Source organism: Nicotiana attenuata, unplaced genomic scaffold (genome assembly GCF_001879085.1).
Source record: "Nicotiana attenuata strain UT unplaced genomic scaffold, NIATTr2, whole genome shotgun sequence".
Taxonomy (NCBI): Eukaryota; Viridiplantae; Streptophyta; class Magnoliopsida; order Solanales; family Solanaceae; genus Nicotiana; species Nicotiana attenuata.
This window is the reverse complement of record NW_017670519.1, coordinates 88184-160272: the sequence shown is the minus strand read 5'-3', so window position 1 is coordinate 160272 and position 72089 is coordinate 88184. Positions and strand designations below refer to the sequence as shown.

Sequence of the window (72089 nt, the reverse complement as noted above, 5' to 3'; positions counted from 1 at the left end):
TTNTCCTGAGGCATCGACCTGGGAGTCCGAGTCTGATATGCTGAGCCGTTATCCTCACCTATTTCCCGACTCAGGTACTTCTTTCTTTTGTCCGTTCGAGGACGAACGGTTGTTTTAGAGGTGGAGAATGTGACGACCCAAAGGGTCATCACCGGATTTCTCTCTTTTCCGTGTTTCTGAGGCCTTGAAAACCTCATCTCTGCTTGCCTCGATTTGCGTGCGCAGTCCGGGCGCGTAGCCGAAAAGCTTATATGTTAAATTCTGTGAAAAAATTACAAAATGTGGCTTTAAAATGATTAAAGTTGACTTTGGTCAACATTTTTGGTAAACGGACCCAGACCCGTGATTAGGCGGTCCCGGAGGGTCCGTAGAAAAATATGAGACTCGGGCATATGCCCGGAGTCGAATTTCGAGGTCGAGAGCCCGAGAAATGAATTTTTCTGTGAAATTATTTTTCTGAAATTATTAAGGAAAATAGAAATGAAAATTGATTAAAAGACTATGGTATCGGGCTCGTATTTGATTCCGACGCCCGGTACAAGTCTTAAATATGTGTTAAGCGCTTTCTGTAAAGTTTGGTCAAAATCGGATGTCATTTGACGTGTTTCGGACCTAAATATATAAAATTTGAAGTTATGAAGTTTGAAATGAAAATGATGATCTTGAGGCTTGATTCAATGGTTTTTGATGTTATTTTGGCGATTTAATCGCTCGAGTAAGTTCTTAGGATGTTATTGAGTTAGTGTGTGTGATTGGTTAGGAGCCCCGAGGGCTCGGGAGTGAATTGGAGGTGGTTCGGGGTGTTTTTACACTTAGGAAAGGATCAGATTCTGCTGCATTTTTTTTACACAGGCATTTTGTTCTTCGCGAACGCGGCCTCAGGCTCGCGTTCGCAGTGCTTTGGTCTTCCCCTCTTACGCGTTCGCGTCCTACTTCACGCGATCGCGTAGTTCTAATTCCCCCTCCATCGCGTTCGCATCCTCACTATCGCGAACGCGTAGCTTTACCAGCTTCCTCAACGCTTTTGTGTGGCCCCACACGCGTTCGCGTATAACAGTCCCTGGACCCCCCCAACATTTTCTTCTACGCGTTCGCATTCTATTTCACGCGTTCGCGATGGAGTGTCCAGTTTACCCTTCGCGAACGCGGCCTCTCTCCCGCGAAAGCGAAGGGCTATTTTGCCCAGCGAATTTTAAGTTAAAAAACAAAACAGTAGCTCGGGATTTTCATAAAAATACATGAACTCCTTTCTTCTCCAAGCACTTAGGCGTCCATTGAAGCTCCCTTTCATCAAAACTTCTTGGGTAAGCATTGTTCAACTTGTTTTCTTCAATTTCCTCTATTAATTACTAAATTCCTAGCCCTAAATCTTGAAATCAAAGTAGAAATTAAGGGTTTTGGGTAGAGCTAGGGTTTTGAGAATTTTGGGTGATTCAACCTCAATTTGGGGTCGAATCTTAAAACAAATTATATATTTGAACTCGTGGGGTTATGGGTGATTGGGTTTTGGTCCGAGCCTCGTGTTTGGACCATGTGGGACCGGTGTCGAATTTTGGTGTTTTTGGAAGAATGATAGGAATTTCATTTCTAGGCTATGGGATTATGTTTTGAGCCCTTATTGATATTATTGAACTAATTATGCCTAGATATCATTGTTTCGGAGTTGGATTGTAGAGGAAAGGCGGTATTAGAGAGTTGATTGCTATTCTTGGACCGAGGTAAGTGTTTGTTCTAACTTTGGCTTGAGGGAATAAGATTAGGATGTTATTTGCTACTTGCTAAATGTGGAGTATGGTGTATAGGCATGGTGACGGTTGTCTATGCACCGGAGTCTAGCATGACCGTGAGTCTTAATTGCTTTTAATTCGAATGATGCGATACGACTTCCTTGTTTAATTGATAAATTTCATATAATGTGAACGGTAGAGGAAGAATTGTGATTGGTATATTTTGGAGCGTTGGCTCGAACAAGAATGTGATAGTTGAGAAATAAGTGATTTAAAAGAGGATGTGTTGTGATTTTTTCCTTGCCGGGACGTGTAGACTATTATTATGTACTCTCCCTTGCCGGGATATTTGGGCTGTTACCTGTACCCTTGCCGGGTTAAAGTGTTGTGTTGTCGAATTCCCCTAATGGGGCCTTCTTTACAAAGTCAGATATTTTGAATCATAATATGGGATCGTATGGCACGCCGTCCACTTATACTATATAATATGGGATCGTGTGGCATGCCGTCCACTTATATATATATATATATATTATGAAATGGGATCGTGTGGCACGCCGTCCACTTTTATATTATGAAATGGGATCGTGTGGCACGCCGTCCACTTATGAATTAAGAAATGGGATCGTGTGGCGCGCCGACCACTTATATATATGAGTTATGGTATTGAGATAGTTTCGTCGTTATATCCGTGGATCTGTATTTGCTGTATTTTCCCCGAGCATGCCCCCCTTCCCCTTTTTAGTTGACATTCTCTGTTGTTATTTCTGTTGCCTTGTTATATATATATATATCTGTACAGGTTGTTTTTGGTAGGTCCTGTCTAGGCTCGTCACTACTTCGACGGGGTTAGGCCAGGCACTTACCAGCACGTGGGGTCGGTTGTGCTGATGCTACACTTCTATGCTTTTTGCACAGATCATAGTACCAGAGCAGGAGCCTTTGGTCAGCAGTAGGAGCGTTGGGAGCTTACTTCAGTCTGGAGATTTCCGAGGTAGCTTGCTGGCGTCCGCATGGCCCGGAGTCTCTCTTATCTCTGTCTTTCGTTTGATTTCCCTTGTATCGGATCAGACAGTACTGTATTCTTATTCAGACTTTGTTTTTAGCATTCCGTAGAAGTTCGTGAGTTAGTGACACTAGATCTGGGTAGAGGTGTATTTGAAATTTCGCACTTGGTTTCTGTTATTTATGTTTCGAGACTTCCGCTTTTATATTAATTGCCTCGTTCTTCTTTATACTGATAATGATGTTGAGAGAAATGTTAAACTAATTGGCTTGCCTAGCTCCTATTAGTAGGCGCCATCACGACTCCCGAGGGTGGGAAATCCGGGTCGTGACACAATGATGCTGCAACAGATAAGTAAATGAATGACAATCAATTAAGACATGCAACAAATAGTACGGTACTCTCTAGTACCCGCTGCGGCGTGCAACCCGCTCCATTTATTTATTGTCGACGGCGCTCACTGGGGGTGTGCAGATTCCGGGAGGGGCCCTTACGGCCCAAACGCAATATCAAGCCATCTCGTGGCATCCATTAGGCCCTAAGCCTCATATCAATATCAATATAATACTATTGCGGCGCGCAGCCCGATCCCGTACTCAGTCCAGAATCATATAAGCCCCTCGGGCACAATAATATAGAAATATTCAGCCCAAACTTCATTAGAAATATTATTTAAGTTCCAAGTTTTGAGAAAAAGTGGCTGAGTTTGCAAAACAGTACTAAATACTAGGACTGAGTTCAATTGTCTGAAAATATGGTAAGAAACCAATAAAAACAATCCCTGAAGGATTCAATAAGTTGGCACGAGGCCAAATTATGACAATTAATCCATTTTTATAAGGATCTCACTAAGCTTCAATTAATTAGGTAGTAATTTTACTAAGCGGGACGGACCAAGTCGCGATCCCCGATGGTGCTCTACCCCACGCCCGTTATCCGGCGTGCAAGTCACCTCAACATAGCACTACAACGTGCAAATTCAGGGTTTCAAACCCTCAACACAGCATTTACATCTATTACTAACCTCAAGCCGGCCAAAATCCTAGCTCGCTATTCCCTTGCCTCTCAAATCGACCTCATCGCGCGTCGAATCTGACCAAAACCACAACGAATACGTCACATTATGCTATAGCATCAATACCCAATCAAAAATAATCGAAAAACATCAATAATCCCGAAATTGACAAAACCCGAGCCCCAGGCCCACTTCTCGAAACTCAGAAAGTTTACAGAAAAGTATTCTTCATCTTCTCCTGATTCCGTACATATAAAGAACACCAAAATCGGAGTCCGTTTGACCCCTCAAATCGACCCCTAAAGGTCTCATAATCTCAGGCCCCACAATCCTATTTTTCTACTATTTTTCATGAATTAAAGGCTGGGATTATGGTCTATAATCACCCATAAACGAGTTTTAATAATTAAATCACTTACCTCTGTGATACTCACTGATTTTCTCTCTTAACAATCGCCTCAGAAGCTTCTTCCCGTTAAAAAATTGGAAGAAAACTCGACCTGCTCATTATAGGTATATTGTTCACGCGTTTTACTGCTCCTAATGGATTCCTTGCTAATGAATTTAGGCTTTTGAATCACTCGGTTTGACCTTATAATGAAGGAGATATGTAGGTTTTAAGATTTGCAAATAGTGCAGGTTTTTAATACGCCGTCAGGGGCAATTTCGTCATTAACCTGAAAATCTGGGCAACTTGGTAAAATAGCCATAAAATCCTCATACGATGTCCAAATTCAACGATTCTTTTTGCTACAGGTCTATAATTACGATACGGATCTAATGCTTCATTCAAAACAGTAATCGGAGCTCATTTGTTCAATATGATATCATTTATGCTTGAAGAAACGACGTCGAAGCAAATGGGCTAAACATTTATTCGGGGCCAACCAAGCCAACTCAAGCTAAACATGTATCCACATCGAGCCTCCAAATCCCGTTTGCCGCTAAACGGTGCCGAATACACACGATCCACAACCACGACATAAACTCCCAGTCTCAAACTCCATATAGCACACTAATCATCATACCTGATCCCAATTTTCTCCGTCCGAACGCATACCACACCTTAAATACCCCATCACTCCACGATAGATACTTTAAAATTTCCTGTGCCACCAAGCAAACCCGAATACCACCAGTTGATCCAACAAGAAAATGCCGCAATACTACCGAAGTATCATCAGTTTAATCACATTAACCTTTTTCTGAGACATATACTCTCGTCAAATCGCTTCCAATTAGCAGCACCATTCCTTGATTATCTAAGGCTACCCGTTGCCTAAGAGTTTTATGAACTTCTTTTCAGAACTGAACTGAAACCTCGTACACGCAAATCTCGATCCTTCACAACATACCGCTTATACCATACCATCCAAGGATAGCACGAAAACTTTTATCTCCCTTCCGAGCCACAGACATCTACGCACTCAACTAGTCAAGAACTTCCATTGATCCTATCTAGAAGAAAAATCATTACACATTCCATGTCTCTCATATTCGTAGAAAATGCACCTCTTCAACCATGGTAGAAATCAAAAAGAACTCTCTCAATTCCGTTTGCATAAATTAAACTGCCAGGACGAAATACTTGTAAGGGCTCATTACCTTGAACACATACGAAGAATTAATCATATCCTTACCATACCGATTTGGTCTACTATCAAGCTATTCCATCTATCTAATTTCCCTTCTGATTCATCATCAACTTGATATTCCCCCTTGTTGTAGCACCACAGTTCCTCAACCCAGGCTCACTACACGAGACCCAAGCACAAGACCACACTGTCTAAGACCCATAAGCTACTGAATCCTCTCTCAAATATTCCCAGAAACACCACATTCCAAAATACTTTACTCTGAAGAACTTCCTGCGAATCTAAATCCGTTACCTTTACTTTCCAGATACTGATACATAGAATCCCATAATTAACATAAAATGCCACAAGTATTGACCTTTTCCAATAAAAACACAGTCTCTAACCACATACACAACCTTAAGACACCTGATTGTTACGTGTAGAATCTTGAACACATTAAAATCATTCTCGAGAGTCATTTACTTCTTATTCAAACTGCAATTCACCTGATCAAACGAACATAACCACTCGTGCCTCATTAGCACTCTGACACCGCAGGATATGACCTCATCCCAATACAAACAAACATCTTCCTGCTCCATGCACCGAGCATTCTTTACCAACAACAGCTTAAGACATCCTGTGATTCTCACACATCTACGAAGCACCATATAACCTTTGTCAAAATTTTGCTTCACTCGTTCCATCCTCGGCTCAATTTCCGCAACCAGAACTGATTCGCCAGCATGCCTCAAACTGGAACCAACATAGCACATAATCGTACAATTAGCTAATCAATAGCAAACTCCCCAACTTGGCTCGAAGCCACAGATCAAAACACTCCCAACAACTCATAACGCACATACTCCATTGCTGCCAAGTCAGAGGTGCTGCACCGGCAGGCCTACGCCTCTCAAAGTCCTCCCACCAAGTAAGAGCAGCCCCCGTGAACTAAAAACTAGTAAATGCCACACCACTCGACTCAAGGATCCCTGCCGTACGGAGCATACGCTGGCATCTGTCAAGAAAACCCTGGGCATCCTCGCCCTCAGCACCACCGAATGTCGGAGGCTGGAGTCTACCAAACCTCTCAAGACGACGCTGCTCATCGTTTGGCATAGCTGGAACCACGAAGCCCTGAGCTGGTGCAACCGGCTGAGCTGGAGGTGCCTCTGGTGTCTGTAGTCCCTACACTCCCTGTGCAGGTGCGCGGGCAACGGGGGTCTGATTGCCTCCCCCTGTCTATGAAGTAGCTGCTGCTGCGGTGGTGGCTGAAACTGCCTGGGCAAGGCCAGTACAGACCGTTAATATTTGCGCCAAGGTCTCCTGAAGGCCCGGAATCACAATAGGCACGGCTGGTGCCTGAGCAGGTGCTGCTGGAGTATCCACAGCTGGAGCCTGATCCTGAGCTGGGGCGACTAACGTATCAGCAAGTGCTGCCCCGGCTGCTCTGCCTCTGCCACGACCACGACCACGGCCTCTGGCGGACTCAGTAGGTGGCACTGGTGGCCGTCCGCCACGTCCGGTAGCTCATGTCCTCACCATCTGTGAGAGAATAGAATAGTACAAGTTTAGTTTTCAGTTCAACAAAGACGCACGACAAGAGTTTCAAGAATGTGAAATTTTCCTAAAGGTTTTGCAGCCTCCCAAGGATAAGTACAGACGTCTCCGTACCGATCCACGAGACTCTACTAAACCGGCTCATGACCCGCGAGACCCAGTAACCTAGGCTCTGATACCAACTTGTCACGACCCCAACCCCGGTCGTGATGGCGCCCAACGCAATGCTAGGCAAGCCCGACCAATTACATAACCCTGACCATTTTTACCACTCATGAATTTATTTAACACAGGTAAATTACTAAGTCATAATACTGAATATCTGAAATAAAGTGCAAACATGCGGAAATCCCCAAGTATAAATACTACTACGCAGCCCGAGAATCCGGTATCACCAGTCTGAGCCTCTAACATACGAGTGTCAACCTACTACATAATAGTCTAAAGAAATACGGAATAAAATAATAGGATAGATGGGAAGATCAGGACTGCGGACATCATGCAACTACCTTGATGCTCCCAGATATGATGCTCGGCAGAGAAATCCTCACTCAACCTCAGTGGGTGCACATAGATCTGCACACAAGGTGCAGGGAGTAATGTGAGTACTTCCAACCCAGAGAGTAATAAACATAAAGGGTTGAGAGTAAGAAATCCTGGATAGGCACAATGTAAGCTATAATTACAGCAGTTTAATCCAGATAATGTCAACTCAATAAACCAATGAAAACAATGATGCTGCAACAGATAAGTAAATGAATGACAATCAATTAAGACATGCAACAAATAGTACGGTACTCTCTAGTACCCGTTGCGGCGTGCAGCCCGCTCCATTTATTTATCGTCGACGGCGCTCACTGGGGGTGTGCAGACTCCGAGAGGGGCCCCTTACGGCCCAAGCGCAATATCAAGCCATCTCGTGGCATCCATTAGGCCCTAAGCCTCATATCAATATCAATATAATACTGCTGCGGCGCGCAGCCCGATCCCATACTCAGTCCAGAATCATATAAGCCCCTCGGGCACAATAATATAGAAATATTCAGCCCAAACTTCATTAGAAATATTATTTAAGTTCCAAGTTTTGAGAAAAAGTGGCTGAGTTTGCAAAACAGTACTAAATACTAGGACTGAGTTCAATTGTCTGAAAATATGGTAAGAAACCAATAAAAATAATCCCTGAAGGATTCAATCAGTTGGCACGAGGCCAAATTATGACAATTAATCCATTTTTATAAGGATCTCACTAAGCTTCAATCAATTAGGTAGTAATTTTATTAAGCGGGACGGACCAAGTCACGATCCCCGATGGTGCTCTACCCCACGCCCGTTATCCGGCGTGCAAGTCACCTCAACATAGCACTACAACGTGCAAATTCGGGGTTTCAAACCCTCAACACAGCATTTACATCTATTACTAACCTCAAGCCGGCCAAAATCCTAGCTCGCTATGCCCTTGCCTCTCAAATCGACTTCATCGCACGTCAAATCTGACCAAAACCACAACGAATACGTCACATTATGCTATAGCATCAATACCCAATCAAAAATAATCGAAAAACATCAATAATCCCGAAATTGACAAAACCCGAGCCCCGGGTCCACTTCTCGAAACTCAGAAATTTTTATAGAAAAGTGTTCTTCATCTTCTCCCGATTCCGTACATATAAAGAACACCAAAATCGGAGTCCGTTTGACCCCTCAAATCGACCCCTAAAGGTCTCATAATCTCAGGCCCCAAAATTCTATTTTTCTACTGTTTTTCATGAATTAAAGGCTGGGATTATGGTCTATAATCACCCATAAATGAGTTTTAATAATTAAATCACTTACCTCTGTGATACCCACTGATTTCCTCTCTTAAAAATCGCCTCAGAAGCTTCTTCCCGTTCAAAAATTGGAAGAAAACTCGACCTGCTCATTATAAGTATACTGTTTACGCGTTTTACTGCCCCGAATGGATTCCTTGTGAAATTCTAATAAATTTAGGCTTTTGAATCACTCAACTTGACCTTATAATGAAGGAGATATGTAGGTTTTAAGATTTGCAAATAGTGCAGGTTTTTAATACGCCGTCAGGGGCAATTTCGTCATTAAACTGAAAATCTGGGCAACCTTGGTAAAATGGCCATAAAATCCTCATACGATGTCCAAATTCGATGATTCTTTTTGCTACAGGTCCGTAATTACGATACGGATCTAATGCTTCATTCAAAACAGTAATCGGAGCTCATTTGTTCAATATGATATCATTTATGCTTGAAGAAACGACGTCGAAGCATAAGAAAAAACGAGCACAACGCAGCCCAAACCTATCCGAAACTCACCCGAGCTCCTCGGGACCGCATACGAACATACTAACACATCACATATGATCATTCAAACTTAGTTGCACTCTCAAAATACCAAAACTAACATCAAAACACCAAATTTACATCGGATTCAAGCCTAAGTTCTTCTAAAACTTCCGAAACACGCATTTGATCAAAAACCCAACCAAATCACCTCCGAATAACCTGAAATTTTGCACACACATCCCAAATCACCTAATGAAGCTACAGCAACTCTCGGAATTCCATTTAGACCCTCGGATCAAAATCTCACCTATCAACCGGAATTCGTCAAAATACTAACTTCGCCAATTCAAGCCTAATTCTACACCGGACCTCCAAAATCACTTCCGATCACACTCCTAAGTCACAAATCATCCCCCGAAGCTAACCGAATCGTCGGAATCCACATCCGAGCCTTCTAACTCGTACGTCAACATCCGGTTGACTTTTCCAAAACAAGCGTTCCTTAAAGAGACTAAGTGTCTCATTTCCTTCCAAAAATCAACCCAATTCAACTCGTTCACACAAGACACTGATAATGAAGCATAACAAAACAGAAAATGGGGGAAACGGAGCAGTTTTCATGAGACGACGGGTCGGTTCGTCACAAATGGGCTTTTTGATTTGGTTGTTGTTTGGTTTAATTGAGTAATGGGGTTTTGTTTTGATGATTGTTGAGGGGTCTTAGTTAAATTCTCAGGTCAGTTGGTGAAGATTTGGGAGCTCTCTGTCAAAATTTTGGGCTGCAAAAAAAATAAGGGGATTGTAGTTCAACAAGTCAGATAATGGTGCACTAATCCATGTAAAAGATAAGCAATTTGGTGGTTGAGAGTTCATGAAAACGCAGATGCCAGTGACCGGCTCCGGTGAGAGACGGCAGGTACCAATGACTTGGCAGCTGACATGGATAAAATTGGTGTGGTCAGCTGTCACAGTGTCAAAATGTTAAGGTTAGAGGTATTTTTTCAAACTTCATTGACGGCAGGAACGAGAATGGCCAAAAAGTGTAACGGGTGGCACAAGTAACCAATAAACAATGGTAGAGGGGCAATTTTGACCCTTTTCCCTTTAATTTTTGTTAGTAGTTAGATTTTCACAATATGTTTAATGCTGCAAAAAAAAAGTTTGTAATAAGGTTGCTAATCGGGATAATTAGGGAAATTTGAATGACTTTACACATGTTTCTGAAACATCACCTGATAATAATATAGATCATGAAAAATTACAAGAAGATTACGGTATAGAAGATAATGAATTAGAAACTGAAGATGAGACTCTACTTACACCTTGTTTAACCAAAAAATAAATTTATCGGTCAAAGTCTAAATTTAGAAGAAAACGGGCGACTGATAACCAGGTTTTACTTCACTTTCACAATGTTATTTAGGGAAATAATAAGAATGGTAGAGAAAATATACTAAAAGAAATAAAGAATAAATTGATGGTCAATTTATAAAATCAAGGCTAAAACTTCAATAAAGCAAAGAAGTAAAGAATATATTTCAATGGCAGAATAGCTTAAATTGCACCTATACGTGTGCCACTTTGTCATGCTGGTCCTCAAACTTAAAAATTTGTCAATCGAACACTTACACTCCTTCAAATCGTGTATAATAAACACTTATGACAAGAGACTACAGTGCGTGTAATACAATCTCTTCTACGTTAGCTGCCACGTCAAAAAATAACAATGTGTAGATGTCATGTCACATGGTAGATTAAAAATAATTAAAATCAAAAAACAAAAAATATAAATATAAATAAAATTCAAACATTAATCCTCTAACCTTCTCCCTCGTTGATTTCTCTCTCTCCCCTGGTGTTCTTCCTCCTGCCATCTCATTCTCTCTTGTTCTGCCTCCTCTCCCTTTCCAATTCTTCCCTTTTTATATTATAGGAATAAAATTAAATGAATAAAGAAAAAAATTGAGGTAAAGTTAATTTTTTTCCAGATCGAAAAGTGGGAGAAGAAGTTCGGTGGTCCATTTCCATGGCTGAAGGCGTTAGATAGCAGAGAAGAAGTTCGGTGGACCATTTTTCGTCCAGCTCGAAAATTAATACCCGCGACCCTTTTCCGTATATTTTTGACTTGTTCATGACACCATGGATAAATACAGATGGTTAAGGGAACTTCAGGGATCGGGTTATTTTTCTTTGTTTGAAGGGGGAGGGAGAGAGTGGGGAAGAAGAAGAAGCAGCAGTATAGAAGGAAAAGAAAACGAAAAGGGAAGAGGCAGGGGTGGTTTGGGGGGGGGAGGGGTTATGGGGAAGAAAACATGGAGAAAAAAAGGAGGGGTGCGGGGTTTGTTGAAGAAGAAGCGTACGGTTTTTTTTTTTCTTTTTACTTATTTTATGTTTATCTTTTTAATTTATTTTTCATTTTATTTTAATGATTTTTTTCTTCTTATTTTAATTATTTCTTATTCAAATTATCATATTCACGCTCGTTGTCCGCGTGAACTATACTCGTATTGTCCAGCTCAACCATTTTGTTGTCACATGTGCTTGGTCAATGGTTAGAGGGGTTTGAAATATAAGTTTTGATCAAGTTAAATTGTCAGGGTAAAACTTTGTAGATTATAGGGACCGGGATGACAAAGTGACACAAGTACAAGTGTCTAAGAGGCTATTCTGCCTAGTTCAATTGTACTTGAAATTTGCCCTTACAAATAAAATTCTGTATCCTTATATAAGAGTTTACAATCATAACGGTTTCCTCACATAATTTGGATTTATTATGGGCATTAATTGTATTGATTGCCTATTACATCAGATAGTTGTAATTGACGTATTTATTGCTATAAATGCCTTATAACTGTTCCGATTCTCTTTCCTTATTTACTTTCGGTTCGTATATCTTTCCTTCTTTTGGTCCTTATTCATTCCGTCCTTGTCTTTTCTTTGGCAACTGTTAGGCCCGGTTGTCTCGTGGTGTTTCTCCCATTCAATTAATTCTACTATTTGAGAACACCAGTTGTCGTTATATTACTGCTCCACGCATCGTGCTTCGTCAGCGTACTAACATTCCACGTGTAATTCCTTTTTTCCCGCCAATACACACCTAGTAGTGTTGGAGTTGGTAGCAGAGGTGGTGGTCGTGGCGGTAGTAGTAGACCATCTGTGGTCCCGACTAGTAATCGGAGAAAAAAAGTAAGGTTTGAATTATTATTTTTGACGAAATAGAGAATTTCGATAAATTATATGCAAAATTTGTAAAGATGATTTTAAACATAAGACTCCGGAAGTTTAGGGGAAATTGGGACACTTAGTAGACATACTCATCCTATAGAATGGAGCTCTGATTTAGATGAAAATCAAGGAACTTTAAACCCTAGTACTGGAGGACTTATGAAATATGATAAGATGAAGGATTGTGAGGAGTTAGCAAAAATGATTGCTTTGGGTTGTCTACTTTTTTCTTTTGCTTCTTCATCATATCTGACTATGTATATTCAAAGGATTTATAATCCCTTATTTAAAGGTATCCCTAGAAGTACTTGTAAATCTGATATCTTTAGCCTTCATGAACAATATCAGACATACATACGGTATTTGTTTGACCACCTTCCTTGTAGGGTTTCTCTAACTTCTGATATTGGCCATGCTGTAAATGGAAATGATTATTTGACAATTACATGTCACTAGATAGATAATAATTATTGTATGCAAAAACATATTATCGCTTTTAAATATGATGAAGATCAAAGCCATACTGTTATTTTTATAAGTACTACTATTCTCGAAGTTATTGAATTTTATAATCTTAATAAAAAAGTATTGTGTATGTCTTTTGATAATGCTTCTAACAATAATGTCACTATTTCAATATTAAGACTGCATTTGAAACCACCGCTAGACGAAAATTTTCATGTTAGGTGTGCATGCCATGTTTATAATTTAATTGTTAAAAGTGGCCTTGATTTATTTTCGACTGAGGTTTCTCGTGTTAGAAGAGCAGTTGCTGTTATTCAAGGAAATAATAGACAATCTAGAATTAGGAAATTTAAGAGTAAGTGTACAAAGCATAACCTTAATCCCAGATTCATGCCAGAGGAAATTGTTACTAGATGGAATTATACATACTTATTTTTAAAATGTTGCTACAAATATAGATTGCTGATAACTGAAGTTGCTAATGTGCATTGTACTGATCCAAACCGTATGTTAACAACTACTACTTGGGAGGCCATTAATGATGTTGTGAAATTTTTACATAAATTTTATACAACTACTGTTGAGTTTTCTGGAACATATTACCCTATTGTTACTATGACTTTAGTACATATAGCTGAAATTTCTTTTCTACTTTCTGAATTTAAGAAGAAAGAAAAATATAAGGATGTTGTTGAAAAAATGCAACCAAAATATATAAAAAAAAATCTTTCCAATTCCTCCTATTTACTTAATTGGTGTTGTTTTGAATCCTTCTATTAAGATATCTAATTATACTTAGATGGAGATTGATCCAACTGAAACCCCAGATATATACTGTTGTATGAACAAGCTAAATGATTATTTGCAATAATTATATAATTATTGTGCAAATATAATTGATGATGCTGATATTAATGTAGGCAATGTTAATCCCACTATGCATTGTACTACTTCTACTGCATGTGCTACTATGGATGAAGATTAAGGCCTTGATGGTTATAATATTTGGGCTACATTCCTTCCCCTCAAACCTGTAGCAGGAACATCGATGGACTTCAATTCTACTTGCAAAAGTAATCAGAGCCTCAACAAAGGAATTCTCACCGTTGGATGGTGGCATGAGAATGAAAGCAATTTCATGTTCTTTCCGGGATGTGCTGAATGTGTCAATTTCAACCGTTGCATTAGTGAGTGCATTTAGTCAAGCAAGACAACAAATTAGAGACACCCGCCACTCATTGGGAAGCAACGCTTTGAAGTTTTAGTATGTTTCAGAGATTGGATTAGAGCGGAAGGAAGAAATTAGGGAAGTAAAGATATTGATAAACGGAAGACGAGGAACTTGGAGATATATTAACACATGGTCACCCATTTGAATTTAAACTCCATAAGATTGCCAAGAAGTTCATATTGATTATGAAGAACTTACTAAGGCAATGCAAAACCTTTGAAGTTCTGTATTTATAATTTCATATTTAACAATTAAACTTTGAATTTACTCTTTTTTCGTTAATTTAGTTGTTAAATGTAAACTTTAATTTGCAAGTTTGAAATTAAAAAAAGAACTTGCACATTATAAGTGCAATTTTTTTCCATCTTCATTGTATTCTATTATCTTAAATTCTTAATAAAATATTCAAATATAAGGATTTTAAAGTCTTTGCATCATTTATTCAAACACTCTTTTTATAAGATTATTTTTTGTTTTATATTTTTACTTTATATTAATATAAATTACGATAGTTATATAAAATATATTTTTAAAAAAAAGGCCCCTTAGAACCGTTCCGGTTCCATATTTAACCGGATGGGCCCGGACCCGTTAAACTCGGTATGAAAAAACGCCAAAATTTCACAGTATAGCCAGTTTTCGGACTGGTCAATCAAAAATAGCCAGCGTTTACCAAGTCAATGAAAAATAGCCACCGTTTTGCTGCAATAGAGATCGGTCCAGCATAATATACTGGAGTTCGGTGCACTTGTGTATGAACTCCAGCATATTATGCTGGACCGGTATACTTTGCTGGCTCCACTATAATATACTGGAGACTGGAGCACTGGTGCTCCAAACTCCAGTATATTATACTGGACCATTATACTTGCTGGAACTCCAGTATATTATGCTAGAGTTTTAGTGTATTTTATGATAGAACTCCATCATATTATGCTGGAGTTCCAGCATACTATCCTGGAACTCCTGTATAATATGCTGGAGTTCAAGTATACTTATGCTGGAACTCCAGCATAATATACTGGAGTATTTTCCGGGTTTTGAACAGTGTTTTCGCTCAGATTTATCTTTACATAAAAAGTGGCTAAATTTCGTTTACTTTTGAAATTGGGCTATTTTTGAACGACCAGTTGTAAATCTGACTATTTTTAAAATTCACCCTGAAAAAACCGGTAACCGGCCCGGATTGGTGAACGACCGATCATTTTTCTCGACCCGGCCCGGCCCGGCCCATCCCATCCCTTTTGACACCTTTACGATATATCCATAATAGCCTATATTGCTGCTTGATCTCTAAATAATCACTCGTAAATTATCAGTATACGAGATTACATTAATATAACAGATAGTAATACAATTTGAAATAAATATAAAGCAGTCCAAATGATAACGACTGTTGGGAGTATAAATAACCATTATGGAATCCATTAGTGTCTTGGTTTAGTGTAGCTTCTGAAGTATTCCTTGGATTATTGGGGTAAAACTTAACTTCCTAATATAAATTTGAATTTATCATATTCTTTTTGCTCCAGAAACCGAAATTCAACGGTTGCTTATACTTTTGGTTGAAAAAGAATTTCAAAAACTGGGTTTCTAGTTTTCGCAGTACTCTTGTATAAATTTTTTTTGTATGAAAAATGTTAATCTTTTCTTTACCAAGGCACAAACTCAAGTACTGAGCTTAGAAAAGTTACTTCTTTGTTGTTTTTGCTAAAATATTGCAAATAAATTCTCCTTTTGTTTCATTTTGTTTACCGTAGTTTAATTTCGCACAAAATTTAACTAAAAATAATTTTTAAATTCTTTGATCTTAAATATGATATAATATTTGTGTGACAATAAGATATTTAAAACTTGTGCTCTTATATAAATATCATGTGTATCTCTATAAAAGCTTCTCAATTAGAAATATAGGAATATACCTATTTTGGAGTAGACTAATAGTCTGTTTGGCCAAACTTTTTTTTTTCCAAAAACACTATTGAAAAAAAATACACTTAAAAATACTTTTTAAAAGCTTAGTCAAGCATTAATTGATGCTCAAAACTTTTCAAATTATTTATCCAAACAAAAATAATTTCTTTTCAAAAATACTTTTTAAGACAAGCTAATTTTAAGATTTTGACCAAACAGGTAATAAGAAAATAGTGTCAAACAAAATGAATGAAATAGGAGATAAGAGATTTTTCAAGATTTTTTTTTTTCCTTTTGCAAAGTTTTACTATCTTTTAAGTTTTCAACCTAACGCGTGTGAAATTTAGAACCTTCAACTCCTGACATACTCGGAAGAAAAAAAAGATAACCATCAAACATACGGTAAAGTTAGCTCACCTACTCTGCTCAAGTAATGAATATCTGACGTCTGACTTCATAATATTCTTCACTTCAACATTACTTTTTCCGGTTTCTTAAAAGAAAACAGTTAATCAATCATATTATCTACTAAAAAAATAAGTTAGATAGTGAACTTTTTAAAACAGATCAAATATAAATAAGAATCATATTATCAATTTAGAAATGGGTAGCCAATAGATAACCAATGAATCTAAGAGCCCGTTTGGCTTAGCTGATTTATAGTAGCTGATAAGCATTAGCTGCTGAAAAGCACTTTTAAGTGCTGAAGCTGATTTAAAAAATAAGCAATTACGTGTTTGGATAAAAGTGCTGAAATTAATAATAAGCAGCTAAAGAATTGGTTGTACGAAGAGTTTTGTTTTAAAAAAAGTATTTTAGGGATAAAATAGTAAATATTTTGGTCAAACCTAAAGTGCTTATAAGCTGAAATTTGATAAGTTGGGGGAGACCAACTTATGGCTTTTGGCTTATTTTTGGCTTATAAGCACTTAACTTATAAGCACTTTTAATTTTACCAAACGCGTAGATAAGCCAAAAAGTGCTTATAAGCCAGTTTGACCAGCTTATAAGCTTAGCCAAACACCCTCTAACTTTTATATTTGTAAAGCCTCAAATTGGGGGTTCCTCAAATTAGGGAGACTAAGAATTCTCCCAAAAGTAATCATATGCAAGAAGTTATGGTAATATTGTTATCCATATTATCCGCCGGCTAACCCATTTCTTATCCTGTAAAAATATGGGTCATGTCGTATAACTGATCCGTTTTTTCATTACCCATTTTCGACCCACCATATCTAACCCGACCCGCCCGTTTGTCACTCCTACATATTACTAACATCTTACACACGTGAACCAACTTTTCACATTTCGACACGTGCGCTCAAATCATTTATAAATTTTAGTGCCTTTAATATACGGAAAAGGGCTATACATATTCTTGTACTATCAATTAGTTATATATAGCCCTCATTATACTATTCGACACAATCTACCCTTACCGTTGCCTATATAAATATTTCTACCCCTCCATCTAACGGACCCAGCTCCCTCGTACACGTGGCAGTCTTTTAAGAGTCGAGAACCTTTTTCCTTGACCAACCCCATGCAACAAAACCCATAATTATTTTATTTTTCCTTTTTTCTTTTCCCGTTCTTCTTCATCTCTCTCACAGGTCTATCCTTAAGTTCTCCCTCAGCTACAACGTCAACAACCTTGTCCAATATTGTGACGACCCGACCCGTCGTCACGTGAGTTACCTTCCCGTTTTCCCCATATTTTGCTTCTTCACGCTTCATTATAAGAGTCTTGTGTGAACGGGTTGATTTGGATTGATTTTAGATGGAAATGAGACACTTAGTCTCTTTAGGGAAGGTTTGGTTTGGAAAAGTCAACCGGATGTTGACCTATGTGTTAGAGGGCTCGGATGTGAATTCCGATGATTCGGTTATCTACAGGGGATGATTTGTGACTTGGGAGCGCGATGAGAAGTGATTTTGGAGGTCCGGTGTAGAATTAGGCTTGAATTGGCGAAGTTAGTATTTTGGCGAATTTCAGTTGATAGGTGAGATATTGATCCGAGGGTTAGAATGGAATTCCGAGAGTTGCTGTAGCTTCGTTAGGTGATTTGGGATGTGTGTGCAAAATTTCAGGTCATTCGGAGGTGTTTTGGTCGGGTTTTTGATCAAATGCGTGTTTCGGAAGTTTTAGAAGAACATAGGCTTGAATACGATGTAACTTGATGGTTTTGGTGTTGGTGGAGGTGTTTTGATGATTGGAGCCAGTTTGAATGGTGTTTTAGGATGGATTGGCACTTTTGGTTGAGGTCCCGGGGGCCTCGAGGTGATTTCGGATGGCCATCGGGATGAATTTTGGACTTGTGAGATTGCCAGTGTTTTCTGGTTCTGGTGTTTCCGCATCTGCGGAAAAGGGGGCCGCAGATGCGGAGAAGGGGTCGCAGGTGCGAGCTTCTTGAGGAATTGTTCTTCCGCAGGTGCGAGCTTGGAGCCACATCTACGATGCCGCAGATGCGGCATGTGGACCGCAGAAGCGGATAAGGGCCTTGGGGGTGTTCCGCTGAAGCGGGAAGAAGTGCGTAGATGCGGTGTCCGCAGAAGCGGATTTAGACCACAAAAGCAATCCTGAGCGGAAGTGTATTTTCCGCAGAAGCGGTAACCGCAAATGCGGTAATTGGATCGCAGTAGCGAAAATAAGGTCTGGGCAGAAGGGTTTAAAAATTAATATTTCATCCGCGAGCTAAGGTATTTTTCCACCATTTTTGAGCAACCTTGAGAGCTTTTGGACGGAAATTGAAGGGGATTTCGACTGGGTGTGATTGGAGGTGAGTTCTATGACCTAAATACATGATTTAATGGTAGAATTAACATAGAAATTCATGAAAATTTATAAAAAGGGGGAAGAACTAGGGCTTGAGTTTTGGTATTTTCAAATTGGGTTTTGATGGGTCATTTGAGCTCGGATTTGGGAGTTCTTGATATGTATAAACTCGTGGCGAGATAAGGAATCCGATGATGGTAAATTTTCTGATTTTCGAGATGTGGGCCCGGGGCTCGGGTTTTGCAAATTTCGTGAATTTCGATATTTTTCGAGTCTTTTTGTTTGGGTAATGTTCCCTTAGCCTATTGTGATGTATTCGTTGTGGTTTTGACCAGATTCGATGCGCGAGGAGGCCGATTTGAGAGGCAAGGGCATAGCGAGCTAGGATTTTGGCCGGCTCGAGGTGAGTAATGATAGTAAATGATATTCTGAGGGTTTGAAACCCCGGATTTGCACAACGTAGTGCTGTATTGAGGTGAAACACGCGCTTAATGGCGAGCGCGGGGTTGTTTACTACTGGGGATCGTGACTTGGTCCGTCCCCATTAATATTTTTATCGCGTATTTGACTGAAATATATTTGTTACCAACATGATTTGGGCCTACTGCCATATTTTGGGCTTCATGCCGACTACTTGAATCCTTCGTGGATTTTTATCACTGTTTCCTCACTATTTTGATATACTACTTGAACTCAGTCCAGATGATTATACTGTTTTACAAACTCAGCTGCTTTAATTGAACTTTGAGACTTAAATGATATTTCTACTGTTGTTTGGGCTGAGCACTACTATTTTATTGATGCTTGAGGGGCTTATGATGTTTTCTGGACTGAGTGAGGCCGAGGGCCATATGTGAGGAGGCTTTCAGGCCTCGAGTGTGATGTGAGGAGGCTTTCAGGCCTCGAGTGTGACGTGAAGAGGCTTTCAGGCCTTATGTTGATATAGCGCTTGGGCCGTAAGGGGCCCCTCCGGAGTCTGCACACCCACAGTGAGCGCGGGTACCCATATGATCTGAGAGTGAGCCCGAGAGGCTGACGTTATGCTGAGTAACTGATACTGAGCCCGAGGGGCTGATACTGTTCTGAGCAATTGATACTGGGCCCGAGGGGCAGATTTCTGCTCAATATTTACTTGTTGTTTTATCTGCTTTACCTGTTTTTACAAGGAGATTTCATTTGACTTTTACTGTTTTATTGCTTTAAATGATTTACTGCCGGATATAGAATTACCTTGTGCACTTATGTGTTTTCATGCATTCGGTTATTATTTATTATTATTACTCACTGGGTCGGACTACTCACATTACTCCCTAAACCATGTGTGCAGATACAGGCATAGCAGAGTCTGCACCTGAGCGCTGATTCTTTCCAGACCAGGCAGCGAGTTGGAGTGACGAGGTAGCTGTTGACGTCCGCAGCCCCTTGTCTTCCCTATTTTATGTCTTTTGAGTTCCTTCAGACTATTGTATCAGACATTTTATTTCGTAGACTCATTACAAACTCTGTAGTAGCTCATGACTTGTGACACCCCGGTTTGGGCTATGTCGGGATGGTTTCCCTCGTTATCATCGCTATTTCCGCACTATTTGCTATATTACGCATGTGTTTGAATTTTAAATGGTAATTACTTGCTTTAAAAGAGGTATTTGCGTTGTTCTGGCTGGCCTTGTCTTCACGAGAGGCGCCATCACGGCCAGGTTTGGGAATTGGGCCGTGACAAATATCTTACAACTCAGTTGCATACATTAGTATTCCTTAACATACCATAAAATGAAACACATGTAATATGTGTAATGATAACCTAACTTCTTCTGCACGTTGAAATCTTAAAGTCTCAGGAGTAAATGACCTGCAAAGAGGTAGCCAAAATGCAGATCTTAGAGAAGTTAATTACCAGTGGTTCTGGGATTAGTTCAGAGAAAGTGCCTTACATAATGTTATTAGGATTCTTCGTAAATCTTGAAAAAATGAAGCGACAACATGGCAGAAGTTGCGGTAATGAAACCATTTTTCGATTCATCGCAACAACATTAATTGTCGGTTTAATTTAATGGTGAAAAGAGTTGGGAAGAAGCAGATGAACGGGCGGGGTTGTATAAAAAATTTATTTTTATTTTTAGCTTATTGAAGTATATTTTTTAACTATTTCAGATGCCACGTGGTGATATTCAATTGGCTTATTTGCCAAGTGTGTGTAGGGTCTAACAGACACATTTTACTTTTTTTTGGTTTAAAAGGCTACTTTGTATCAATTAAACTTGTAGCACATGGAGCGATTGCTCTTGGGAAGAATTACAAAAAGTGCTAGGGAATATAACTAACGGCACTATTGTGCCTTGTACACTATGACTAGTAGTATTACTAATATTATGGAGGGACTGATGATGGAAGCTTATGTTGGAGCCGGTGCTTGTGGAAGGCACGTCCAACATAGTACAAAAAGTGTGCGGTGCTCCATACATAGTGGTATTTATTGTGCTACCCATTCAAGGTTTCCCATGTCCCTGCTTATCTTCCATAAGGTGTTGGCTGATGAAGTGCGGAGGATCTGCCAAAAAGGTTATGTTGTTGCCCAATAAGTCCATTCCAAAATGTGTGAGTTGGTCTGCCCATATTTTGCTCCATGTAGGTGTGACTTACTAGTGAATTACTCAGTTGCAGGATCAGTAATCTACAATCGTTTAACAAAGGTGAGTACTTTATGGCAAGGGTTTGCAGCATGGTTATTACCTCTTATGCGTCCATAAGAGGTAATTTTCAGAGGAGTTAGGTTGTGCATAACTGCTATTTGCAAACCACGTAATAATGCCATTAGTTCGATATCTATAACATTGGACAATTGGTGATGTCCAGCATAGCCCATTGCCAGTTATCTCCGTGATCTTTGAATACTCCTCCAAAGTCCGCTTGTGGTTTGTTGGAACTGACTGTCCCGTCCGTATTTAATCTAATGAGTCCCGATGAGGGTGGGTTCCATTTGACATACATAGGGACTTTAATTCGTTTATGGGTTGTGAAGTTTGTTAAAAAAAAAAGATGTTCAGTACCTTTACCTTATCAAAAAAAAAAAAAAAAGATGTTCAGTAGTTAATTGTAGAATTGTCTTAATAGAAGGCTTAAGTTTCTCATTTTCAAAACAATTTTTGTTTCGAATATTCCATAGGTGCCATAACGTGAAAGGAATCAACTGTTTTAAAGGGATGACATGTGTATAAAATGTTCCATTATGTAGAGTGAGTTGTTTAAGCCACACATGATTTGGAATTCCATCAGTGATTAAAGATTGTGTAAGGTACTAGTTTGAGATCTTTCCAACAGTGATTTGCATGTATACAATGTACTAGTATGTGGCTGATTGTCTCTTCTCTAGCTTGACAGATTGTGCACATGTTAGAGGAAGTAATTTCCAACTTATGTAGGTATGCCTTGGTAGGTAATCGATTGTGGCTAATTAACCATAAAAATGCTTAATTTTTTGCAGCATTTTTAATCGCCAAATCCAGCCGTGATTATTAACACTTTGTGTAGACTTAGTGATAGCTTTATAGAAGGAGTTTATAGTGAAGTTGCCCGTGGGAATTAGACCCCAGACGATATGGTCAGGGTTTGTTCCATAAGTAGGAATGTAAGTGCTATTAACTTTGTGAGTTATATGTTGAGGTAATCGAAGGATAGGTTGGTGGCCGGGCAGCTATTAAGTTGGAGAAAATTAGCTGCAGATAGATTAACTCTGTTATGATTTAAAGGCCCATGGATAAGGCTTCTAATATTGATGTTTGGAGCAATCCAATTGTCAATCCAAAAGCGTACATGGGTACCTCTTGTGACATGCCATTGTAATCCAGTTTGGCAAAACTTCCATCCGTTTATAAGATGTTTCCATAATATGGAAGGTCGTTTAATAGGGTGCTTAGGGGTGGTAATGTATTTAGAGATTAGAAAGGAAACCCAAGGTGTGTGAGGTTGATGAAAAAGCCTCCAAGCCGTACTGGCTAATATGGCATCATTTTTATCTCTTGGTCTTTGAATACTCAGTCCGCCTTGATCCTTTGGAGTAGTTACTATATTTCAGTTAATTAGGTGTAGCCTTTTTTTCTAGGAGGTAAAACCCCAAAGAAAGTTCGTTTGATAGCTTCCTAGTCTGGAAATTACATGAGTTGGGAGAGACATAATTTGCATTATATGATTGGGAATTATATTTAGAGTCGCTTTGATTAAAGTTGTACGTCAGGACATTGTGAGGTGGTTTGGTTTTTCAGCCTGCTAACCTATTTTTGAAATTGTCAATTAATAATTGAAAATCTCTTTTGTTGGGCTTTGAAGTAAAAATAGGATAACCCAAATATTTGCCAAATGATTCCCTTCCACCATATTGAAAGAAGATAGAATAAAATTCTTGTCATTTGTTGAACAATATTTAAAGAAGTAAACCCTTGATTTTTCAAAATTAATTTTTTGACCTGAGTGCTGAGTCCGCTTCGACATCACCTGGTAAAAATTTATCCTCAAACTTCAGAACTTCTTGTTCTTCGTAGCGCTTCTGAATTGGTCTAGTAAATCAATAATTTTTTGACAATTGGACGTTGTTATTTTGGATGCCAATATAATGTCATCTGCAAAGAATAAATGTGATAGTTGAGGTGCTTTAACGTTCAAGGTAATAGGTTTCCATTGATTGTAATCTAGTGCATTGTTTATCCTCCGAGACAATATTTCCATGCACATAATAAAAAGGTACGGTGAGATCGGTTCACCTTACCCAATACCTCTAGATGGTGTGAAGAACATTGTGGGGGGAACCATTAAAAGGATTGCAGTAGAGGATGTGGAGACACATGACATAATGAGAGATATTAACTTTGGTGGGAAATTGAAGAAGGTTAATGAATGGCGTATAAAGCTCCATTCCATCCGATCGAAAGCTTTTCCGAGGTGTATTTTTAGAAGCATGCTCTAGCACTTTGATCAACAATTCCTAAAATAATTCAGTAATCCTTGAACAATTATGGTATTATCTGTTGCCCGTCTATTTTTTTGGGAAGCAGATTGAGTAGGATGAATAATTGTATGAAGAAAAGGTTAAATTCGATTAACAATAATTTTGGTGATTATTCTGTAAAGAGTGTTACATAAACTAATCGATCTAAAGTGGTTCGTAGTTGAAGGGCTCTTTATTTAGAGATTAAACAAATATACGTCTTGTTTAATTCTAAGGGAATATGCCCATGTTGGAAAATATTTTTGCAGGATTGAATTAATGAATGTTTTATTTGAGGCCAAAACTTTTAATAAAATAATGGATGGAGTCCGTCAGGTCCAGAAAATTTAAGTGGTTGAAAAGAATGCACATCTTGAAATATTTCTTGATCAGTCAGTCATTAGCATAGATAAAGTAGTAGCTTCAGCTTATGCAAGGATATTGTAATTAATAGGATTGTAGGTCTTATAGGAATTTGTATGAGAGGTTGTATAAAGATTGTCATAATAGTTAGTAATTAGTTGCTGAAATTGGTCATTGTCTGAAATCCAATTTCTCGTAGAATCTTTTAAAGCAATTATTCTGTTACAGTGCCTTCTCTTTAGGGTAGACAATGAAAAAATCATGTATTGGCGTCCCCTTGGTTAAGCCAATTAACACGAGATTTTAATTTTCAAAACTCTTCTTCAAGGGTGAGAATTTGATTATACTGGGATAAAAGGTCTTTTTCTAAGTTTTGTAAGAAATTGCTAGTGGGGCGATTTGGAGATTTTTGAATACCCGCTAGCCTTGCTTGGACATTATTCTTTTTATAAAAGATATTTTCAAAATATTCTTTGTTCCACGTTTTGACTAGGGTAGTAAAATTATTAGTATTCGGTTTATGAATTATTCGATTGTGTTATGTGTATACCAAACGAAAATTAAAATGCTGCCAAATCCAAACGTAGTGCCACACTGCCGTGAGGGGAAACTTTCTCATATGTTGCTGAACCAGAAGTACATTAACTTAACATATCAAAAGAACATAAAACATATAAATATACTTGTAAATAAATTTGAAGTAGAAGGACATATGGAAATGTACATGTACAAATTGATATACCAACATATTACAACGCAAAATGGCCTAACCTAAGAGTCTAAGACTAAGAGTACTGGGCTTGGGCAGTTGGGCTTGGGGGGCGACTGGAATGGGATAAATTGGGCTGGCCGGCTGGGCACTTGGTGGGTAGATATAGGTAAAGTCCAAAAAAAATGTCCTTAAAATTTTGGTATATTCAGTATACCGAATTTTTAAAATTGTAATACCGAAAACCGAATCGAAATGCCGAAATACCAAAAATTTAATACCGAATTAGACCGAAATACCGAAAAAACCGAAACCAAAATAGCGAATTAATTCAGTTCGGTTAGGAATCGGTTTTTCGGATTTTATGCCCACCCCTAATTAAAAAAATTCGGAAAAATAATTTACACACATTAACTTTATGGGCGACCTATGTCCTCCTTATTTTTGTTTGAAGTAAATTTAATATCACCCTAAATGGTGACGTGACAAAGACAGTAGTTTCACTCTCCCAAACTCGCGTGCAAGAGGGAAAGGATACTATGCAATTTGTGCGACCAGTTGTCCATACAATATGCATGGGATTTGCCGCTTCAATGGGATCCTTCATCCTAGTCGGAGGAGAAATTACCAAACGTCTAGCATTCCCTCACGCTTGGCGCCAATGAGGTTTTTATTTGAGAGAAAAAAGAAGACTATGCCTTCGCCATATGAATACTAAGTAATAACAGCATGGCACTTTAAATTCGATATGAGAATTTTTTATCGTAAGAAAAGGCAATATTTTATATATAGAAAGAAATCTCGATAGAAAATATTTTGATTGAAAAATTATTCATTTTTCTCTTAGACAAAAAGAAGATATTGAGGCCTGGGTTAAGATCGAGACCAACAGTAATCCAAATACTCAAATTTGTATTAATAATTATCAAATAATTGATAAAATTAATATAAAAAAAAGCCTTTTGTATCTTATGATTCATCAAAATCCAAGTAACAATCAAAAAAATTCGAAAAAGACTTTTTCGATTGGATGGGAATGAATGAAAAAATATTAAATCGTCCATATTGAATTTGAAATTTTGGCTCTTCCCTGAAATTGTACCACTTTATAATGTTTATAAAATAAAACCGTAGATTATACTAAGCAAATTACTTCTTTTAAACTTGAATACAAATGATAAGTGTCACGACCCTAGTTCACCAACCGTGAACATGTCATGACGGCACATGGTCCCCATGACCAGGTAAGCCTAACAGTGCGAAAATAACAATTCAACTTGAGGAATAATCAATTAAAACCGAACATACGGAAAATAACAACTGAATATAAGGCCACCCGGCCTATACAACTCTAAAGATATGCGGAAGTCTACAACTCAATCCCAAAACCCGAAAACTCACGGGAAACACAGGCTAATAGAATTACCATAAGTACTCTAATCTCCAGAATATCTACATCAAGAATATGATAGGATAACAGCTCTACAACTAGAATAAGGAAGAAGACTCTTCGGTCTGCGGACGCTGCAGATATACCTCGAAGTCTCTGTGAATCTCCTCGCCTCAAGGATAGTGCGCTTGAGAAGAGGTACCTGGATCTGCACATGAAAAACATGCGCAGGAAGGGCATGAGTATACCACAACGGTACTCAGTAAGTGCCAAGCCTAACCTCGGTTGGGTAGTGACGAGGAAGGTCAGGGCCCTACTGAGGCAAAATATAATAATGATAATTAACAGTATGAAAATCTAACAGAAATAATGAGTACAACAGCGAAATAAGGCAGGTCAACGAGGCAATAACAACTACAAAAGAACAGAGTAAACACAGAATAAATACAGCTCAATATCAATGATAACAATGAGGGTCTCCCAGGTTACCGTCTTGTAGCCCTTTTCTCAACTGTCCAGTGGATCTCCCGGGATACCGTCCCGTAGTCCATCATATGTGTATATCCGAAGGATCTCCGGGGATACCGTCCCGTAGTCCAACTATCAGTGTGCAGGGGGATCTATCGGGAATCTAACCCGCAGTCCCAAAGTAAATGTACAGGGGGATCTATCGGAAATCGAACCCGTAGTCCCAAAGTAAACAAACAAGGGGGGGGGGGGGGGCTAGCGGAATCCCACATCCGTAGTCCCAATGTAAATGCGCAACCACAACTAGAAGATATTCAGAAATGAAGTACCAAAGACAAACATCAGGTAGTACTAGCCTAGCATGCTTCACGTAGTACAGTCAAGGCAGCTTAAACAATTAGGCAAGTTAAATCAACTAAACATGCTTTTCTAATCTAGCACAGGTTATAATTGCAAGTAGAATAAAGCAAATATGAAAGGAACTCAATCTCAATATCTTAAGAAAACCGGATTTTCAACAATTGGCTCAAGTACGCGCCCGTCACCTCGCGAACAAGGCACTCAAATCAACAAATAACAAATCCTAAGGGGAAAGGTCCCCCACACAAGGTTAGACAAGCCACTTACCTCGAATCGGCACCAAAATCAACTCGAAATCACACTTTTGCCACGAGTATCCGACTCCAAATGGCCCAAATCTATTCAATTCAATTACATATCGTAAGTAATATTGCAAACAACTGATTCCACTATTAAATTTACAGCTAGGGCGCAAAAATAGGTAAAATGACCAAAACGCCCCTCCATCCAACGTCTCGGAATCGAATAATTTTTATATTTTCAGAACCCTCATACTCTCACGAGTCTAACCATATAAAAATCTCCCAAATCGGAGGTCAATTGCCCACTCAAAACTCAATAATTAGGTCTATGAAGTTTCTTCCAATTTTTGATCCTAAATTCGAATTCCAATGGTGTATTTAACTATAAAATGATGAAATATAACAAGAAGGGATCAAAGAAACATTACCCAGTGATATTCACTTCAAATCCCACTCAAAATCGCCTTAAACGGAGCTCTCAATTGATTTTTGCAACTTACGAACTCAAACCCTCGACATCTCTATTTCTGTCCAGGGGTTTCCGCTTCTGCGGACAAGGGACCGCTTCTGCGGTCCCGCTTCTGCGGACCACGAGCCGCTTCAGCGGTTCTTCATTAAAGTCAAGATTTCCGCTTCTGCGGCCCCTTCACCGCATCTGCGGTTGCCGCTTATGCAGATTCATTACCGCTTCCGCGGTTTCAAACAAAATTCCAAGGACCGCATCTGCGACTACCATCTCGCAGGTGCGTAACCGCTTCTGCGGTTAAACTTCCGCACCTGCGGAAACTGAAGAAGCACTCGAATTTCGCTCCTGCGGTGGTCCAGCCGCTTCTGCGGCTCCGCTTCTGCGCTTCCCAAGCCGCAGAAGCGGAAATACCAGATGACAGAACCTTTAGCAATTCATTCAACTTCAAAATTTTTCGTCAACCACCCGAAATCATCCCGTGGCCCTCGGGACCTCAACCAAAAGTACCAATACCACCTAATACCTTATTCGAACTTGTACCAATCCTTAAAACACCTAAAACAACGCCGGAAACCCGAATTAATCAAAGATTTAAGTCTAAGAACCTCAAATTCCAACCAAACACGCTTTCGATCAAAAACATAAACAAACCTCGTCCGAATGACCTGAAATTTTGCACACACATCCCAAATGACATGACGGAACTTCTGTAACTTCCGGAATTCCAATCCGACCCTCGGATCAAAAACTCACTATCGGACCGGAAACTTCAAAAATACAAACTCCGGCATTTCAAGCCTAAATGAGCTACAGACTTCCAAAATACATTTCGAACACGCTCCCAGCCCGAAATCACCTAACGGAGCTAACGGAACCATCGGATTTCCATTCCGAGGTCGTCTTCACACTGTTCCGACTACGGACCATTTTTCAACACTTAAGCTCTCGTTTAGGGTCTAAGTGTCCCAAAACTCTCCGAAACTCAACATCGAACGTCCCGGCAGACCAAAATAGCAGAAATAAACTTAGGGGAAACAGTTAATGGGGGATCGGGGCGTAATTTCCAAAAATGACCGGTCGGATCGTTACATCCTCCTACACTTAAACATTCGTTCGTCCTCGAACGAGCATTGAGAACATACCTGAAGAAGTGAAAAGATGAGGGTACTGGCTGCGCATATCCTGCTCGGTCTCCCAAGTCGCCTCCTCGGCCGGCTGACCCCCCCACTGAACCTTCACTGAAGCTATGTTCTTTGACCTCAACTTCCTGATCTGCCTGCCCAAAATAGCCACTGGCTCCTCAACATAGGATAGATCCTTGTCCAACTGGACTGAGCTGAAATCCAACACGTGCGACGGATCACCGCGATACTTCCGGAGCATCGAAACATGAAATACCGGATGAACTCCGGCCAAGCTGGGAGGTAAGGCAAGCTCATAAGCAACCTCCCCAACTCGCCTCAAGATCTCAAAAGGGCCAATAAACCTCGGACTCAGCTTCCCTTTCTTTCCAAACCTCATGACGCCCTTCATAGGCGAGACCCGAAGCAGAACCCGCTCACCAACCATATAAGAAACATCACGAACCTTCCTGTCCGCGTAACTCTTCTGTCTAGACTGGGCTGTACGGAGTCTGTCCTGAATCACCTTGACCTTCTCCAATGCATCCTGAACCATCTCTGTACCCAATAGCCTGGCCTCACCCGACTCGAACCAACCCACCGGAGATCTACACCTCCTGCCATATAAAGCCTCATACGGCGCCATCTGAATGCTGGACTGATAACTGTTGTTATAAGCAAACTCCGCCAATGGCAAGAAATGATCCTAAGACCCTCCAAACTCCATCACGCACGCACGGAGCATGTCCTCAAGAATCTGAATAGTACGCTCGGACTGTCCGTCCGTCTGGGGGTGAAATGCTGTGCTCAACTCCACCCGAGTGCCTAACTCCTGCTGCACAGCTCTCCAGAACCGCGATGTAAACTGAGTACCTCTGTCTGAAATGATAGAAACTGGAATACCATGCAAACGGACGATCTCCCTGATATAAATCTCCGCCAACCGCTCCGATGAATAAGTGGTACACACAGGAATGAAATGAGCGGACTTGGTCAGCCGGTCCACAATAACCCAAATGGAATCAAACTTTTTCAAGGTCCGTGGAAGTCCAGATACAAAATCCATGGTGATGCGCTCCCATTTCCACTCCGGAATCTCTATCTGCTGGAGCAACCCACCCGGGCGCTGGTGCTCATACTTCACCTGCTGGCAGTTGAGGCATCTAGACACATAGCCAACTATATCTTTCTTCATCCGCCTCCACCAGTAGTGGTGCCTCAGGTCCTGATACATCTTCGCGGTACCCGGATGGATGGAATACCGCGAACTATGGGCCTCTGCTAGAATCAACTCTCGAAGGCCATCAACATTGGGCACACAAATCTGGCCCTGCATCCTCATTACTCCATCATCTCCAATGGTCACATCTCTGGCATCCCCACGCTGGACTCTGTCCTGAAGGACAAGCAAATGAGGGTCATCATACTGCCGCTCCGTGATACGGTCAAATAGGGAAGACCGGGAAACCACACAGGCTAGAACCCGACTGGGCTCCGATAGATCCAATCTCACAAACTGGCTGGCTAAGGNAATTAGGCAAGTTAAATCAACTAAACATGCTTTTCTAATCTAGCACAGGTTATAATTGCAAGTAGAATAAAGCAAATATGAAAGGAACTCAATCTCAATATCTTAAGAAAACCGGATTTTCAACAATTGGCTCAAGTACGCGCCCGTCACCTCGCGAACAAGGCACTCAAATCAACAAATAACAAATCCTAAGGGGAAAGGTCCCCCACACAAGGTTAGACAAGCCACATACCTCGAATCGGCACCAAAATCAACTCGAAATTACACTTTTGCCACGAGTATCCGACTCCAAATGGCCCAAATCTATTCAATTCGATGACATATCGTAAGAAATATTGCAAACAACTGATTCCACTATTAAATTTACAGCTAGGGCGCAACAATAGGTAAAATGACCAAAATGCCCCTCCAGCCAACATCTCGGAATCGAATAATTTTCACATTTTCAGAACCCTCGTACTCTCACGAGTCTAACCATATAAAAATCTCCCAAATCGGAGGTCAATTGCCCACTCAAAACTCAATAATTAGGTCTATGAAGTTTCTTCCAATTTTTGATCCTAAATTCGAATTCCAATGGTGTATTTAACTATAAAATAATGAAATATAACAAGAAGGGATCAAAGAAACATTACCCAGTGATCTTCACTTCAAATCCCACTCAAAATCGCCTTAAACGGAGCTCTCAATTGATTTTTGCAACTTACGAACTCAAACCCTCGACATCTCTATTTCTGTCCAGGGGTTTCCGCTTCTGCGGACAAGGGACCGCTCTGCGGACCACGAGCCGCTTCAGCGGTCTTCATTAAAGTCAAGATTTCCGCTTCTGCGGCCTCTTCACCGCACCTGCGGTTGCCGCTTATGCGGATTCATTACCGCTTCTGTGGTTTCAAACAAAATTCCAAGGACCGCATCTGCGACTACCATCTCGCAGGTGCGTAACCGCTTCTGCGGTTAAACTTCCGCACCTGCGAAAACTGAAGAAGCACTCAAATTTCGCTCCTGCGGTGGTCCAGCCGCTTCTGCGGCTCCACTTCTGCGCTTCCCAAGCCGCAGAAGCGGAAATACCAGATGACAGAACCTTCAGCAATTCATTCAACTTCAAAATTTTCCGTCAACCACCCGAAATCATCCTGAGGCCCCCGGGACCTCAACCAAAAGCACCAATACCACCTAATACCTTATTCGAACTTGTACCAATCCTTAAAACACCTAAAACAACGCCGGAAACCCGAATTAATCAAGGATTTAAGTCTAAGAACCTCAAATTCCAACCAAACACGCTTTCGATCAAAAACCTAACCAAACCTCGTCCGAATGACCTGAAATTTTGCACACACATCCCAAATGACATGACGGAACTTCTGTAACTTCCAGAATTCCAATCCGACCCTCGGATCAAAAACTCACTATCGGACCGGAAACTTCAAAAATACAAACTCCGACATTTCAAGCCTAAATGAGCTACGGACTTCCAAAATATATTTCGAACACGCTCCCAACCCTGAAATCACCTAACGGAGCTAACGGAACCATCGGATTTCCATTTCGAGGTCGTCTTCACACTGTTCCGACTACGGACCATTTTTCAACACTTAAGCTCTCGTTTAGGGAGTAAGTGTCCCAAAACTCTCCGAAACTCAACAACGAACGTCCCGGCAGACCAAAATAGCAGAAATAAACTTAGGGGAAACAGTTAATGGGGGATCGGGGCGTAATTTCCAAAAACGACCGGCCGGGTCGTTACAATAAGCATTTGTCGCAATTGGTCGTACAAATCAAAATCCTATTAATAGATAGGAACACACCCAATCAATTCCCAAAAAATATAAATTTGTATCAAATTCAAACTAGTAACTAAACCCAACATGGAAGTACTGAAAAAACTCATATAAGCAAAAAAATCTCAAATAGCCTTGATCATGAGCCATATAATTATCACTACAAATAAGAACCATAATTCCAACAGTAGTGATGAATATTGACATAATAGAAAATAAGTGGGTCGATCAAATATCCGAAGTCTAAAAAAAATAATTATTGATGATCCAAGACCATACATATTGATAAAAAGAACCGCTATTTATTTGCTGAATAGACAGGTAGATTGAAAAAATCATGAACTATGCATAACAATAAAACACTCTGAAAAGCCCACATACGGCAAAAACTTTTTGTTGCCGTTGAAAAAAGAACAAGTCCCGCTCCTATTAACATATGGACTAGAAGTGGAATGAAAGGTATGATCCAGGCATATTCATACGTATGTTCCATAAAAAAGTTGTTAAGAATAGACATATATTTTTACTGTGTGCGTCCCTTTTTCTTTTACTTCTTCTTTTCTTTTTTCTTTTTTTCTCTTTTTGTTTTCTCTCTCTACCTTTTCTTCTTCCTACCACTTCCTTTTCCCATCCAAGATACTACTTTATCTCCATTTTCCGCCATTGTATTTGCCTCCATCCCCTCTACTTTTTTTCTTCTTTTTTCTCTTCTATTTTTTCTTTACCCGAGTAGAAAGACTCTCTATCACTTTTCAGCAATAGCAATACCACGTGTACTTTTCATATCCATTTATATAATAAACACTTGTACTATCTACAAAAAATCCCGTGTTTCTGATTTATTTCTAGTAATATTTCGTTGAAAAAAATTGAATAAATAATGTAATTTGTCCTGTTTGGACATAAATTTTGCCGAAGCTCGAGGGATTTAAGCTGGCTGAAAAATTTGGGATTTGCCGGCTTCATTTTTTCGACGAGGAATTTTCCCCTACTTTTAAAGCTGAAAGAGTTGGATCTTCCTTGGTGATGTAGGTGGTGATGAAGATGACACGGAAAAAAAAAGAGTTCAAAAAAAAGTAACGAAATAAGTGGAAAAAAATAATAAAGCAGTTTTTGACACGTGGCTCGCGTGTACTACACATCCCACTACAAGCCTGACTATGTGTTAACAATGGGGTATTAAATTCACCCCAAACAAGAATAGGGGGGACATAGGTCGCCGGTAAAGTTAAGGTGTGTAAATGATTTTTTTCAAACAAGTTTGATGAGCAATTTATGTATTTTCTCTTTTCTTTTCTTTGGAAAAATATGTATTATCGATGACATCAATACCCAATATGTAATTTGCAATTTCCATTCTTATACATGTTTCTTTTTATTGTGATTTATACTTTATTAAATATATATATATATATATATATATATATATATATATGTATAATTTGACGCTTTTTCTATTTTACACTTTAACTGTATTTTCTCTATACATATTAAACACAACGCATATCCGGCCAAAGGAGTGTTAGTTCCACACATGGTAAGCACGTGAGTGTTATTATTTTATTGCTTATGTGGATATTCGAACAATAAAAAATAATCCACATGTTATATCCACTTTAAAACACCCAATTTGCCAACAATTTCTCTCAAAAAAACCCTAATTCCTCTCGCCTTCTTCCCCTTTAGAGTCGTCATTTTCGTTCTTCAACTGAAGCTTAGGTGCCCAAGCTTGAATCTTTATTTGATTTCTTCCTCATCTTTCTCGTTTTCACAATTTCATGTCGCAAAAATCAACAACTTCTCGCAATGGAATGATATCTTTACTGTGGGTTTAATGCGCCACTAACTCTATCATGGTCACCTGCAAAACCAGGTCGTCGATTTTATCGGTGTAAATTGGTCAGTCGATCGTATTGCTTTTCTCACGCCTTTGTATTTCTTTAAAAAAATTATTTTTCATTTGTTTGGCCACATTTCTTTTTCAATTTTGCAGGGTCGAGGTGGCTGCAAATACTTCAGATGGAATGATGATGAAATGCCCGACCAAGTTAAGAGAATTATACGAGGTCTATTGAAGAGGGTCGAAAGACTAAGAAAATAATTGCACTTTCCATATTATGTTATGAATGAAATATAAATTCATAGTTATGATCTGAAAAGATAACTGCCAAACATATAATAAACTATAACATATCTGCCCAAATATTATATTGCAAAATGTGATCAACTGCTATTCATCGAAGCTTTAAAAATATAGCTATTATTTTGGTCANGATAAAAATAATCGATTTTTAATTGAGTACTTAAATTATTCATCACTATTTAATTCAATTATCATCAATATATCTTGGTAAATGATAGATTTCTCAAAGAGCAATTGATTTGATAGTGTTACGTTGAAAATGTAGTCGCCGGAATATGCATTTGGTAGTGTATGTCTCATATTTAAGAAAAAACCGATAAATAACCGAAAAAACCGAATCGATAAAGAACCGACTTAATTGGTTTGGTTTGGTTCCAATATTTGAAAAATCGACTTACTTGGTTTGATTTTTTTTAGGGAAAAACTAACCCAAACCGAACCATGAACACCCCTAGCTGAAACTGTGACCTTGTCACAGCATTTCCGCATTTAAACTTCAAACTAGGGTGCTTAAATCCAATGCTTACATTAGTTGGAGATGTATCCTTGAATGTCCTAGTTGATATGATTCTCTCAGATGATATACTAGTAAAATAAAATGAATTAGTAAAAATACAAACAGATGTGTTCTAGTCCACAAACTACAATACAATAAAACTATACACCCTTACATTCACGATAGTAGTTCCAGTCCTAGTGCCGGTGAAAATCTCAAAACCAGTGTGCCTTGGCCTTTTGTGTCCAATGATTACTGCATTAGATGAGCCTCCTCTAGATTGAGATGTTGTTGAAGGTTGAGTGCTAGTCTAGCTTCCTGTAGCAGATGTGAAATATCACCTACCAATGCCAAGTGCAGTTCTTCTTCCCCCCTGCCTAGTCCAGGGCCTCTTCCTCTTCATCTTCCCCTCTCAAGCTCAGTTGATTGATTGTTGCTTTTTCTTTTGACAGTATTTGTATCCTCACATATGGATGATGTATTGCTTTATTGAGATGGTATTTCCTGAGATGATCTTGATGGAGGTGGTATTATATTTTGACTTTGTTGAGTAGCACTTCTTGGAACATGCTAAAATAATAGTAAGAAATGAATGTAAAAGAATATAAAAAATCAGAAGTACAAATAACAGAAACTTACCATGTTCCTGCACCTAGATTCGTTAGGCTTATTTGTTGGCAGTTTGAACAAGTTATCTTTACCCCTTTATTTGATAGTTTACTATGCTTTTTCTTGTCTCTTCCTTGTTTTTTCCAGTACGTCTCTTTGGTTTACTTGGCATAGGTTTCGGTTCAAGACGCTCCATACATTGATTTTGTGGATTTTGGCTACATCCTCATATTGGGAATTGGTTGAATGAAATAGTGGTAAGCTTTTAAGAAAGTTTCCTTCCTATACCAGTGGGCAATATAATTATGTGGGTCCATTTCTCTATCATAGAATGCACATACTACATGTTGGCATGGAATGTCCCTCAACATCCATGATCTACAAGTACATTCATATTTCTTAAATCAACAATAAATATGTAGACACCTTTATCAACATCACACCCATGTTTTGCATTCCACATAAACTTACACTTCATAGAGAGGGCTTTGTTCTCTTCCAGGATCATCCTAGACATTGGTGCAATGTCAGTAATCCAAGTCTTAGCAAACTTCCTCATTTCAATGGTCATATTCATGATTTTGTGTCTATTTCTCCCATCATAGTTATAACAGACTTGTACCTAGGTCCTACTATTCAAGAATTGAATGTTTCACAAATAATCACAGTCTGTTAAATTTCTGACAGTGAATGTACGCTGCAATGGAAATTGAAAGATAAATGATGTTACGGTCGAATAAGGGAGGATTATGATATTGATAAATGATGATATGGATGGATCAAGTTGCGTGTTGCAACGGATTGTATACGTGATACTTGATATTGATAAATGATGCTATGGTGGAATAAGAGAGGATTATTGTATTGATAAACGATGATATGGTAAGATCGGGTTGCACGCCGCAATGAAATTTGTGTGTTGTACTTGTTAATGTTGTGTTAGTTTTCAACATTTTTATATGAGATTACGAGGTTTGTTATTCTGGACTTTCTGATAGTGAGGTTTGAGTTCATTTTTATAATATTAACTGCTTTACTTTCATTTCCTGTGTTTCTTGTTATTAATATTATTATTGCGTACAGGTTTTGTATGTGGTCCGCTATAGCCTCGTCACTATCTCGTCGAGGTTAGGCTTGACACTTACATAGTACATGTGGTCGATGTACTCATACTACACTCAAAAGTATGAGTGTAGTCGGTTGCACGCAAGGTGCAAAAAGTGCAGTACGAGTACAACTGCCCCATGTACTCTATAAGTATCTTAACTAACAACGGTGAAGTAGTGACGAGGTTTTTAAGTCAAAAAGATACTCACTAATATGACCCGTACAATTGATTTTGCAATAGAAATAGTACCGGATTCAAGAAGAGTACAAAAATAAATATGCAAAGCAGTAAATGATTACTAAAAGAAATCACAGTTAGTTTCCTCAATATCGCAACCAACCTACTTCTTAAAGCGGTAACAATCAAACAATAGTAAATCCACAAATCTTCATAGTGTGATGAATGTGTTCAAGATATCAAATCAAATGACATGGCAACACCCTTCGTGCATTTATCTCATCCTCACCAAATATGTGAATATAGTCAAATCAATTGACACGGCAATACCCATCGTGCATTTTTCCTCAGCAAGTATATGTATAACCAACCAGGTAAAATGAAATGCCAATAACAGTAACTACGAAGTAAAGAGTACACAGGTAGCAATAAACAAGTCGGAAGCTTGTGGAAAACGGTAACAGACAGGATATGAGGCACAAAAGTAGTGAGTTAGAAGGCTTAGATGGAATCACAACAAACGAGATAAAGTCATAGATGTATATATGACAAACAAGAAGGTATACATAAACGTAATAATTAGTAACAAATTGAAGGCACGGATAGAAAAATAGCAAATAAGGGGGGAAAAGGCAAGATGTGACAACTACAAACAACAAACGAGATAAAGGCATAGATGTATATATAACAAACAAGAAGGTATACATAAACGTAATAATAAGTAACAAATAGAAGGCACGGATAGAACAATAGCAAATAAGGGGGAAAGGCAAGATGACCACAAACATCATAGGAAATATAGGTGCAACAGTAACAACTCAGGATAAAGGCATAAATGTATATGCAAGGAAAAGATATCACAATATAATGCATGTCTCTCGTCCTCGCATGTGATGACCCATAGGTCATTTTCAGTTTTAACCTTTGTTTATGTGTTCTGAGACCTCGATTAGCTTCGTTTAGCCTTCCTGGATTTGGTGCGCAGTACGTGTCTTTTTTGCAGAAGATTTTTATGTGAAAAATTGATAAAAATGTGAAACCGTGCTTTGAAACACATTTGAGTTGACTTCAGTTAACGTTTGAGCAAATGAAATCGGATCAGTATTTTAACGGTCATGGTGGGTCTGTATCGTGATTTGGGACTTGGGCATCCCGGAAAAGTCCCTAGCTTGAATTATCGCCATTTGTTGAAAACTAGAAGTTTAAAGGTTTAAAGAGATTCCAAGTTTGCCCGTAGTTTGACTTTGTTGCTACTGGATTCTGATTTTGGCTCCGGAACTTCGTATAAGTTCATTACATTATTTATGACTTGTCTGCAAAATTTCGTGCAAAATGGAGTTAATTTGACGTGATTCGGATGCCTGGTTCATGAATCCCTTTCTTCAAATCATTACTTAATCGAAGGCCCAAACATCATCCTTTATCTACTACAATCACACCCTTATTCTACTATCAGGGTGGTGTTCCATCTCTTTTAAATGCTACTCCCTCTGTTTCAATTTATGTGTACCTATTTGACCGGGCACGGAGTTTAAGAAAAAATGAAGATTTTTAAAATTTGTGGTTATAAAAGCTTATCATTAAGGGTAGAATTGTAAGTTTAAGCTAAATTGCTTCCAAATTTTGAAAGGGGTCATTCTTTTTGGAACAGTCCAAAAAGGAAATAGGTTCACATAAACTGGAACAGAGGGAGTACTTATGATGAGTTTATTCAGGCTATATTGAACCATCAGCTCCTTTTTTTTCACGTGCTTAGTCTCGAGGACTTATCCATTTTCGTCACCTTCTCACTTGCCTTCTTCTTATCCTTACTCTTGTCTTTATAATACCTTGTCGTTCTATCATACTCTCTAATTAGACCTTTCGGTACTTAGAAACCATAGGCCGGAAGGTATGTTACTGATGATGCTGCTATCATTTCTGGATACTGAATCCTAGCGCTTCTAGTCTTTTGCCTGAGTATTTCGTACGTTGTTTACCTTTACCTTACTTTGTTTAAAATATCACCTCATATTCTTCTATCTCTCTTTCATAACCTCCCTCCCACCTAGGTATAAATCACATCCACCATTCGAAGCTCTATTATAATACTTTCACTTCTAGTGCCTATACACAATCCGGTGGGAGCTTTATGCTGACTTCTTACAAGGCTGATACTATTCTAACTGGCTAAATTTAACATAGGGCCGTTATAGAATATGGCGACGGTACTATCCCTCTTGTACCTCGGATATTAAGAGTAATCCTGCAATGTTCTTACTCGATTTTTATAATTTTCTGAGTCCAATAATCAGATTCCTGATTTACTTCGTTGATGTAACTCTTTAGTTTCCTCTTCCCTCTGATCAACCTTTATATTGGCTTAAGCTATCCTCCGATCTGTGACTCATGAAATAACTTTAGTCTTTCATGAACGCTATGGAATATTCATGATACAATCTTCTAACGATTCAATCATTTGTCTATGATCTGGACTCAATTCTTTCTTTTATATTACCTATGTGGTAGCATACCTTCCAGCATACGAGTTCTAAGTATCGAAAGGTCTAATTAGAGAGTAAAAGAAGAGTTTGAGACGATACGATGTCTTGCTTGATGTTCCAGAAAAGCATAAGGGAATCAAAGGAGAAGGTTTTAGAAAGAGAAGAGTAAGGATAAGAAGAAGGCAAGGGAGAAGGTGACGAAAATGGATAAGTCCTCCGGATTAAGCCCGTGAAAACAAAGGAGCTGATGGTTACTCTAAGTTATAGAAAGCTCAATATAGCCTGAATGAACTCAAAGGAGTTTAAGATGGAAGAGATGGAATGTTGCCTTGGTAGCAGAGTGAGGGTAGTTGATGGATCAACACTAAGGTGAATCAACTATAGATGGATAAAAGTTCAACAGTATGAGATGAGATTAGACAATCAGTCTTAAGGATAAGCAACGAGAGTAACCTGGAGTTGGTTGCAGACCTCAGGGTCGATAAATCAAAATAAGAGTTATGGTATAGTATGACCTACCCTGATGTAGTAAAGTCATACGGATGGATAAACGGATCTATGAAATAAGGTATAGCCATATTCAAGTTCTACAAAGTACCGAGCGAAGAACTTCAGTAGACCTATAGATGCCCAGAGTGGAATCCTATTAAGCCTTGTATATGCTTACAAAGTAAGGCCTAGAGATTGGCTAAAAGCTGGAGGAAAAGGGAGAGAAGAGTAGCATAGGCACACTTACTAGGTCAGTATCGTAGAGGCTGCATGATAGAAGGTAGCAACAATTTGTACTGACGTCCCTTTTGCCTGGGGACTCTGCGTTTCATGCCCGCAAGTCCCCGATAGACAAATCAAGAGCCCTCCAAGGAGGCTATCAGCTCAGCGGAAGATGTTGCTGCACTCCATTCGCATCGGAGTTACTTGTTTGGTTAGTATGATTTAGAAGTGTATTGGCGGGACTCTGTCCCGACTTTTATGAAAATTATGTATTTTTAGAGGCTTGTAGACAGATGTCATGTACGTAAAAGACCGTATGGCCTGGTCGGCCTATGTTTGGTGTACGAGTGGTTAGTTTGCCCTTCTAAGCTCGTATCCTTATGTATAAGTTTGTATCACATGTGTATTCTACTTCTCTCACGACAGCCTTCCGGCTCAGTTATCTATGATAGTATGACATGAAAAGATACGTTATGTTGGTACTCGGTTGATTAAGGTACCGGGTGCCCGTCGCGGCCCATCCAGGCTCTGGGCTCATGTCCATTATTTACTAATTTTCATTCCTTACATACTCGGTACGTTATATGTACTGACCTCATGTACGTAAAAGATTGTATGGCCTTGTCGACCTATGTTCAGTGTACGAGTGGTTATTTTGGTTGGTATCACATGTTGTATTCTACTTATCTTACGACAACCTTCCGGCTCATTTATCTAAGATAGTATGACATGAAAATATACGTTATGTTGGTAATCGGTTGAGTAAGGTACCGGGTGCACGTCGCGGCCCATCCAGGCTCGGGCTCATGTCCATTATTTACTAATTTTCATTCCTTATATACTCTGTACATTATTTTTACTGACATCCCTTTTGCCAGGGGAAGCTGCATTTCAGGGAAGTACGAAGAGGAATATTGAAGTATTATGACATGTGATACATGGGGTGGCAACATTAGAGTGTTACAACAAAAGAGTATATGCCATCCTCATTTTGAGAAATAAGTTCGCGACTCTAACGTAATTAACAGAAGGAAAAGTTAGACCACAGAGTAATAGAAATCAGCATGGACTGGTTATAATATTGCATTACGGAAATATTATAATCATCAGCATCATGAGAATTTCATATTGCATTACGGCAACAATAGAATGAATAGACGACAGAAGAAGATCCATGATGAATTCAAAGAATGGTCATTAAGGGAGACGTTTCCCTAAACCAAACAATATGAGCAAAGTTAAGCTTAAGGGACTGTATGTGCCGGTTATACTAAGTGTCACCATTGCGAGTGAGGAGTTTTGTTATCCTTGGTACATAAGGGTTACCGCAAGACGAGTAAGGGCCATTGATGATGTGAAAGGACGCCAAAGATGAAGAGGAAAAACATCTATAGGCAGGTCGTCATAGCTCAAAGTCTTAGTATTCCCCTAAACGGGGAAATATAAAATGATAAAGGAAGAATGCGATAAAAATGAGAAAGGGATGAGATTGCACTTATCCAAATATTACAGATATGTTATGATTCCAGAACGTTATGTAAGCACGACGTCAGAAAAAGGAAGTAAAGGATTCCTGCCCGGGATGTTATTGATAGATAAAGAGCCAGTACGTGAGGTAAGTTAAGACAAGAAAATAACCCAAGAAAGATTACGCTGAATATGGATATGAGAATAGACCGACAAGTAGTTAGTAGTTGATTCAGGAAAACCCTAGTCATGACTAGACAAGGAGTTACAGACAAATCAGCATACCATGATAAATGTAGTAAACCCAACGTGGAGAATTCAGCCTCGCAATAATGTCATTATAATACTTGAGATATATTCAAATAGGAGTGGGGTAGTTAAAGGTACCGTATGAGTGTTACGGGTAAAAAAGAAAGTGCCACTAGAAGGCACTAAAAATATCAGTTCAGAAGCAACCCTACAACAAGGGCACGGAGGTAAGCAACTACAGATGATTATAGGCAAGGAAGGACATCAAAAAGGTCCGTAATAAGCTTACAGCTTTACTATGGCTAATGAACGGGAAGTAAAATAAAAAGTAATATTCGAGATAATATGAGTTGTATGAAAACTATGGCATGTGTGGGCACTAAGATAAGCTAAGTATAGACGCAACAAGGGGGAGAGAAAGACCAGGAAAAGTAATATCTAACGTTGAAAGAAAGCTAAGATGGAGCGAAAGAAATTATTCGATCAATGATCCAAAGTGGGTTATGTTATGAACGCACTTAAGGGTTCAGAGTTTTATACATGCAGCATATACAACCGTAGAAGATTCTGGTATACGTTATCTCTTGGCCCTCCTATAGCATCCATATATCGTCGATGCATATCTCTTGGCCCTCCTATAAAAGTAACAGGGAGGAATGTTTTCTTGCCAATCTTGGAAGCTTCTGTTTCACCAAGTCTTAAAAATCAATAAGTCCTTGTAGCACATGTATTCGAAACAAATCTTGATTTAAAAAATAAAAATCTAATCTTTGTGTTTCTAGCTTTATGAACACATCTACTATGAATTGCTGAAATAATCTTCCACAATGTAAGACTTCATTTTTTTCATCCTCTCTTATCTGGAATTTGTAACAATAATACTCACGGCAAGAAACCGTCACACGGTTTCGTTTTCCTTTTTTCATAGACTGAGCTTCCATATCAAGAAATCCATCGGGTATATCTTTCGCTCACGTGGTCATGCGGTGCATCAGGGATGTCTTGACCGCTATTTATCTTCGCTAAAGGAAAGGCACTAATTTCCTAACCGAAAAAGTGGGCGGGTGCCTTGTAAGTTTTTTTATTCCTTCCTTTTGTTGTACTTCTGAGGTTGTCTTGTCTGATCATTGAAGTGAATGTCTTAAGCCATTATCAATCTTTGCTGTTCTTTATTTTTCTGATTTGGCAAAATTCAATTTCTCTGTGTCACTGGGTTGTTTTCCTATCACTAATCTTGTATTTTAGTCTACTTTATTCTAGTATTTCCTTCTCAAACTTAAAAAGGTTACTTTATGTTAGAGACTTACTATGCGGGATGTATTATTGTGCTCCTTAGTTGGCCTTCCGTCTAATTCCTCAAGTTTAGAGCAGTAATTGGCTCGTAACTTTTACGCAGTTATACCAAAAGACTTGTTATCGAAGGAGGTCATATTGTAAACCCGGATCAGGTTCAGAAACTCATTTATATTCTTCTTCTCTGCTCTCTTATGCAGTGAATTGCTGAATTATTGTCATTTATTCATTTTTTCAGGGGGAGTTCCTCTGTCCTGTATGCCGTGGACTTGCCAACTCAGTACTGCCAGCATTACCTGGAGACACTAAAAGGTCGACACAGTCTGTTTCAACTAGTCCATCAGATGTTGTAGGCCTTTCAGCACTTCTTTTTCAAGAAGCTTTATTTCTCCTGCAAAGCGCAGATGATGTTGCTAGAAGTAAAGAGATTCTACACAGTTTTCCACTTCAGCAATTTGGGCAGATGAGAATAAATCTTGAATCTGTGGTTGGGTATTATGTGAAATGTATTTCCCAGACAAGGATAAGATTTCAAAATCCCGTAGGCTTAGTCATTCTCTGATCTTGTTTGACACACTCAAGTACTCGCTTGTATCAACAGAAATTGATGCTCGATCAGTGACGACTTCTTTAGCTCCAAACTACAGCCTTGATGCCCTATACAAAGAACTCAAAGCTTCAAACTGTTTTATATTAGCCTTGTTACTAAGTATTGTACAAAGGACACGGACAAACAATTCACTTACTGTCTTGTTGAGGTTAAGAGGTATCAGTTGTTTGCAGAGTCTATATGCTCAGGCACTTCTGCAAATGAGCCTCCAGGCAGTCCATCTGTTGGAGGTACGGTTCCTGCTCCATAAGTTACTTTTTATGATCCTATTATTTGTAAAGGATTAAGTTGAGATTTTGGGAACATGAATATAGTGGTAATTGATGTCAGGGGAATCTAGAAGCAATTTATTATTGTTGGTGTGCTTTGCAGGTAATATGCAAGACATTTTGGAATATTCTGAAACAGAATTACAGTACCCCGATATTCAGTTCTGGAAACGAGCTTCTGATCCAGTTCTTGCACATGATGCTTTTTTATCATTAATGTAGGTGTTATATTGCCTTCTGAGCCCATTTCTGTCGTGCGAGGAATCATTCTTGTCTCTTGTTCATCTTTTCTATGTTGTCACTATCACTCAGGTTATTGCAAATTTTCTTCGTCCAATCGTTATCTTTGCTACAGATTAGGTCTTTTGTGCTTGATTGGTGCTAAGTCATTTCTTTTCTTTTTAGATTATAATAATTACCTATTGCAGAAAGCGGCAAACTAGTTTGACCGAGTCAAGAGGCAGTGATTCTCTGATTACTGACGTCTACAGAATAATGGAGGAATATGGAGTTGCTTATAGATATTTTGATTCTATTCATATTGAAACTTGTGACATCAAAGATGCAATTCGTAGCTAGAGTTTTCCTTATTTAAGAAGATGTGCATTATTGCGGAAACTAATTCGTTCTTCTATATCAGAACCATTTAGTGACGGGAATAAAGTTTTAGATGGATTACCATATTCCATGGCTGAAACAATGGAATGTGGTGAAAAAATTGCAGATGAGTTCACTGAGATTGAAAAATTGGAAAAGTTATTTAAGATTACCCAACTTGATGATGTTATTAATGATAACATATTACATTTTGTGGTTCCAAGATGGTTGCATCGTTTCTCCAAGCAGTTTGACGCTCATAGTCTAAAGAGTGTTTTGTATTCTACCCCTGTTGTCCCATTTAAACTGATGCTTTTGCCTCATATTTGCCAGGACCTCTTACAGAGGTTGGTAAATACATGCTTACATACATTATTTGACTTGTCTAAACTATCTTTTTATAACCCTGGAATGTTCTGCTACTTTCAGGTATATTAAACAGCACTGTCCAGACTGTGGAGTTGTACAGGAGGAGCCTGCATTGTGCTTGCTGCGTGGTAAACTGTGCTCTCCGAATTGGAAGTCATGTTGCGGGTACAAATGCACTTGCAGTGCATCTTTCTTTTATTCTTCTAGTAGCCCCTGAAATTCTGTTTGACATTTGATTTCTTCAGGGAAAGTGGGTGCTAAACACATGCAATGATTTGTGGAGCGGGTACTGGGGTGTTCTTATTAGTCAGAGTAAGTGTTATTTCCTTTTTGTCTTGTTTCTTTGTCTTGATCTTTCTGATGCAATATGCCGTCTTTTAGGGCAAGTAGAATGACTTTATGATTGTCCTTTCATGACAGAAAACCACAATATTACTTCAAAAATCCGCTCATCAGGCATTATGGCCTTCCCCATACTTGGACGCATTTGGTGAAGAGGTAAGTCAGTGGTTTAGCTATCCTTGCAGTGTAAAAGGACTTGGATTGCACACGGTTAGTGTTTAGTTAACATCAATCTTTTTTTCTTCATATACATTCTTAAAAATATGGAGGAAGGAAGAAAATAGACCGTCTCACCCAAGGAGAAACCACTGAAAGTCTCAAGAAAGTCCTCCCAAATTGGAGTCAATTCAGTAAGGCACCAAAGTTATTTTCCGTGCTTTTCTCCACAAACTGAAGAAAGTAGAGTTGGAACTCTGGTCATAAATGGTCGCCTCTTTGTAGTCATCTGCTGACAAGTCACTTTTCATATTGACCAAAAGGATGTTTCCCATCACCATCCCTTTTTCTTCCGTCTTTCTTTCGCAATGCCAAACTCTCTCTCTTATATAACTAACCTGACATCCATCTTCTTCTGCTGCTTCTCTGTGTTGCCGCCAGTGAATATATCAACTTTGGTTTGGGGGTATGGATCCAGCTCATAGCAGAAGAAAGACTTTACTTCAAACGTTGGTAGCAATATCTTCTTTTCACTCGAAGATTTGGAACAGCTATTTGTTGTTCTATTCCTTTATTTCATCTTCCATCTTTTTCTTTTTGGGGCTATGTTGGAGCTTAGATTTATGTGGTGAAGAACGGGAAAAGTGATTTTTTTATAAGATGATGATAGGATACTCTCCGGCCACTCCAAAGAAGTACGAAGTTTCTAAAATCCTGGGGAAAAACTAACATGAATTTGAAACGTGGTATTTGTGTATAATTGATATATATAATGTTCTAATTGAGCAGCCCTGAGTTCAGTAATATTTGAAGGCCTTTTTGTGCCTCATGGTGGGCTTGGATCAGTGTTGTCAAAGGCGCGCTTAAGCCCTGAAGCGAGGCTCAAAACATGTTGAGCGCTTCCCCTCGCTTTGTGGGCACTTTAGTGTCGCATCAAGGCTCTAAGGCATACTTTTTTTCCTTGCCAATGAGTGTAATTCTTATCAGCCGCTCCACCAAAGTCACTTTCATGAGCTACGAAACATCCCTTTCCGGTAAAAGCAAATCCTACTTCTCTGCCACAGATGTCAAGCCTATTTATCTGCCACATGTTTATATGTTAGCAAAATAACTACGCTAAGCATGCCATAAATTAGCAAATCTGAACCATCAAGGGATTTTTTCTATTTCCTTGTGAAGAAAAGAAGACGAGAACAAAGTAACACAGGAAAAAATAATGACTGGATTGATCAGGTGCTTGCAGGTTGCAGTAACTTAGACAGTCAAAACAAAAGAAGAATCAGAGGGAGGCACTAAGAAAGTTTCCGCAACAACATTTTGTAAAAAATTATAGCAGAAAATCTCAATGCAGAAGCAGCAGTAGAGACTGCAACATGAATGCGGGATGGGATGGCAATGAGACAGGTCCATCCCACCCACAAATGAATGAAAGTGGAGAGATACTTAGCACGTCAATGTTGTTTTTGTTTCTTTTTATTTAGCAGCATATCTATCACCAAGTTCAGCTCAACTTAACAGAATTATTCTAGACGTCTTCTATTAGTAATTTTCCGTGTTAAACCTTTCTGATTCTTAACAAACTATTATGCTTTGATTAGATTTCCAAAACTAAATTAAATCTAGTGAAACATCATATTAGATTGTAATATTGCAAACTCATCTTGAATGCATAACATATCAGCTATCGTTACCCTGTCCCCGGCAATACCCTGCACAGAAACTATGCAACTTCATTTTGATTACCTGTCCAACTATCATTCAGAAAATTCAGTTTTCTTTAACTATTACTGAGCAAATTGGATAATGATTTTGGAACATAGGGAATAAAATGGCAAAGAATTAAATGCTTACTTGGACTGCCTTGGAAACCAGATGCAAACAAAAAAATCAAATTTGAGGACACTCATCTAGCTCAACTATATAGATGATTAAATACTAAAAACTAACATAACAGAACTTAAGGCTAGCATATTTTTTGGCTTACCGGGGTTGGGGGGAGGGGTGTGGTGCGCGAAGGAACGTAAAGAAATATGTTAATTCAAGCGATTCAAATTTTTACCATCAGTTTAGAAAAGGAACAGAGGGGCTGATGCAGCGTAGTCCAGTCATTTTACTCAGATTTCACAGGTTAATTCATACACTAGAGTTTTGGATGGCTAAAGATTTCCAAGAGAACTGCAAATTTAAAGATCTAATAACCCTCACCCCCACCCCACCCCCAACCCCAAAAAAAAATCCATGTGGATTAGTAAAATTAAACCAGGAATAAAGCTATTTGTATAGATTTTTAATCATATCTTTTGGTCCTCATATGAAACCTCAAAAGGAAAACATCCTCTATTTGGCCCATTTCATCCCAATACCCAATAATTTCTCTTTAGATAAAACGGGGTCCTCTAAAATGAAATGTTCTCTATATCTCATTCTTGTCCTTAAATTGACATACAAACTCTAACCAAACTAAACCAAAATAAGAAGACTTCTGGCAAACACTATCTGAAACCAGTACTCGCTAAAATCATGTAAAACTTGGACCTAACAGTCACAGACAAGGATGCCAAATATCCCTGTATTTAGAATCAAGTTGGTCTAAGACCTCTGATTTTTCCACGAGGCTCCTAGAATGCCGTACTATGCAGAAAATCCCAATAGAGTGCCTGTCCTTGCCCAAGATTGCATTGTTTATTGTAAAATCTCATTGACCAATTTTGAGCCTCCGCCTAGAATTTTGGTGCCAAGTCTGGAGTTCATTTGTTGGAAACCATTTTTTAAAATCTCAGCCACTTCATTAACATGGCTTTAAGTTTTTTAGCTCAGGCACTTCATTAACAGTGTTAACTCAAATATCAGGAAAAATAGTTTAACTTTGTACCAAAAAAAGGAATATAAGTACCATTAATCACGAATAATCACAAAAAGGAACTGTCTGGAGAACCCTGCTTCCAAGACAAGCAAATGAAAATGATCTATTCACGGATTGCATTACGTCTGAAGCGAACGTTTCTCGGAATAGGAAAACGTCAAAATTATAGACTAACCTCGATAATCTGTATATTAGACAGTAGCAGACCGCAGAACATTGGACATGCTGTGTCTGAGTCAAAACTCAGAACCAGACAGCTGATAACTTTTTACCATCTTTGACTAATTCCTGGGACCTAGTTAACCTGCAAGAGTCAAGATAAGAATAAAGATAAACTACCTGTCAGTAAGTAAAGACAATTAGACAAATATACTGAATATGGCGATCATGAAATGACCTTTACCAGACCTTACGAAATAGTCGAACTAAAGCATGAAAAAAGTGCCAATATTCGGCTGACGAAGCACCTTTGAACTACGATCCAGTCCATGAGAAGCCACCTAAATAGTTGGTTCAAATAAATTAGCAAGCTGCTATAACTAGAGGTATGGAATAAAGATAAATATGATCCAATGTCTCTCAGAGAAAAGCACCGGATTTAAAGCAATAGCTATGCTCATTTAGATTTCAGAACTCAGAAGTACTGGACAAAACTTCCTTGCTATGATGAGATAATCACGGTATTACTAACATCAAAGAAGAGACAACTGATAGAGGGAAGGGGAATAAGAAAAAGTAAAAAAAAAAAATAGTAGAAGACAACACTGCAAGACATGCAATTACTATAAGTCTAGTTTAGGCACATTTGGCAGTAGAGAACCGTGAACGTTATGAAACGAGAAAAAATGGCTCTTAACGTCTTACCTACTCAATTTACAGTACATTATATATGTATGAAAGCGCATATAACCGTCTAAGCAAAATGAGGTCCCTAAGTAGTGGCTAACTGTTTGCACTTTAAGACATTTTAAAGCTCAGAGGTGCACATGGAGTACATATTAACTCTAGCTTAAGCCATACTACTACTTTCGGTTTCTTCAACAGCTTTTTCTGTTAAATCCATAAGAATCAGAGAAGGAAGATTCTCTATTTCTCTTTTCCTCCATAGACGGGTCTTTTTTTTTAAACCCATTGTCTTGCTTTATCTCCAAAGACATAAAAAAGGCCACCTAACAAATAGCACAATAAGAGGAACTGCCTCCAAGGACATTAATCAGACCACCTAACAAATAGTAGAACAATAGAAACTGCGTCACCGCAGCAGTAAATTATACAAAGTTCTTTCTATACCATATGAGTTAAGGCAGCATAGCGTTCCTCATTTTCATACAATTGCTTCCCACGATACATTTCGCTATCCTGCAAGTATAAAGAGAAAATTTAAAATTAGATCCTCCAAAAGCAGTATAGTTCAAGGACCTAATTCACGCATGGTGCCTACCATAGATGTGCGCTAACTTATGTTATATTTTACATATTTCTAGTGAATATTCCTTTTCAAGTGAATATTTCTAGCAATCACCAATAAGACCTGAATAATTTTTAGTGAATAACTATAGTAATCGCCAATAAGACCTGAATAATGAGCATATGATCCCCAAGAATACTGCAACATGAAACTATCTATTGTTGAGGCAGCAAAATTGTACAGTACAGAGAGGACAATAGGGGAAAAAATAACACAAGAGCTCCAAACCAGACAATAAAGAGAATTTTTTTTTCTAAAAAGATCTATAATAATGATGCTATGATTGTGCAAGACAATATCACAACCATCACATAAATCTCCACTACTAATAGACTTAACAAGTCATTAACTAAATAAAACAAACACATTGTGGGCGTCGACAAATTACTTACTCAGGCACAAACAAAGACACCCATAGCCGTTTGAGAAGAATCGTATCCTACTGCGGTGCTTGCCTTCCGTTGCCTCGATACCCAAAGTTTTACCTTTCGATGCCTCGATACCCAAAGTTGGGAAAACAAAATAAAGATTTCCATTGGAAACCTATCCCATGCACTTTTGCAATTTTAGCGATCATACGAATTTTGTTAGAAGTGTGGCAGCTCAATCTGTAGAAGATGTAATTAAAATTTTAACCATAATACATCAACGAACCCAAAGAAAGAGCTTTCAGTGCTTTATTCCAGAACCAACAGAACAATNCTCATATGAAACCTCAAAAGGAAAACATCTTCTGTTTGGCCCATTTCATCCCAATACCCAATAATTTCTCTCTTAAGATAAAACGGGGGCCTCTAAAATTAAATGTTCTCTATATCTCATTCTTATCCTTAAATTGACATACAAACTCTAACCAAACTAAACCAAAATAAGAAGACTTCTGGCAAACACTATCTGAAACCAGTACTCGCTAAAATCATGTAAAACTTGGACCTAACAGTCACAGACAAGGATGCCAAATATCCCTGTATTTAGGATCAAGTTGGTCTAAGACCTCTGATTTTTCCACGAGGCTCCTAGAATGCCCTACTATGCAGAAAATCCCAATAGAGTGCCTGTCCTTGCCCAAGATTGCATTGTTTATTGTAAAATCTCAGTGACCAATTTTGAGCCTCCACCTAGAATTTTGGTGCCAAGTCTGGAGTTCATTTGTTGGAAATCATTTTTTAAAATCTCAGCCACTTCATTAACATGGCTTTAAGTTTTTTAGCTCAGGCACTTCATTAACAGTGTTAACTGAAATATCAGGAAAAATAATTTAACTTTGTACCAAAAAAAGGAATATAAGTACCATTAATCACGAATAATCACAAAAAGGAACTGTCTGGAGAACCCTGCTTCCAAGACAAGCAAATGAAACTGATCTATTCACAGATTGCATTACGTCTGAAGCGAACGTTTCTCAGAATAGGAAAACGTCAAAATTATAGACTAACCTTGATAATCTGTATATTAGACAGTAGCAGACCGCAGAACATTGGACATGCTGTGTCTGAGTCAAAACTCAGAACCAGACAGCTGATAACTTTTTACCATCTCTGACTAATTCCTGGGACCTAGTTAACCTGCAAGAGTCAAGATAAGAATAAAGATAAACTACCTGTCAGTAAGTAAAGACAAATATACCGAATATGGCGATCATGAAACGACCTTTACCAGACCTTACGAAACAGTCGAACTAAAGCATGAAAAAAGTGCCAATATTCGTCTGACGAAGCACCTTTGAACTACGATCCAGTCCATGAGAAGCCACCTAAATAGTTGGTTCAAATAAATTGGCAAGGTGCTATAACTAGAGGTATGGAATAAAGATAAATATGATCCAATGTCTCTCAGAGAAAAGCGCCAGATTTAAAGCAATAGCTATGCTCATGTAGATTTCAGAACTCAGAAGTACTGGACAAAACTTCCTTGCTATGATAAGATAATCATGGTAGTTACTAACATCAAAGAAGAGACAAGAGATAGAGGGAAGGGGAATAAGAAAAAGTAAAAAAAAAATATTAGAAGACAACACACTACAAGACATGCAATTACTATAAGTCTAGTTTAGGCACATTTGGCAGTAGAGAACCGTGAACGTTATGAAACGAGAAAAAATGGCTCTTAACGTCTTACCTGCTCAATTTACAGTACATTATATATGTATGAAAACGCATATAACCGTCTAAGCAAAATGAGGTCCCTAAGCAATGGCTAACTGTTTGCACTTTAAGACATTTTAAAGCTCAGAGTGCACATGAGTACATATTAACTCTAGCTTAAGCCATACTACTACTTTCGGTTCCTTCAACAGCTTTTTCTGTTAAATCCATAAGAATCAGAGAAGGAAGATTCTCTATTTCTCTTTTCCTCCATAGACGGGTCTTTTTTTTTAACCCATTATCTTGCTTTATCTCCAAGGACATTGTTAGAATAGTTATGTAAATAGGAGTAAATAACCCTAATCCAATATGTATTAGGAGTAGGATATGTTGTGTATATATATATAGGGCTTATCGTGTTTTAACACAAGTTAATAATATCAATATTATTTTCTCCCGTGCTTTCTCACATGGTATCAGAGTAGCAGTGAGAAAATATCCGGGAAAGTCGCCGTGCTTCAATTCCGGCGACCACTTTTCGGGCAGTTTTTGACTTCGTTCCTTCAGAACAGTTGGCTCGCCCTCAAAACCCGAGCCTATCCATAATTTTATTTTTTAGTTCCGACCACTTTGAGTTTTTCCGGCGACTACACTGATTTTTTCCGGCAGATACAGTAATTTTCCGGCAAAAACAGTGTTTCCTTCATCTGTTTCAGCGAGTTGTCAGTTGATTCTTTCTGTTATTTGGTGATAATCCAACAATGTCTTTGGGAGTCGATGCTTTCGGGTCTAAAAACCCGGGTTCTGGCAGTTCCGATGTTATGATTACCTCAGAACCTTTAATGGGAGGTTCAAACTACTTGGCTTCGGCTTCTTCTGTTGAGTTGTGTTGTAAAGGTCAAGGAGTTCAAGATCATTTAACACAAAAGGCTAGCGAAGGTGATGAAAAGGCCAAAACACTATGGGAGAAGGTCGATGCTCAGTTATGTAGTATCCTGTGGCGATCTATTGATTCCAAGTTGATGCCCTTGTTCCGTCCATTCCAAACATGTTATTTAGTTTGGGAAAAGGCTCGTAATTTATACACTAATGATATATCTCGTTTCTATGATGTAATATCGCGAATGACAAGCTTGAAGAAACAGGAATTGGATATGTCTACTTACTTGGGACAAGTACAGGCAGTCATGGAAGAATTTGAGATGTTGATGCCAGTTTCTGCTAGTATTGAAAAGCAACAAGAGCAACGACAGAAGATGTTTCTAGTTCTTACACTCGCTGGACTCCCTACTGACCTTGATTCAGTACGTGACCAGATTTTGGCTAGTCCGACTGTCCCCACAGTTGATGAATTATTCTCTCGATTACTTCGCCTTGCCGCAGCACCAAGTCACCCGGTGAGCTCATCACAGACACTTGACTCATCTGTCCTCGTATCCCGGTCAGTGGACAATCGGGCATCTCATACTATGGAGAATAGACGAGGAGGAGGTCGTTTTGGAAGATCTAGACCCAAGTGCTCTTATTGTCATAAACTTGGACACACTCGTGACGTGTGCTATTCTTTACATGGTCGCCCACCCAAAAATGCTTATGTTGCTCAGACTGAGACTACAGGTAACCAGGGATTTTCTTTATCTGAAGGGGAGTATAATGAGTTCTTTCAGTATCGAGCAAGTAAGCAGACATCTCCACAAGTAGCCTCTGTTGCTCAGACTGATACTTCTGTTGCTGTAATTCTTTTGCTTGTGTTTCCCAGTCTAGTACTCTTGGACAATGGGTTGTGGACTCAGCCGCTTCTAATCATATCTCTGGTAATAAATCACTTTTGTCAAATATTGCGTATTCACAGTCTCTTCCCACTGTTACTTTAGCCAATGGGTCTCAAACCAAAGCAAAAGGAGTTGGACAAGCAAATCCCCTACCCTCTGTCACTCTAGATTCCGTTCCCTATGTCCCTGGTTGTCCTTTTAATCTTGCATCTGTTAGTCGTTTGACTCGTGCCATCCATTGTGGTATATAATTTATTGATGACTCCTTTATTATGCAGGACCGCAGTACGGGGCAGACGATTGGAACAGGACTTGAATCAGAAGGCCTTTACTACCTTAACTCACTCGATTCCTCCAAGGCATGTCTAGTTACAGATCCTCCGGACCTTATTCACAGACGTTTAGGACATCCAAGCTCATCCAAGCTTCAGAAGATGGTGCCTAGTTTGTCTAGTTTATCTACATTAGAGTGTGAGTCGTGTCAGCTCGGGAAACATACCCGAGCCTCCTTTCCTCGTAGTATTGAGAGTCGTGTAGAGTCTGTTTTTTCTTTAGTTCATTCTTATATAGGGGGTCCTAGTAGAGTTAGTTCAACCTTGGGATTTCGTTATTTTGTTAATTTCATTGATGATCATTCAAGAAGTACTTGGATTTTCTTAATGAAAGATCGCTCTGAGTTGTTTTCTATATTCCAAAATTTTTGTGCTGAAATTAAAAATCAATTTGGTGTTTCTATTCGCACTTTTCGCAGTGATAATGCCTTAGAATATTTATCCTCTCAATGTCAGCAGTTTATGACTTCTCAAGGAATTATTCATCAGACCTATTGTCCTTATACCCCTCAGCAAAATGGGGTTGCAGAGAGAAAGAATAGGCACATCATTGAGACTGCTCGCACACTTTTCATTGAATCTCATGTTCCGTTGCGGTTTTGGGGCGATGCAGTTCTCACAGCTTGTTATTTAGTTAATCGGATGCCTTCCTCTCCCATCCAGAATCAGATACCGTATGCAGTATTGTTTCCCCAATCACCCTTATACTCTGTTCCCCCTCGTGTTTTTGGGAGCACTTGTTTCGTTCGTAACTTAGCCCCTGGGAAAGATAAGTTAGCTCCTCGTGCTCTCAAGTATGTCTTCCTTGGTTATTCTCGTGTTCAGAAGGGATATCGTTGTTACTCACCTGATCTTCGTAGGTACTTTATGTCCTCTGACGTCACATTTTTTGAGTCTAAACCTTTCTTTACCTCTTCTGACCATTCTGACCACCTTGATATATCTGAGGTCTTACCTATACCGACCTTTAAGGAGTCTACTATAGCTCCTCCTTCACCTTCCGCCACAGAAGTCTTACCCGAGTCTACTAGAGCTCCTCCTTCACCTTCCGCTACAGAAGTCTTACCCATTCCAACCGTTGAGGAGTCTAGTGTGGCTCCTCCTAGACTCCCTGTCACAGGAACACCACTCTTGACATATCATCGTTGTCCGCACCCAGCATCAGACCCAGCTGATTCACGTCGTGCACCTGACCCTGCTCCTACTGCGGACTTGTCTCTTCCTAGTACACCGATTGCACTTCGGAAGGTATACGGACCACCCTTAATCCTAATTCCCATTATGTCAGTTTGAGTTATCATAGTTTGTCATCACCCTATTATGCTTTTCTATCTTCTTTGTCCTCTGTTTCCATCCCTAAGTCTACAGGTGAAGCATTGTCTCATCCAGGATGGCGACAGGCTATGATTGACGAGATGTCTACTTTACATACGAGTGGTACTTGGGAGCTCGTCCCTCTTCCTTCAGGTAAATCTACTGTTGGTTGTCGTTGGGTGTATGCAGTCAAGGTTGGTCCGGATGGTAAGGTTGATCGTCTTAAGGCTCGTCTCGTTGCCAAGGGATATACTCAGATATTTGGGCTCGATTACAGTGATAACTTCTCTCCCGTGGCTAAGATAGCATCAGTCAGCCTTTTTCTATCCATGGTTGTTGTTCGCCATTGGCCCCTCTATCAGCTGGACATTAAGAATGCTTTTTTACACGGTGATCTTGAGGATGAAGTTTATATGGAGCAACCACCTGGGTTTGTTGCTCAGGGGGAGTCTCGTGGCCTTGTATGTCGCTTGCGCCGGTCACTTTATGGTCTAAAGCAGTCTCCTCGAGCCTGGTTTGGTAAGTTCAGCACAGTTATCCAGGAATTTGGCATGATTCGGAGTGAAGCTGATCACTCTATATTGTATCGGCATTCTACTTCGAGTCTTTGTATTTATCTGGTGGTCTATGTTGACGACATTGTTATTACCGGCAATGACCAAGATGGTATTACTAAATTGAAGCAACATCTCTCTCAACACTTTCAGACTAAGGATCTGGGCAAACTAAAGTATTTTCTGGGTATTGAGGTCGCTCAGTCTAGCTCAGGTATTGTGATCTCACAACGAAAGTATGCCTTAGATATTCTTGAGGAGACAGGAATGACAGGTTGTAAACCTGTTGACACTCCGATGGATCCGAATTCTAAACTTCTGCCAGGACAGGGGGAGCCTCTTAGCGATCCTGCAAGATATAGACGGTTGGTTGGTAAATTAAATTACTTTACAGTGACAAGACCTGACATTTCCTTTTCTGTGAGTGTTGTGAGTCAGTTTATGGATTCTCCGTGTGATAGTCATTGGGATGCAGTTGTTCGCATTCTTCGGTATATAAAATCAGCTCCATGCAAAGGTTTATTGTTCGAGGATCGAGGCCATGAGCAGATCGTTGGATACTCAGATGCTGATTGGGCAGGATCACCTTCTGATAGACGTTCTGCGTCTGGATATTGTGTCTTAGTAGGAGGAAATTTGGTGTCCTAGAAGAGCAAGAAACAGAATGTGGTTGCTCGGTCTAGTGCAGAAGCAGAATATCGAGCGATGGCTATGGCGACATGTGAGCTAATTTGGATCAAACAGTTGCTCAAGGAGTTGAAATTTGGTGAGATTAGTCAGATAGGACTTGTGTGTGATAATCAAGTTGCTCTTCATATTGCGTCAAATCCAGTGTTCCATGAGAGAACTAAACACATTGAGATTGACTGTCACTATGTTAGAGAAAAAATACTCTCGGGAGATATTGCTACAAAGTTTGTGAAGTCGAATGATCAGCTTACAGATATTTTCACCAAGTCCCTCACTGGTCCTCGTATTAACTACATATGTAACAAGCTCGGTACATATGATTTATATGCACCAGCTTGAGGGGGAGTGTTAGAATAGTTATGTAAATAGGAGTAAATAACCCTAATCCAATATGTATTAGGAGTAGGATATGTTGTGTGTATATATATATAGGGCTCATTGTATCGTGTTTTAACACAAGTTAATAATATCAATATTATTTTCTCCCGTGCTTTCTCACAGACATAAAAAAGGCCACCTAACAAATAGCACAATAAGAGGAACTGCCTCCAAGGACATTAATCAGACCACCTAACAAATAGTACAACAATAGAAACTGAGTCACCACAGCAGTAAATTATGCAAAGTTCTTTCTATACCATATGAGTTAAGGCAGCATAGCGTTCCTCATTTTGATACAATTGCTTCCCACGATGCACTTCGCTATCCTGCAAGTACTAAGAGAAAATTTAAGATCCAAATGATAAACACCAAATTCCATAGCACTGCACATGTATATCCATCCACACTAGTCTCGACAAGGATTGAACATAATTGACCCACAAAAGAAGGAAATACAAAACAAGGGGGGAAAAAACCACTTATCCTTCGGATCCTTAGAAATATCTTATGACAGATTAAGTTGGACTGTCACAAATTGGATACTTTGGAGACATTTCCTAACATGAATTTGACTGAGACCAAATTTCTTCTCACTTTTTGACTCAAAATATAGAACTAAATAAATAAATACATAACAAAAACAAAAAAGTTGAAGATGATTTGAGGGTACAAGAAACTTAGAAAGAAACTTCTCTTCACATAAAAAAAGTACATAACAAGATTGTTCCAGATTTTATTTTGAGCTTGGCGGTTCAAAATAGAGGGCAACCTTGAAATAGAACCTAAACTGCCACTTGATGCTTTTGCATCTCTAATCCTTCACATGTTTGAGTGTTCTGGTATTTTAACTTTCATCTTCTTCTTTTTTGGTGTAGTTCTTTTACTCCTATACATCTTCCATGGTACTCCACTCAGAGGCGGAGCCAAGATTTGAAACTTGTGGGTTCGGGATCCTAAATCTTTTAAGTTACTGGGTTCTAAATAAATAATTTATACATGTTCAATGAAGTTTTTAAGACAAATACATGGTTTGAACGAAAGCTACTGGGTTCGGCCGAACCCGTAAGTTATACTCTCCCTCCGCCACTGACTCCACTTCCACTAAGTATGTCAATTTTCAGTTGTATGGTATTTTCATAACGTGCTTCAGCATGCACCTAGTCCTGTCAGACTCTGTAATTCCCAAGGAATTTATCTGAAAGACTAATACTGTATTTACAAGCTTTGGCTCTTCAAGAGAAGTTTCAGATGTTTATTTATTTCCGAACTTTCCATTTTTCCTTTCAACAATTCTATTTTACAACTGGCAATTGGTCTATGTGATGCAAGATCAAGAATGCTAAAAATTCAAGAAATTCAAGAAGCGAAGAATCCATCCAAGATTAGGATTTCTTTTCCTTAAAGATTAGGATTTGTTATTTCTTGTTTCCTAGTAATTTAATTCTTGTTTTAGTAGGAGTATATTTGTAGTTCTAGTCAAACTAGGATTGTTAGTTGGTATCCCATTCCTACTAGAATTCTTTTTCCTATTTTAGTTAGGATAGGTTTTCTTAGCCTTATTCTTATTCTAGTCTAATTAGGATTAGTTTTCCTTAACCTTACCAATTTTACTCATTGTAAGGCCTATTTAAAGGGCTTAATATGCTGAAAATAAACATTGGTGATTAGTTTTTCTAAGCTATTGCTTCAAAAACATGATTTACTTTTTATTTCATTGTTTTTCTTTTGTTCAACGCTTCTTGCAATCATGCGGGATTGGGAACGTGTGGGTGAGGTTTCTTTCCATCTTACATTCTTCTAACGTGAGTTTGAAGAACGCTTCCGCTAGTTTTGTGAAAAACTTTAGCGGGGTGCTTTTGTTTTTCTCTCTTCTTTGTACTTGAGAGGTGCAAAACCTTGAAAGTACATCACTATGATTTGCAAAATTGACGTCTAGATAGATGAGCTGAATCTTAATATGACTACTAAGCAACAGTCCAATTATTTGCAGTACATCTATTACTGAACCACAGAAACCCGATTGAAGAAAGAGTAAGCCATATTTTATATATCAAAGATCAACCTTCTTCCCAAATAAGCTGCGCAAATTTGACAAGGCAACAGTCCAAATTTTTATCGTATACAAACGTAGAGGGTTTCTAAGTGGAAATAGTGAATAGAAGTGGAGATAAAGACAGCTTGTTGATGAACTTATACATTTATTCATATACTATAGATAGCCTATCTATCTTGATAGGTCAAGAGAGATAAGAGCCTAAGCAAGCAAGAATAAGCTGTTATTCCAAGTAGAGAGGTAGTGGATCCTATAGGATAGGAACTAATCTTTTACAAGCAAATTACGGTTAGCTGTATGAGGAATACAAATGGGTAGAATGAACCTTGGAACATCATTGTTCTTGAAGCTTTGATCAATATTAGAACATCAAACCATGTGTTAACACTATTCTTATACACCCATCCCCCTTTTTTGACAAGTAAAACCTTTTCTTACAAAACTGATTATTAGGTAGCAAGAGGTAGGTAGCCTTTTAAACCTCTAACAAAATAGTGCTCCATCAGTTGAAAGATTTAGCTCTAATTTGAATAAATGCATGACCCAAAATTCAACTTTAAAAATTAAAGCCCAAAACAAACTGGTTATAAGAAGGATATGAATTACTTGATTGTCTATCCCACTTTGTAGCAAAATCTCAATTAAGAAGCATTAAAAAGAAAGATAATTATATCCAAGCCAGTGTTATCAAAGGCGAAAAGTGCAAGAAAGCTCTAAGGTTCGTTGGGGCTTTAGGCGCAAAGCGCAATAAAGCGTGGGCTTTAATGAAAAAAGGCGCACCCGGAGAAAAAAGTAAAAAATAAGCATGAATAGCAAATATATGGACAAAGAAATTGGGAAAAAAATACGATAAAGTGAAATATCAATAGTTTAATGTCGTCTATTATCACACATTGCTGTACAGAGATTGTAAATATATGTCGCGTTCTATTGTTGTTTTGATCTATTGAACTGGTTTCCTAAAGGTGTAAATTATAGTCTAAGTAGGTATATGGATTATTAATATGACATCCTTCCCCCTCCTCGCCAACCCCCTTCTGACTACTGTGAAAATGTAGATTCAGACGTAATTAACAATCTGTCGAAAAGCGATGATAGGTTTTGAGTTTTTCTTTGATCTTTCTTAGCTTACTTCTGCACTGCCCTCCAGCTTCAACCAATTTATCTGCCTTACCTCGAACCTTATTAAAAAGATCTCTTTATGTTCCTTGATCCAATGAGCTCTGTCTCAGATACGTTTTGGAGAACTAATTTCACACATGGACACTGAATCTAATTCACTATAATGGAAAATTTAGTCAAATTGTAGTAATTAATTTTACAACTATAACAGTCAGGTTTTACCTGACCTTTTCTAGATATGGTAAAGTGTAAATTTTTTCTGTTTAATTTAATCAATGAGGTCATATTACAACTTTATGAGAGACTAGTAATGGAGACAAGTATGACCCAAAAGTAACACTCTTATGATATAGCCAAGTGTCATAATCTAGAAAGAACACATCTTTAACATAAATGACACAAACTTGACTATAACGAAAATAATAGCCATGAGAAGAATCAAGAGAGTAGAAAGTCTCATACTTCCAACAAAAACATAATTTTGTAAAACGCTCAACAAAGTGCACACTTTTATGGTATAACCAAGTGTCATAAGAAACAATAAAAAGTATACCTCCCATCCAAAGAAAGACACTTTACCGTAATAAGAAACAACTCCGGGGTCAAAAACAAACTTTAATCCCCAAGTATCCATATACTTTCCAACAACAACTCCACATGGCAACTTAAGAGATAGGCCAAGTTCATCATTGAATAATCATACAAAGAATATCAAAATACTCAAAGTTATGCATCTTTACCTCAATGGCCTTAGATAAACACAAGATAAGCATAAGCCAAGTGTACATACCATTCTTGCTTTCGGCCAAACGAAAAAGCTCTTGACGAATAATAAGCCAAAGTGTTAATTTCAAGACTTTCCTTACCCTTAGCAACTTTCCTTTATTGAACCTTCACAAAATAATCAATAAGGTTAGGTTCTTTTTGCTCACAATGATCAATCAAACCACCAAAAGAAACATTCTTACCTTTTCTCATAGAAGCATTAGCAAAATCTAACGAGAATGTTCTTTCAAAAGTAGGAATAAGATAAGTAAAGCAATTAATACTAGTGCTAGCATCAAAAACTTTATTTTCCTTTTTACTCGCAACCAAATCATTACCACACTCACATTCGCTCATTTCATCATAACAATTGAATCTTTCTTCGAAAGGATTGGAAATAGAGCATTCTTCTTGACTCGTTTCTTCGTAAAGTTCAAAACTTGCTTCCAACAATGTTCAAGTAGAGTCAAAAGAATCATCACATTCATCATCCCCGAAGGTGGACTATCATAAGACTCAACATCAGTCACATCATTAGCTAAAGAGTCGTTACACAAAGAGCGAGAAGCATCCAACAATACACAAGAACTCTTAACTAGTTGCAAGCCACCATTATCTTTCACATCACAAGATAAAGAAAAATCAAACTCACCAATGTCATAGCTATCTTTCAAACTCACAGTGTCACCACAATCAACTAAAGTACTACAAGTAGAAGGATAAGTTATTTTACCTTGAAGCACTTCTAAAGTATTCTCTTTACCTTGCACTTGCTCAATGGATTCCATAAGGTCTCTTGAAAAGGTAGTTTGATCTTCTTTCAGGCTCTTCAAAGTTGATTGAACTTCACTTGATGTCTCCTCTCCAAAAGTCCCTACACAAGATACAAAATAACTAGAGAAAGAAGAAAGGTTAGTAGCATTAGAATAAGGAAAATCTCCACTCTCTTTTTGTTTTCCCTCTTTCTTTTCTCTCATTTTGTTTTAAAGTTCTTCACTCTTTTCTTGTGACAACTCACTCACTTCACTCCACACTTTCTCTCCTTTTTCCAATCTAGAGCTGTCACTTTTCTCTCCCTCACTTCTCTCTTTCTTTTGTCTCTCATCCTTACTTTTTCTCTTTTCATTTTTCAATGATGTTCTCAAACTCATTTGGCCTCTTCCCCTTTAGTTCACTTCATCCCCCCTATATTCGTCACTGAAAACTTATTGGATGTTGTCCAACTCATTCAAGGTGGTCTCATGATCATGTTGAAAAAGTGGGTTGTTAATCGTTCGAGGCTCTTGAGGTGGTATGGTAGTGGAGGAGGGAGACTGTCCCTCCTTGGTGGTGCTTGAGGCACATGTTGTGGACATAGAGTTAGTGGTGGTCTAGGTTGTGGTGAAGGTTGATAAGGTTGTAGTTGATGTACTTGTGGAGGTTGAAGTGTGGTTGGGGGTTGTAGTTGGTGTTGGTAGTGGGGTGGCGGATAAGTGCAAGGTGCATTATAACAAGCATCAAAAGACACGACTTGGCTTGGCATAGTATAAACATCATAATCTCTCCTTGGACTAGGAGAATGACTTGTGAATTGATTTGCACTCCAAACTCCATGTCCAATATCTTGCCTTTCCACCAATTTATCCTCAAAGTATTTAGGAATGAAGGAATGTCCCCTTCCATCTAGATCAACCACATACATATTCCACTTTACATCAATTGGAAGATTATGATCAAGAAACCAAGGTCTCCTTTGGTTATAGTAACCATCACACCTCTATCACCCACGCACCCTGAAATTCATAAGGCGGCTCCCTTGGAATACAACTCAATCCCAACCATTCAACAAAGAAAGAAGCAATAAAGTTGGTCGAATAGTGATTACCTATAGCATCCAAACAACCCTCATAGCCTTCTACATTCGCTACATAATGCCTCAAATTTATCTTTTCCCACTTTCATCATAAAAGATTCCAACACTTGGAGAAGCACAAATAGTTTCATAAGAAGAACCGACATAACCATCCATACCTCCCTTATGACTCCTTGTACCTACAAAAGAAAACTTAAAGCAAGAAAGTTGGTTAGTCAAAAATAAGACCTCACTATTCACTCCCTCAGTGTTTCACTCAATATAGATGTCACTCAACACTTGTGTTTACACTGTCGAAGGCTTTTGCGACCTCACTCAATTGAACTCACCACTCAAGCCTTTTTCCACACAAGGGTATCTAAAAATTCTCTTCACAACCAACGTTCTCAAATCAATCCAAGTAGGTAATCAAGTATCGGTTCGGAATGGAATTTATGTGACACCAAAGAAAGCACAACTAAAAGCAAACGAACTTGAGCCAAACAATTCACAATGAAATTAAAAGAGAAAAACACGAAAGAAATGGCACGAAATAAAATAAGGCACACAAAGAAACTAGAAATAAACTCAATATGAACTAACATCAAGTTAATCTAGCTTAGCGTTTAGTTTACTACAAATTGGAAAGAAAGAAAAGAAAAGAAACTACAAAACTAGACACTTTTTCAAACTGTGGTCATATTCGCAAAACTGGCTATTTTTGTAAAGCTGGTCATTTTTGCAAGAACTGGACAGATTTGCCAAGATTTGCCACTTCCGTAAATGTAGACAGATTTGCAAACCTGAACTTCCAATTCTAGTTGCAATCCAACTTCAATCAAGTCCCAAACTATAGCTCAATCCTGCCCAAAATAACCACAAAAGTACAGAATTTTAACTGAAAGTCTTTGAGCTGTTTTCACTAGACTGAAATTGATGGATTGAAGCTGGAAATTGCAGCTGCACAGTCTAGGAAATTGCAGTTGAACCGGCAGAAATTAAGCTCAAACACTATAGTCAATTCCTCAGTCAACACCCTCCAAATTCAACCCCCGACTACAGCAAAAATCTAGATGAATTTCAGCCCAAAAGAGACTCACAACTTAACAAAAATCCTCCTCAAACTTTCAGCAGCAGAACTGGTTCACAATGTAGCTGGCAGAAACATTTCTCAACTGTAATTTTGCTGTTAAACAATGTAGAACTCTGCTCAAACTTAGCAGAAATTGCAGCTTCAAAATAGCGCAGGAATGCTGTCAAATACTGCTCAATTTCAGCAGATAACTGGAGCAAATAACTGGTGCAAGTTCTGAACAGAATGCCTAAGCTGAGCAGACTTTATCTGCACATATGTTGTCCCAAACCTGAAGCAATTATCTGCCTTTCTTCAAAATGCAACAGCTATTAACAGAGTGTTTCAGTAACAATCACTCAAACTCAGTTAACTCAACTTAAAGCCTTTCAAAATAGAACTGAACCAAACAGTCTCAACTCCACTCTCAGATGTTCAGAAACCAGAAGCTGTTTTTAATTCGAGAGTTTCAGAATTCAACCAAAGTTGTTTCTAAAGAGTTCATATGGAAGCAATGAATTAAAACAAGTCGACTCACAAAACCAGTTCAATAATTCTCAAATAAATTTACAGCAGATAGTTTCAAACCAACACTCGAGTGATTTTATTTTGTGTCTCACACAACTTACACTAGTTGTGTGAGGCCTCTTTTTATCTCACATATTTGTGGACCCATATCTTACACATATGGGTCCACAAAAATTCTGGGACCGCACAGTTGTGAGACAAAAAAGAGGTCTCACACAACTAGTGTCGGTTGTGTGAGGCACAAAACAAAAAAATTGGGAGCTAAACAACTGAAGATTTCACTCCCAACACTAGCTATTGTTCATTACTCAGTTCGAAATTTCGGTTCACAACAGCATTATTCATCAAGTGAAACTTACAAAATCAGTTCAACAATCCCAGCTGAATTTCCAGAAGAACAAAACAGTAATTTGAACCAATAACAACCTTGAGTCGACTTTACGAATTAAACAAGAAGATAATCAAACCCAACAGTAGCTTACACCATGCACTCGATGGATTAGGACTACAACAATAATTAGAAGCTATATTCAATTCCCAGAACTTGAAGAACACAGCAAGAAGAACTCAAACCTGAATTGTTGCGACGAATGAATTGCAATCACTAGCTCTACAAGTGTTCTTCTTACCAGTTGCTCGAATCGAGTCGAATCAATCCGCGAAGTTCTTCAAATTTGCAACTGGTGTTCTTAGGATCCTCAAGCCTCAGCAGTGATTTTTCTCCCAAAGCTCAACCAAGTGGAATCAATTTTGAATTATGAGCTACTTTCAAGCAGAGAATCAAACCCCCAGAAACTAATCTCAGCAAGCACAAGTCGTCTTCTTCGGCGAGTCGATATCGTAAATTTTCGTACTCAAACAAACTTCAATCTAATCCAAATTTCAGATTCAGCTTCAGAATAGCTTGAGAATCGATCCCCAAAATCAGAAGACCTAGTGTCGTCTTCCTCGTCGACAATCAGTTCGAAGTTTCGAACCCAAAACCCTAGCAACCAGCTCGGATTCAGTTGTAATCGAGCCCTAACTTCAGATTTCACCTCAATCAAGCTGTACCAACAAGATTAGGACACACCCAATATATTTCGAGCTCAAAATTTCGATTCGGAGCAAATCTCCCAATTTTCGATTTCTGTTGTTGGTCGATTTAGGTTTCAATTCTCAAACCAACTTCGAATTTCAAGCTCAATTCAGTAAATCGGAGATCTCAGAACCAAAATCAACAACGAGCACAAGGAATTCCAATTTCTAAATGAAACAGTGAAGAACAATGTATACGATTTCTAATTTTAACACGGATGAACAGTAACCTTTTTGTTTTTTTTTTGGAACTTTTTTTTTTGATTGTCATATTAGTTGATAATCAAAAGGAAGACCCAAGTATTGATACAAGTATTGATACAACAATCCAAAACGTGCCCTAATACCAAGATAAGCAATCATATCGAGATTACCGATAATGCAAAAATATAAGGAATTAAAAAGATGGAAGATTAGGGTTTAAAGCACAGAAAGACAATAAACTAACTAGTAACTAGTTAGCCACTTAATTTACTATTATAAACACTAATGAGAAAAACACTAATAAAAAATACGGATTAAATTAAGTAAAGATTGCAATCCAAAGCTCCTAGAAGATATGTCAACTAGAACAATGAATCAACATTCAAATACAAAACATAATCCAAGAGTATGAACATGACCCATACATGATAAACCTAACCTCTCAAGGTTTGGTCTTTGTTTATCAATCCATAATCAAAAGCTTCCTTTCAAAATGAGAGGAAGGCTATTTATACTAGAGTGTTATTTAGGCTAGATGACTAAAATACCTTTAGACTAGTAAGGAAGCTAAGTAAACCTAAATTATAAGACTGGCGCTATAGCTAAATTGCTAATATAGTCTTCTTGATCTTGACTCCTTCAGGGCAAACCTTTACCCCATTTTTGGTCCCAAAATGGGCATTTTCTCATTTTAGGGATAACTTACTCCAACCATTCCCCATTTTTTTCACATCCACTCATTCAATAAAAAAAAAGAGGGAAGAAAAAAGAAGTTGAAATATATTTTTCTCTCTTAGTTTTTGCTATAATAACAATATCTGGATCCATACGGACCACTCACGTGCTAATAATATATGCCGCACAGACAACTCACGTGTTGCATAGACAACTCACATGCAATAATATCAATGTCTGGATTCGTATAGCGTGGTCACATGCACAATATCATAATTTGCCCGGCATGGTCACCGGCATATCATCACAATCCGCCCAGCGTGGTCGTAGGCATCCAGTCCAAATCGTATCACACATAAGCAAGTATACAAGACACATGTATATGATACAATAACATGCTAATGTGTGCTATCATAGCTCAAACGACAATTTATTACAGAAATTGTAATTACCAAATTTATTTAGGGAATTAGCCTCTTTGTAACCTCAAGTATGGCTCAAATAGTTCACAGCGACGGTACAAATATGAGAAACATTATAGCTTAAAGCTTAACACTCAACTTAAGCATATCATAGCACAAGCACTACCCCAGGCGTGGATAAATACCTCGGTGCTCACATATGGGTTTCAACCCCACAAATACAGCGCCCATAGCATGTAGCTATAACAAATAATTCAGGCAACTAGTACCTCAACCAAGTTTAGATAGGATTCTTACCTCGAAAAAGCCAAAAGACACTCCAAATATGCCATCCTGTGAGTACCGACCTCTGAACGGCTCGAAACTAGCCAAAAGCAACTCAAGAAAAATAATGCAAAAGGAACAATCCCAATCGATAAAGTGGCATCTTTAATAAAAAGCCCAAGGTCAACCAAAAGGTCAAACCCCGGCCCGCATCTCATAACTTGACAAAACTCACAAAATTGGACAACCCATTCAATTACGGATCAACCATACTAGTTTCACTCAAATCCGACTCTGAATCGATGCTCAAAACTCGAAAATTCACTTTATGAAATCTGACACAAAAACCATAAATGTCACGACCCAAATCGATGGGCCGCGACGGGCACCCAGTACTTTACTCAAACGAGTACCAACGTAACGTATCTTTCGTATTATTCTACCATAGGAAAATGAACTGGAGTAAAGCATGAGGAAATACAAACTTATGACATACTGGCCTGTATGACCAACTGAATATAGGCCGACAAGGCCATACAATCTTTCACATACATTACAATACATGTCCTAATCATACCAACCAAATAAGCAACTCCGGAGCAAATAGAGCGCACCAACACCTTCCACTGAGCTGATAGCCTACTTGGAGGACTCTCAACCTATCTATCGAGACCTGCGAGAATGAAACAAAGTGTCCCCAGGGAAAGGGAACGTCATAAGACAATTATGCCTTTGAGTAATATCATGAAGCAAACTTTTTCAACTAACGTATTTTTCTGAGACCATGAACAGAAGATGTAATAATTAGGCACATGGGAATCCAAGAACATAGGCACCAGTACTACTTCTATGAGTAGAGTCATTTTATGGAAGTTATGCATTTACTCATTTTGTTTGTGTCGTAGAGATCGTTACAAAAGGAAAGAAAGGATAGCCTTAACAAACCTGACCCGATTCTTTTGACAAACTGATAACAACACGACAGAGGATTCAAGAATTACTAGAGAAAATGAAGAAATGTGCGGACTTTGAGGCAAGGGTCCACGTCTGTAGATGAGTACTTGAAGGCTATGGAACATCAAGCGAGCACCCCTCTAATCCTATGCATGACTCTTAACACTTCATTTTGATATCTTGAATACAAGACACTATCATCAAATTCCTTCAATTCTTTACACACATCAGACGTGAAGTTTTACACATTAGCAACGTGAATTCTTACCAATTTCCTACACATTCCTACAAAAGCACTACAACATGATGTCTTCAACCAAAATTCAACCCGAGATTTCATAGCAAAGTTAATTCATTTTCCTTATAGCAACGTTGTTGTTAAGTTCTTGGCCAAGATTTTGTTTGCATAGCAACCCGATTGCTTTGAGCTTTTCATACGACTTGTTCCGTATTTTATCGCAATTAACGTGTGTTAGAGGGATTGTCAAGAGAATCGGCTCAGGTATGTTAAGGATATCCCTTCTTTCTTTTACCACCGTGCTACGGCCGGTCGGGTAGTTACCACTGGTTGGGCAATTATCTATCATTATTTACCACTGGTTGGGCAGTCATGCTATTCATTTACCACCGAGCTACGGCCGATCGGGCAGTCATGCGTTTACCATTGAGCTACGGCCGGTTGGGCAGTTACATACTTACCACCGAGCTACGGCTGGTCGGACAGTTACCACTGATCAGTTGGACAGTCATGCATCATACGATGTGGATAATAGAAATAGTCTTAAGAAGAAGCGTTATATATGTAAGTATACTAAGATGAATATATGGTGGCACTTCAGAGATTCAGGTTGATTCTTATGTCTTTAATTCATGTTGACTTGTTGTTATATTTCAGTTATGCCTTACATACTAAGTACATTATCGTACTGACGTCCTTTTGTTGGGGGCGCTGCATTCATGCCTGTAGGTATAGATAATCATTCGTAGTGCAGCCGAGTCTATGAGTCATCGTGTCAGAGTTTTGCTATAGACTTATAGGTAGGCCGGTACCCTGTCCCATTTGATGTTAAATAATCTTAGAGGCTTTGTAGACAGAGGTTCAGTTTGTACAGTATGTTAGAGGTCGTGACGGCCTATTTGTATCGTGTTTTAAGAACGATAGTTTATTGATACAGTGTTGCCCACTTACAGTTGTACATTATGAGTCGTGGCCATGTGGGCCCATGATAGTTACAAAAGGAATGAGTTCAGCTAACTCGGCCTTTATATGTTCTAGAATTGGTCAAACGATCAAAAGTTAAATAGTGTTTCGCTCGGGCCAGCAAGGCACCGGGTGCCAGCCACACCTCCCTAGCTTTGGGGCGTGACAATATTTACTTTGGATCATCAATGGAATAATTCTTTTCGTTCTTTCTCAACTTTCTTTAAATGTAAGCAATTACTTTTCCTGGTCTTTCTGCCCAAGTTGCGTGCATACTTAGCTTATCTTAGTGCCCACACATACTGAAATTCCATACAACTCATATGATCTCGAATATCACTTCTGATTTTACTCCCCGTTCATTAGCCACAGTAGGCGCTACTTTCTTATGAAGTGCATGCAATGTTGTTGTGGGATTGTTATTACAAGATCGTTCCCTCTTTGGGTCACTAAGCTTAGGTTGAAGTCTTCTTCCTTACTTCCTCAGATTGCAGTACTTAGGGAAGACCCTCTGACTCTTGTAAAGCTGCAAGCTCATTTGTCACGACCCAAATTGATTGGCTGCGATGGGTACCCGGTAACTTACTCAACCAAGTACCAACATAACTTATCTATGATAGCATAGATAAGCAGACATGAGATAAGAAATCCAGTCTTTCACTAGATTCGAATAGCGGTCCCGAATTCAATTTGAGTCTATTTCGACTCTTCCTCAGAGAACTGAGCCGGAAGGCTGCCTCAATAAGTAGAATACAACATGTGATACCAAGTTATACATAAGACATACGTGCCTATAAGACCAAACTAACCACTCGTACACAGAATATAGGCCGATAAGGCCTACAATCTTTTACGTACATGACATGTCTACAAGCCTCTAAGAATATATAATTTTTATAAAGGTCGGGATAGAGTCCCGCCATACCAAACAATACACGTCTCTTATGTGACACCGCCGCTAGGGCTTACGTCTCGTCCGGGACATCCGGAGTAATTAGATTGATCCACCTAGGGGTGATACTATACTTCCATAACCGTACTTTATAGCATCCCAATGTGACTCACCTTATATGGGTATTTTAAACCCTTACAATTCATGAAATCTTTTTCAAGTCATTACCGGGGCAGCATTCCATTAGAGGATCCATCAGCTCTCTTAATTTCATGAGCTTAATCCCAAGAACTTATCCATTCTTGTCACCTTTTCACTCACATTTCTTATCCTTACTCCTGTCTTCCTAAAACCTTGTCGCCCTACCATACTTTAGCTTGCGACCTACACATATCTAATCATAGATTTCCTATGTTATTGTGGAACATCAAGTGAGACGTCACATCGTCTCTAACTCTTCTTTTACTCTCTAATTAGACCTTTCGGTACTTAGAAGCCATAGGCTTAAAGGTATGCCACTGACGACGATGCTATCATTCCTGGATACTATATCCCCGCGCTTCTAACCTTTTATCCGCATATGGGCTATTCACAACCTTCTGCATCTGAGTATCTCGTAAGTTGTTCACCTTACCTTTCTTTACCTTAAAATCTTGCATCGTATCTTTTATATCTTTCATGACCTGCCTTCCACTTAGGTATAATTCACGTTCACAACTTGAAGCTCTATCATAATACTTGCACCTCTGGGGCATACACAATTCGGTGGGAGCTTCATACTAACTTCTTATCGTAGAGCCGCTATAGAATATGGCTGTTTATCTCTCTTGTTCCTCCGATTTTAAGGGTGATCCTGCAACATTTTCAATCACGATTTCTATAATTTTCTAGGTCCAATAATCAGACTCTTGATTACTTGGTTGATGTAACTCTTTAGTTCCTATTTCTTCTTAGTAGCCTTCATGTAGGCTTAAGCTATCTTCCGATCTTCTAACTGGCTTTATCGTAAAGCCGTTATAGAATATAGCTACTGTACTATCTCTCTTGTACCTCTGATATTAAGAGAGATTCTGCCATGTTCTTAATCATGAAGTCAATAATTTTCTGGGTCCAATAATCAGACTCCCGGTTTACTTATTTGGTGTAACTGTTTAGTTTCCTCCTTCTTCTGATCACCCTTTATGTAGGCTTAAGCTTTCTCCTGATCTGCAGTTTGGTATTAGTTATTATGTTTAGCCTATCATGGGTGCTATGGAATCTCCATGATATAATCCTTTAACAATTCGATCTATGACCTGGGCTCAATCTTTTCTTTTAACTTATACTGGAGTCTTCTACGGTTGTATGATTTTCAACATGGATAATACTCCAAAATCTTGATCGTACATACTTAACTTATCCTAGTTCCCACGCATGCCAAAAATTTTGTGCAACTCATATAGTCTCGAATATTACCTTCGATTTGTTGTGAGACTGCTCTAAACTATTGAAGAACATGCTGAATTACACGGTAATTAACCAATTACCCACATAATTAAGAATTATCTCAAAATACTTAAAATACTACTCATTTTTAATATACTTTACACAGCATACTATCATGGTCATATGGTAACTTGTATGGTACTAGTCCATAAATATCGGGCAATAGCTCGGACCGTATTATATCCCAAATCGATAACCTTCAATATTCTCATCCTTGTATCTACGTCGATTAACTGAAGACAAAACTTTAACGTACGAAAACGCGAGATGTAGCATCCTTCCCCCCCTTAGAAACATATCCTCGTATGTTTAACTCCCTGGGATCTATTAACTTTGGTAGAGTCGCCTTGTAACAATACTACTACCAACTCTTCCTGTAGAACTCAATAATTCAACACCACATAGGACCACAATCATCAATAACGACAATGGGGTCACACGACCAATGACGATAACTAATACAAGAATCCATACACATACCTTAAGGTTCTGATGTCTCGGTCGGACCCTTCTCTGGAGGTGGAAATAAGTAGGGATATCTAGACTTCATGTCTTCCTCGGCCTCCCAAGTCATTTCTTCCACATTGTTGTTTCTCCACATTGCTTTCACCGAAGCTACATCTTTTAGTTCTCAATCCCCGAACATGTCTGTCTAATATAGCAGTGGGAGTTTCTTCATATGATAGCTGCTTTGTGACCTGAACGTCATCAATTAACACGATTCTGGAATGATCTCCGAGTTTCTTCATATGTTTCGGCACGAGTTTTGGAAGCTGCAAGTTCAAAAGTTCATCTAAGTTTGAAT

General features: G+C 38.7%; 1 protein-coding gene and 1 long non-coding RNA gene across 7 annotated transcripts; one reads left to right on the top strand and one right to left on the bottom strand.

Moving 5' to 3' along the window:
- The first annotated feature begins 44153 nt into the window (after positions 1–44153).
- LOC109240483 (E3 ubiquitin-protein ligase PRT6-like) lies at positions 44154–46069 on the top strand. Of its 2 annotated transcripts, XR_002070075.1 has the most exons (4): positions 44154–44761; positions 44844–44948; positions 45029–45095; positions 45204–46069. XR_002070075.1 is itself a non-coding variant. In XM_019407140.1 (3 exons), exons 1-3 carry the CDS (start codon positions 44505–44507, stop codon positions 45042–45044), a joined length of 378 nt encoding a protein of 125 aa, XP_019262685.1. In that variant the 5' UTR covers positions 44154–44504; the 3' UTR covers positions 45045–46069. The 2 variants fall into 2 exon arrangements, 1 of the variants encoding a protein (XP_019262685.1); XM_019407140.1 differs by having other exon boundaries at positions 45029–46069.
- Positions 45902–65624, bottom strand: LOC109240484. 5 transcript variants are annotated; one of them, XR_002070080.1, is made up of 5 exons: positions 60705–65610; positions 56997–57065; positions 51274–51365; positions 51049–51177; positions 45902–46362 (listed from the first exon to the last, which is right to left on the bottom strand). It is a non-coding gene; the product is annotated as an uncharacterized LOC109240484 (long non-coding RNA). The 5 variants fall into 5 exon arrangements; XR_002070078.1 differs by having other exon boundaries at positions 45915–46362; positions 56997–60805; positions 61443–65624; XR_002070077.1 differs by having other exon boundaries at positions 45915–46362; positions 56997–62451; positions 62544–65624.
- Positions 65625–72089: the final 6465 nt, after the last annotated feature.

What these genes read in the sequence shown, in the direction of transcription:
- LOC109240483 (XM_019407140.1), top strand. Translation starts at nt 44,505, where the DNA reads ATGGCTGAAACAATGGAATGTGGTGAAAAAATTGCAGATGAGTTCACT. An exon ending in TGCCAGGACCTCTTACAGAG is followed by an intron (nt 44,762 to 44,843) that starts GTTGGTAAATAC and finishes TGCTACTTTCAG; the next exon opens with GTATATTAAACAGCACTGTC.